Below are 72,089 nucleotides of genomic sequence, written 5' to 3' on the forward strand. Positions count from 1 at the left end.
GGTTTGAACTTTATTTATTAAATCAATTTGTGAGAAAATTTGAAAAAAAATATTGATTAACCCCCTCCCCCCCCTGCCAAAAGAACAATCCTAGGAGCGATCCTGCTGGTCAGTAGTGTTGTTCCCACTATTGTATCACACAACCTTTTACCCGAAAAGAAACATGAAAAAACAGACACAAAACCAATTGGTATTAGTCTGTCAATTGTCCTCAAATATCGAATAATTTTTCTATGATTGTTGTGAATTGTTCAATGCTTAAACAGAGCTCCTTCTAAATTCTAAAATCTGAATCAATGTTCAGAGCATTGATTGAGGGAAAAGAAGCAGAAATATCGACAGCTGACAACAAAATACACTGTATATTTTTCTGTTAGTGGTGTAACGCCATGACATGGATCCCCACCCCAAGAAAATAAAAATGTTACCACTGCGACGATCTGTTAATGAATAAATAAAATTCTGTTAACCGTTAAACTAAGGTTTGAAGGCTCTCAAAAGCTTGCTATTGTCTTCAGCTGAGAAATGGCTTATGTACCGGATTTTTTCTGGTACCTTAGAGGTGCGGACTAAACTTATTTCTGTCGAATCGATGATGAATCAAGTGATCATTTTTTATTTGATTGCTCCGGACTTGGATCTTTGTACAAAGCTGTTGGAATTTTTTTTCACGAGCATTACGACTTTCATAATTTGAACAGAAATTATTTCATAGCCTTTGCAGTGGAAATTAAGGAAAACCTATAAAAGTCCCATTATCAATAGCTACACAAATATGTTTTAAAAATGATAAAATGTTTTAAGATGCTATTATTTTAAAAATTATTTTCCGTAGAGGTATTCTTAAGCTTATGTATTGCTCCTATATTTTTGTTAAAAGGACTTTATAGTGTTATCTTTCTATATTTTCTTATGACATTCTACGATAAATAGTTAAAAATGCAAATGTTGCGCAACTCTTGTTAAATATTGATACTTTTATCGTTTGTGATGCTGTGATTTTCAAAATTTGAAATATAGAAACGCCTACTGGCCAAGAAACAAAACTGTCCATGTGGGATGTTCTTTTCTAGTTATAAATCACGTAATTATCTTTGTATCACGCAACCTTTCATTCGAGGAAGAAACCAAAAACAAATGCGTCTAAAATAGTTTGTAGTTAGCCAATTGTTAACAACTATTGAATAACTGTTAATAAGCTTAACAATAGCCAATTCTAATTCAATCAATCAACGGTGAGAACACAGACGAGGAAAAAAGGGTTAAAAACATTGTCAGCTGACAAAAAAAGGAAAAAAACTACTACATACTTTTGTGTAAGCGAAGTAACGCCGTGTACTCGATGGGACATCTTGTTCATATAAGAGAAAGGATTCGACATTCAAGGACAGAACCTGTATCCTCATTTGGCTAACCAATGGATTACATCCTTGTATCATTTTTATTTGAGGATAATTAAATAGTTGTTTGAAGTGTAATGGAAACTTGTTTGAAAAAGGCGTTGCTTTGTACTATTTACAACCTTGAATCCGCAGAGAATCCTCAGAATTATATTTTGAGGGGGTTTTGTTTTGGAATTTTTTTGGAAAAAAAATTAAAAATTTAAATTTTTTGGAAAAACAAACTGTAAGAATAAATTTCATTCATTTAATTTTTTGGAAAACAAAATAAATATAATATTTTTCAGGGAAATTATTTAATATAATAATTTTTTAGAAAAGGGGGGCTTCAGCCCCTCTTTGCACACGCCCCTGATCTGGATGTCATTCAAATTTCAATTATATTTATAGAAATTTGATGCAAAATTATTTAGTCTTTTGTCATGGGTCGAATTTTTATCTACATAAATATTTTGGATGGGTTGAATTAGAATTAGCTCTTGTTAAGCAGGGGGAATACTTTTCAATATCATTGAACAATAGTTCTATTGTTAGGAAGGATTGGCTAACTACTTACTGATTGTGGGACCTCTTTTTTTTAATTTCTTTTCAGATGAAAGTTTGTGTGATACAATAAAGGTAGCAAGTGACGTTGGATTAGAATTTTTCATTTAGAGCGCTTATATTTTTTTGGTTTTTAAATAAAACACAAATGGTTAAAGGTTTTGTCAAATTTATTTTTTATTACAAATTATAAACATAAACATTTATCTAGGAAAATCAATTTATGTAGCCTGACTACCGCGAGCACGTTTACAGATTTCCAATTGTTGAATTCAATTTTCAACTACTTTTTCCAATAAGTTGATCGATATTGCAGGAATTTTGCGTTTCATATTTTCTCGGGGCTTTTCTTCCAATTACTACATATGCCCCTAAAGAAAGTAATATAAATGGGTTCAATCAGCACGATCGAGGTGGCCAATCCACTAAAACATTCCTTATAATAACTTGATTTGCTTTAAAATAAATTGATTCTAATTTTTCCTGTGTAACAAGAGCAAACGTCATGTTGAAACCACATATTTTTGCAACTTTAAAATCCTACATAGTATTTAATTCGATACTTCTTTATGATATTGCTATTAATATTTTATAAAAAGTGAAGCTATAAATTTTTAATATGATAGCCAATATTTATTCATGGAAATATTAAAATGGCTAATATACATACGAGGGATCCAAAGGAAGTTGTATGCCTGTCCTATAGGAAACGGAGCATATAGAAATACTTATTAATTTATTTATTTATCAAAAAGAATGAATTATGAAACAGCCACCATGATGTATCAAGTCAGATGAGGGGATCGACAGCCGACAACAAAATAAATAGGGTATAACGGCAACAAGATATTATTTATTAATGAAGAATATAATTTTGACAAAATTAATACCATAAATAGATGTATGTCCGAGCTCTTTTAGTCCTTGGGGTAGCTACCTTTATGAGCTTCTAGGTTGGGGCGGAAGGCCTGGCACCCCCTGAAGATGGTAGTCCTCTGCCATGGGTGACATTGGCTTTGAGGGCCTCGCTGTTTGGATAACGGACACTGTAAGCCTTCCCCTCGACATACACCCAGAAGATGTAGTCAAGGGGGTAGGCATCAGGGCATAGGCATATGGGGCCCAAAAGTGTCAAAAAGGAGTTCCAAAAAACCAAAAGAGTCATGTAACAGAAGAGATGGATTTATTTCATTTCTGGTGTTGAAACCCGAGATCTCTTGTATGGGCTTTAATGGACTTGAGGGAATTAGCCACAGCTGTTTTCTTTAACTCCTGCGGCACCAATTTGGCCTGTTGACAGTGCTCTTCTTTCTCTACAACGTTTAAGATTTGTTGGCACCGTAGACTGTGGTCCTGGAAACGCTCAACTGCTTGGAGTGTGCAAATGGAAATTCGTCGATCACGCTCAAGTATCATTTTCTCGACTTTTATATAAGCCAGAGAGCTCAATTTTTTTATGTATAGTAACTAATTGTTTATGCTTTAATATATCGAATTAATGTGAATTAATTTCTATCAGACAACCTGCATTAATAATTGGATTAGTATGTGTTCAGAGTTCAATGATCCACCCGTTATAACAAAGTCGAAATGGTATCAAAAATGATACGAGTGTCATTTTAGTGTTTAAAAAAATGAAGGAAAAAAAAACTAGGGAAACGAAGAAGTGATATTTAAAAAAATTAGACATTAGTGTTTTAGTATAAACCAGAAGTCATCTGTTATTTTACTTATTAGAATTTTTTTCTCTTTTCCTTTTTGTACAGTTACTTTGTATTTAATAAAATTACATACTTCAAGTTCTTTCGAAGAGCATAGATGTGGGGTGCATCAATATAAAAACAATCTTGTACAAAAATAAAGGGAAGGAGAAAATCTCAATTTATGTTTTTTATGTACAAAAAACACAATATTTCTTTGACCAAGAATTGTACCTATAGTTTAGAACGTTTATTTAATTTTTTTATGGGGAAGAAAATCTTTCTAGATCCTTTGTGGAGAGTGTTTTCAGGTGAGGACAGCATTGTAAATATCGGCCATTTTAGGGAACTAAAGAACCAAGTTTGATAACAAACAACCCCATCATTTTATTAACACTAAAAAAATATTGGATGTCAAAATGGAACCGACCGATAAAAGGGCTTAAATTTTACCCTCTATCAAAAATATATATTCTATTGTCAAGCTTCAATGTAGAAATAACCCTAAAATGTATGCAACATATGTTATTACATCGTTATACGATCTTGTTTCCATATTGCAGATATGTGGACTATTACAATTGAAAATAAAATGGGCACTCCATACATGGCAAACCTCCACCTATGCCCATGTCTCTTAAATTCGATTTTTTTACTAATAGGGAAAGTAAAAAATTCTGAGCGTTTTCTCGCTTTATTTTGAGAATAAAATTGTCATAGTAAGAATTATCGGATTGAAATGGTTCCATACGGTTTTCTGGCTAATATTCAGTTCCTAAGGTATAGAATAAGGGCTCAAATGCCGGTCCAACTCGACGATTTCCATTATTTTATCCACATTTTCGACGTTCATATTACCAAAATGGAATTGTTGGAGCTATGGATTTGCTGTTGCATTCCATACTGTATTGGGTCTATAAACAACGCAATTTTTTTGACTGCCTGCTCCACTTTTTCTTTTCCTTTAAGACATATAGCAAAAAAACGTTCAAAACTTTTTAATTAACCTCTATTATCATTTTTATTATACTTAAACAAGGAAGCCAATTTCATCTTTTCATCATAATATTTACTAAAGTGATAGTTGATTATGTATTGCACTACTTTTGCCTCTGACCTTGGGATCTTACAATTGAATGGTCTCTTATTGTGACCATAAATAATCTTGATACCAAGTTAGCTTCAAATCGATCGCTAATTTTATTTTATTATCATACTTTTATCGTCCAAAATTAATAGTAATTGTACAAATCCAGCCATTTTTAGTTATGTTTAAAGGGGCTTCCGCAGGATTTTCTTTTTGTTATTTTGAAGGGGGGTTACTTGGAATTTTTTGCAAAAAAAAAAAAAAAATTAGGAAATTATACTTTTCTAAAAATAAATTTGCAAAAAATAAAATATTCAAAAATATGGATTAAACTCCGTCAAATAGCTATATATATATAAAAAAAGACAGAAGTTCTTAATTAAAATAATACTTGATGCCAATAATCAAAAGTAATTATTAATTCAATCAAAGTAATATGTACTAAACTTCAAGACCAAATTTCAAAAATTATATTTTGAAATATATATTTAAATATTAAAGTTTTTGCAAAAAAAAAATGCAAAATCCATCATTGAATTGTTCATTCAAAATTAAATTTTGTGGAAACAAATTTCAAAAATTCACTATTATTTTAAAAAAAAAGTAAATTTTTTGCAAAATAATTTCAAAGAGTACTTTTTTTTTAATTTTTTCATATATTTTCATTTTTGGGGCAAAAAAAATCACAAATTTTTTTGAAAAACATTTCAAAAATTAAATTAAAGATTTTTTGAAAAATAATTAAAAATACAAAATTTATCATAGAAATTTTTTAATGATTCATGATTACTTTCAATAAATGGTATTAATATTAAATTGTCTAGTAAAAAGCAAAATTTCCTTTTTTTTTTTTTGGGGGGCTACAGCCCCTCCAGCCTACCTGCAGATACCCTTAGGTTAGTACATATTACTTTGACTTAATTAAAATGCCATTAATTATGATAGGCATCACTTATTATTAAATTGATTTCTTTAGCTTTTTTTTCATAATGTCATTTGATTTAATTTAATCAATATTTTTTGCCAATTTAATCAATTTTTTGTGTGTCCCCAAAAATTGTGCCTTGTTTCATTATAGTAATATGAGCGGTGTCAGTGAAGACACTTTATTGATAGGCCAGAGTTTTTCTTGAAGCTGTGAAATCATGATTATTAGTTGATGTGATTATTTTTATTATGATTATAAAGAATTCAAAATAGTATCTCAGCTTCTATCTAATTAAGGAGTCGTATAATTAGCACATTCTTAATACTTATAGAATACGGAAGTAACTACAAACTGGTAGTTTCCGGTTTCTGATCTCCCCCCCCCCTCTTATTGTTCTTCTTTTTTTTTTGTAATATCGAAAAGGGAGAAAAATTTGTATTTTAATTGTACGATTATTATAGAGCGTTTGACTGACGTCATAAATTGCATCATAGTTGAATGAAAGGCCACATCTTGGGGGCTTAAATTTGATGTTGTTGCTATATAAAATCAGGCAAATTCACAGAATTATGTTTAATTATACATTTTTTTTTTTTGTAATTGTGCTATTCAAAAATCCTCATTTGTTAGTAAAAAAAATACAAAAATCCATAGCTTTTCTCAAATAATTTAAATTTCGTGAAAAAATTTCAAAACTTAAATTTCAAATGTTGAATTTTTTGAAAAAATAAATTCATTTCTTACTTTAAAAAAAAAAAAAAATCTTGTTTTTCTTTTATTCTTTTATTTTTTTTTTAAATATAAAATATTAAAATTTCAAAAATTTACAATTATTCTAAAGTAATTCAAAAAATTTTAAAAATTTAATTATTAATATAACATTGTTTGAAAAAAAAAAATAGAATATTCAATTTTTTGGAGAGGAATTTAAAGAATCCAAAGCTATTTACAGAAAATAAAAATTATTGTATTATTAAATGATCAAATATTACATTTTTTGAAGAAAAAAAATTCAAATTTTAAAATTTTCTACAAAAGCAAAGATTTTTTTTTTTTTTTTTTTTAAACTTTTTTAGAATAGTTGTAGATTTTTGAAATTTTATTATTTGATATTGTATTAAAAAAAAAAATCATATTTGATTTTTTTTTTTAAAGTAAGAAATGAATATGTTATTGTTCAATTATTCAAAACACCAAATAGTTTCATGTTTTGAATGGTAATTGATGCCAATGATACAGACTGATATTTGAAAATAATCAAAGTAATATCTACCTTAAAATGAATCCCTTAAAATGATTACATTTATCGAGTAGGAACGAGAAAAGTAGGATAATTAGAAAAAAATATCTAATTCCCTCTTTTAGAATAGTTAATTTTTATGAATAACATGCGAATAAGATTGTATAACGATGTAATAACATATTTTTAATACATTTTCGCGTAAGATAAACAATGCAATTTTGATATGCAATAGTTCACTATTCTCTTTAAAATGGATGAAAAAAAAATAAATTGTTTTTCATCCATGTTAAGACTTGGTTGTTCAGGCCCCCAAACATTAACAATGCTGACGTGACGGAAAAAAACGCTCTATAAATAGTTTTTTAGGATGGGGAATCTGGTTCCCTCTTTGTTTCTAAATTATGATGGATTTGACGTTATGCATCCCTTACTCGGTTTGTGTATTATTTAATCGTTCCCCTTCCTTCATTTAAAAGACTTGTTGCAAACGAATAATCCCCCCCCCCTCTTAAAATTCAAAAAACACATACAAAAAAAATAAAATAAAAAAATGCGAGGGAGTGGGGAATGACTTACTTGCCTCAGATACTCCTTAGGGAAGCCCAGGGACAATTGCAATACTTTGCTCTTGGCTTAGTTATTTGGATCCAAACGATAACACTTCATTTCCACACATGTCTCCCATTTAATGATATTAGTTAATCATTTTTGAATTTGAATGCAAGTCATGAAATTTGCAACTCGCCCCGGAACAAGGGAGAGTTGCAACACTTAAAAAATACGGAATTTGAGTGTGAAATTTAAAATTAAAAACTAATAAATAAACAACTTGTTCATCATGTTGAATTATTCCATTTAAATATATAGTTATAGATTAAGATATACTCCGATTTACACGTATAATAGATGCCAATTCCGTATTATAGATCGAAACAGCTCACTCTAAAGAATTATTCTATATAATAAAAATGCAATTAATGACCTCAAATATTAGAATATGATAAACAATGCAATAAAAAATTGAAGGATTTGTCCCCTACAATATCACAAATGTATCCCTTGGAGTGAGCTACGAATGTTGATATAATTATATCCACTGATTGTGAAATAAGTAATTGTGCAAAATTGTATGGGATTCAGGAAAAACAATGCAGGAAAACTGACATTGGTATTAAAGGAGTAAATGACTTTTAATCCTCAAAAAACAGTTCTTATCCAATATCCAGATAAACTTGAAGACAAATGATGGATTTTCCCCCATAAATATCTGCTGTAGATTTTTGAATGCTAAAGAAAGGGGAACTGTTGTACTTTAGTGTTGTATCAATCCTCATTTATAACTGAAGACATCAGTCTTGTCGAGTTTAGTCCTACATATTACTCCTAAAAGCTTATATAGTTTGATCCTTGATGGCATTCCTCAACTTTATTTATCTATTTTTTTAGTCAGAGAGTCTGAAGGATCAAACGACTTGTCCCAAGGGTTGATAGGATGGTTCCTAAGATTGGACTGGACCGTATAAATAAAGACTGAGACAACATTAGTTGCAACCATCCTTTGTTGCAACTATCCTTGGTCCCCCCTAGTTATTATATTGTAAATGTACTTCTAGTGAGTAGTTGGAATGTCTTTAGCGAAACTAAAGAAAAAAGATGATAAAAGCCTGACCTGCCTTTCTTTCCTTAAGGTCACATCACATCTTCTTCTTCTTCTTCTCTTGGGAGATATATGACTCCAAAACAGACGTATATGTGTGTGTATGTGAATATTCCCCGAGGGTGCGCTCCTGGACCAGTAAAAAACATTCTTCAAGAAAATTCCCCTATTTCTCCAGGAACAACAACGCTGAAGAGACTTCTTGAAGGAGGAGAAGCAATTCATTGTATGTACAGAGTAGAAAAATATAGTCTCTGTTGAGGAAGAAGATGTCGGAGATTTTAAGAGATGAACTGATTGTATGCAAATTAGAGCCAGAGTTATCAGAGATCCGTGATGGAGGAAAGTCTTCCTCGCCTCCTGGAGGAGAAGTAAACTCCTCCAACACTACGGAAGAACCCCTTTCCCTCCTCAGCTTTCATCCTCTATCATCTCCACTTCCGGATGTGATACCCCTCCTTGACTACAGCTCACCAATGGATCTCGTCTATGGACATGAAGACTATGATCGACTCTTAGGAGGAGCTTCACTCCATCATGAAGATGATTGCATTGAATCTCATTCCTCTTCATCATCTCCAATCACGCTCCATCATCCACTCAAACCCGGACGGCGAAAACGTATTTCATGCACAGATAATAACAACGTGAATCCTAAAAAAGGTCGAAGAAAGCCCATTAGTCACGATGAACTCCTCATGCAAAGGAATCAAGCCAATGTAAGAGAACGACAACGGACACAGAGTCTCAATCTTGCTTTTCAAAATCTAAGACAAATCATTCCAACGAGGCCATGTGACAAATTGAGCAAAATACAGACTTTGAAATTAGCCTCCTGCTACATTAATTTCCTTTGGCAAATCCTTAAGGAGAGTGTGGAGCTTGAGGATAACGAAGATCTCAAGAGTGTCACGACAAAGAGAGAGAATCTCTCTTATGCCTTTACTCTGTGGAGAATGCAGGGTGAGTACAGAGATACCATTAACTCATCCAACACGGATCATGAAGATAGCCTTAGTATCCCTAATTAATTAACATACTTACAATCATTATACAATTATTTTTTTTTACATATCATTATTATTATTCTATAGACGTTATAATGCATTTATCTTCTTTTTTTTTAAGATACTATAGTTTTATATCAAATAGTTTTTACTTTATATATAAATTTGTACCTAACAACACAATAAAGCCGACAACTATCTATGTTCCTACCTATAATAAGAAAGTCGAATAATATTTTTGAATAGGCAATGGGTAAGCTAGCAAGAGAGACCTGAGGAAATTCAAATTTCCCCCCAATATTCCCCTCTTATAGAATGTAACCAATGGGAGCCCTAATAAAATACGAGTTATGTATCTCTATCCTCATTGGTTCCATGTTTCATGGGATTTTCTTTTGTAATGATATACCTTTTTTTCTTTAAATGATGTTTGTAATTTATGATACATATAATAAAACCTCTTTTCATGGCCAGCACATCACTAATTCTAAGAAAACCAGCGACATCTACCTACAATAGTAGTATGTCATGCATGGTGGTATATATTTAAAATGGATGGGTAACAATGTGGATTTGCTCTTGATTCTAGGATAATCTCAATCCATGCATGCAGTACTTATACCTGCCGCACTTCCATCGTCATCATCATCAGTACAATAGACTAGTTGTACAACATCTCGCTGACTCTAACGGAATTTTTTCTTTTTCCCCTTCTTTATAATACTACTGTATTTCTCAAGAAAAGGAGGGCGATGAGGGGGAATGAGGGGCGTAAAGAAGGGGGAAATCCATGTTCTACGTTACTTAACCAAGTCGAAGGATAATAAAATGTATTATTGCCGGCGTAACATAATATATTTTTTCCTATGTATAATTTTCATGGTTTGGAAAATAATGTGTAGGCCGTCAATACAAAAGCAGGTTAGAAGGATTTGTCTCAAAATTTGAGTCTTTTGTACTCTCCAAAGAATGGTTATCTTCAATTTCTATCAACAAATTATTCTTCACAACCCTTTAGAAGCCATGTAAATTGCAATTGAAAAATACGAAATGATCGTCACAATAAAAAAAATGATGTTTGATTTAAATCGGGCCATATCGGGGCCGATATAAGTCCTTTAAATCAAATAAAGGTCTGAAACTACAGTAAAAACTATGGGGCATCAATTCTCATCCCAGAAATTTCAATAAATAGCCTATAACTGACTCAAATATGTCTATGAATTAATGAACTGTATTTATATATATTAAAGAAAAATTAAATTGGGATTTTCTGCTTTTCTTTAAGATTTTTCTATGTTGACGTACCACATGTATTATTTTTGACAATTTTAAATTGATATTCACATTGCTTCCTTGCTTCTTTTCCATTTTTAAGGATCTAAAGTTATAAAGAGATTATTTTATAATGTTTTTGCATGATTTTCGTATACGTAAATAGTCGTGTGAGTGTGTTGACTTGTACTTGTGTGTGAACTTGGTTCTTCCTTCACCGTCCATCATCAAGGTAGAAGTAGAAATTATTAAGGCAAGCCTCTTTTAATATCGCCTCCGTTTTCTTGAAGAATAAATATTTTCTTTTTATGTATACACACCAACTACAATCATTGAAGCAGTGTGCTCCGGCAATTCCTTTCAGACATTCACCTCCACGTTCAAATATTCCAATACCAAAATATTAACAATAATGACAACTCCTTATTATTAATAGACCAAAGAGCCACGTTTCTACCACAAAGATCATGGCTGAATCCTCTACCAAAACTCCTTCCTCCTCTCAGCCCCGTTCCTCATGGATCTTTCACATACTTTGGGCTATTGGATGCGTGTTTCTCGGCGTTGCAGTGAATCGTTTTGATTATAATTATATTCAAAATGAAAAGTCATCAAACACTCTGCCTCCCAAAGAAGAAGAGTCTCTCGTCTACACGCAAAAAACATTTCTTGTGGATGAATTGCATCCAAATCCTAGGATTAGAGGCATTGACGAATCTACGAATTTGACAAATTGGCCACCTGGTCATATGGGCCTTGGTGTGGAGGTCTCTCGCATGGACTTTAAAACCAAGGCGAAAAAGAACAAAATGTACCAACAACATGCCTTTGAGGAATTCATTAGGTAATTTAATCAAAAATATTTCTTTTATATATGAATAAATTCCCAATATTGCTTCAGTGAACTAATACCGTTAGATAGAGAGTTACCTGACTTTCGTGATCCTTACTGTGATGCAGCATATGGCAATAGGATATCCGAACTATCCGCCACTAGTATTATTATTTGCTTTCATAATGAAGCCCGGTCTACCCTTCTCCGAAGTATTCATTCAGTTCTTAATAGATCTCCTCTTCGACTCATAGCAGAAGTCATTCTCGTCGACGATGCTTCTACCTTACCTCACTTGGGTGAACCATTAGATGAGTACATCGCCCAACACTTTGAGGGCCTTGTCAAGGTCGTCCGTCTCAAAGAGCGTCATGGACTCATGCGTTCTCGAATGGAAGGAATCAAAGCCTCTTCGGCGCAGATTCTCACGTTCCTTGATTCACACATAGAAGTCACTGTGGGTTGGCTAGAACCCTTGCTTAAATTGATAGCAGATGATCCCATGGCTGTCCCTTGTCCTGTGATTGATGCCATTAACGATACAACATTATATTACACCTTTATTCACAAGGACCTTTTTGGTCTCTTTAATTGGAAAATGGAGTTTGAGTGGCATGAGTTAGTGGAAGAGGAAAGGAAAGCCAAGGTGAATGCCTGGGCTCCTCATGCAAATCCCGTGATGGCTGGTGGACTTTTCTCAATTGATAAAAGCTGGTTTGAGCATTTGGGATTTTATGATGAGGGAATGAATATATGGGGAGCGGAAAATCTGGAGTTAAGTTTTAAAATTTGGATGTGTGGTGGAAACATTCAAGTTGTGCCTTGTTCTCGAGTTGGTCACATTTACAGATCCTGGTCTCCTTATAAAGTAAACGTGGGTGATATCAAACGAAATAGCATTCGTGTTGCAAAGGTTTGGATGGATGAATTTCAGTATCTCTACTATGATCGATTAGGAAATTTTCAAAAGAGTGGGGATGAAAAATTAGGGGACTATGGGGATGTACAAGAGAGGGTTTTATTTCGAAAAAATCTGGAATGCCATGATTTCAGATGGTACTTGGATAACATTGCCCATCATTTACCTTATCATGAGCTTATTGGTGCTGGAGAGATTCGACAAGACATCATGTGTGTAGATAAGAATGATAAAATTGAAAAAATGAATGAACCTGTTAATTTAACTCCTTGTCATAACTTGGGCGGTAATCAGTATTGGTGGATGAGCTCACATCGATATCTTATGCGGTAGGACTTAAAAAAATACATCTTCTAACAAGTTTTAACTCCTTTTTTATATTTATTTTCAGTGATTATTTGTGCATCGGAGTTTTGGAGGACAAAGTGACGGTGGCCGTTGCTCATTGTGGAAAAATAGGACCATGGACTCATGATCCAAAACTAAAACAGTTCAAATATGATCTAACGCAAACATGCCTTGCAGGTGAATACTATGAAGATGGCCATGCTGTCATGACTATGGCTCCTTGTAACCCTGAGGATGATCGCCAACAATGGGTGTTTACGCGCTACGATCCTGTGCTTTTACCCTATGAAAGATTGTTTTAAATAAACAGGGTTACGTTAGCTAAATCGTTACAGAACACTGAATTGTTATAATTTATTTATATTTTATATATATATATATTGAATGTTTTTATATTTCATGATCATCATTTTTCTAAATCGTTGTTAATATAAAATATTACAACAATCCAAATTGTAAATTTCTATTCAGGCTTCGATCCAATTGATTTTATCTCGAGGAAGAAACATATAACTTATAATACAATAATATCAAGTCTCAGATTCCTCTAAAAGGATTAATCAAAATTTATTGATTTTATTCTTGATATGAAAGGTATCTATAACTCTTTAAATATACTTCTGATGATTTATTTTTAAAACGTACATATTATCCATAACAAAGTCGTCTAATTTATGTTCCTATGGATCATCTGTACGTTGTTAAGACTTTCATTATAAGCTTTAAATATTATGTCTACATACTTTGTTTTCACAAAGTATATTTTTGTATCTGTAAATTAATATGAAAGTGCTCTAGAGGTGCATATAAGTATCAAATATTGTCAATGATATTCATAAGGTATTGTCAAATCTCATCGTGTTGAATATCTTTGGTCCAATCATCCTCTAAAAAAATGGAATTTAAAATTTGATTTAAAATTTAGAATTTAATATAAATATATGTTAACGAACCTCCAGTTAATTCCTTTGCTAAACTTATAAGAATATCTCGAATCCTAGATTTAATCCTTTCATCTGATGCATCTCCATCAATCTATGTAAAAATGTTGTTATAACTTATAATAGTTCCAATAGAAATCAAGAGCCTTACGATATGAAGTCGTTTGTGATCATCTAAATGCTTTAGGAGTGGAAGAGTTGATTTTCGATAAATATTCAATCGCATTTTATATGCGTAGAGATTATCATCAGGTCTTCCGTTTCGCCTTCCCAGGTTCTGACTTAAAGTTAATTCTGAGCAGTCGATAAGGACGGCAGGAGGATGAAAATTGATCTAAATGTAAGAGAAGGATAATGAATAATTAATTACATTAATTATTTTTTGAACCATTCAGGAAGAACCTGACCTTTTTTTCAAAGCTCTTGCTTTGCTCTATATCTCTTGGAAAGCCAACGAGGACATATCCTTTAAAACCTGGATTTCGATTAATCTCGTTGAGTATTATGTCCATTACATGATCCTAAGAACAATTCAAACATGAATATATAATTAATTAATTGGAAAGAATTTTTTTTACATATTATTAATAATTATGTTTCTTACATTCGGAAACGATTCCCCTTTCCTAACTTTAGCCATCAACTCTTCAGCCTCTTCATCACTTTCATGCTCTGATAAGTACTTGAATATGACCTCTCCCGTACTGATAACATGCCAGTCCTTTAGGTCTGACATGATAGAGTTTTTAATAATATTTGTCTTAGTACTCCCTGGACCACCTATGATATATATAAGACTAAAAGTTTTTGGAACCTCTCGTACTCCATTAAGTCTTTGAAGATGAGGCGAGGAAGATACTTCTGTATTGCTTGTTGCAAAATGCTTATTTTTAAAATATCTGTAGGACCCGGCCGTAATAGGCCTTGGACAAAGAAGTATATTTTCTTCATCCTCAATGTCTAGAATCGAGAAAACACAGTTTTCAAAATCCTCGTACACGAACTCGGGTTTACGATCTCCAGATATTTCGTGAAGGAGGCTTTTATAATCAAAGTACTCAGTCACAGAAATTACTCGGGACTTGAAGTTTTCAAACTCTGCCAGAGCTAAATCCTCTTCAATTTGTCCGATAGACGCTCCATAGCGGATTTGATTCTCTAGGGAACTTTCATGCCAGTTAATAAAGATGACTCCATCTACTCTTCCAATTTTTTCGAGATAAAATCCAAGATCATTCATGTTTCGAGGGTAACCCGAGATAAGGTAACTAAAAAATAAATATGTTGCATATGTTATCCTCTTGCTCTGTTCACCTCACCATTTATTTGAGGGTCTTTCCTCCATGTTGTCAATGAGACGATTCAATACGTCTTCCTTTGGGAGAGCATTGTAGTCCACGACATCTAGGTATGAAAAAAGTTAATCCTGCCTTTTATTATAAGTGCTATGAACTTACCAATATTTCGAAGCATTTGATCTACTTCATCAGTCATTCCGATATGCACACATCCGTGCCTCTCTGCATAGGCCTCACAATGGCTAATTTTGCCAGAGCCGGGACCACCTATCGTTCATTTATGTAAAATCAATATTTTGAACTAAATTGAATTGATATAGGAATATATTTACCTAAAACAAATATCACAGGAACATTTATGAGAACGTCGTCATTCGATGTTAAAAGCTTATTCCGAACGGGAGTGATCCTTTCACCACTTGATCCATTGACATCCTCTTCGAAAAGATTTGGATTATATTCTATGTAGAAGGATTGCACATATATTAATTGGAGTAACACATTTGAACAATAAACTTACCTGTGTCCAAGCATATACCCATAGCCTCAGATATGAGTCATGGATCCGTGGAATTAAATGTATCAGTAATACAGTCCTGTAAAATTTCAATTATGTTAGAATATTATCAGTTATTTCATTAAGCCTTTATTATCATTGTGGATTAAAATAATATACATGTAATTCAATATAAAGTGCTCCATATAATATGGAGTTCGATTCGATCATTCCTTCCATTAAAATCAAAAAGGATTATCTAATTCAGAGGGAAAATTGACTGGTGACTACTCAGGTATTTAGGTAGGCATTTTTATGGGCCCTCATTCAAAACAAATAAGCAAAAAGTAATACTAATAACTATTGATTATTTTAATGATATGTATTTCCTCATTAAAATGAAAGTTGTTTCCCACTTGAAGATGATTTGGGGTTGTAAAAGAATACTTTAATTTTGCTAAAAAAATAACATATTTTTCCGACCCCCAGTCATCCTCAAATACGAGCTGTTGTGAATAACTTAAAGAAATTGTCAAAATATATCAAGGAAGGTCCCCGAATATACGGTACGTTTTATGTATTACATTTGCATTATTAAATTTTGAATTTTTAAACTTAAAAAACGAAGGAGTTTTCCTCTCCTTGTCATAATTAATCTTGCGAATTTAATTGAGAGGATAAATATATGGAGGTTGCAGAGTAATTGATTGTAATTTTAGCACACCTTAGTGAACAAAAAAAGTATTATCGTAAATTTAGAAAAAAATCGATTTATTTATAGCTTAGGTGAAGAGTGAAGCGAGGAGGTCTGTATACCCACAAAATTCCCTTTCACAAATTATATTCTTAAAAAGTACTATAAGCGGCAAAATCTCTTATTTTACCACCAAAAATGGAAGATGTGTTATTTTTTCTTTCTAAAATGAGAATTTTTTTGGGGGTTTTTTACCAATACCCAAAAATATGTTCTGAAATATGTAATCACATATTATTACACTCCCTAATGATGACATTATGAATGTGATTCTTTGTCCATTATGAGCAGAGCACGTCGTTACATTTATTATATCACGTAACCTTTCCTCCAAAAAAGAAACCAGGGAAATAGGCCAGAATAATAAGGTAGTTCGCCAATTAAGTAAATGGTACCAACTCCTTTTTATCTTTAAAGTAATCCGGGACTTTCATTGTCATATTATTTCTCCACAATTTTTCGTTTTTCACCGTTGGTGCCATTGTAAATAAGCCGAACAGCCAGTATATATCACAACTCAACTTCCAGAAAATGTCTCAGCTTCAGTGAGGCATGTCTTCAGAACAAAAAACTACCCCAAAATATGGTCTTGGATGAGGAAGGAGTGGCTCAATATAGATGCAGATTAAGGGGGAGCTCCGTATCATAACACCGCTAAGACTCAGACCTTCCTGAGAGATAACTTTCCTTACTTTTGGGATCTCAACATGTGGGGGCCCTCTTCTCCAAACTACTCTATCTATAGGAGTCTGGAAGAGAGGGTGTGTGCTACTCCGCACTGGAGTGTCCAGTCTCTAGAGGGTTTCATCGAGAAATATAAGTCTAAGGACAAGTTTGAATACAAAGTCCAGGTATAAAAGAATCTAGGCATAGTATTGAGGCATTTACTAGAGCCGAGGGCACACATACTAAATATAAGTTTGTCCAGAGGACTTTTTTCAGATGATTTTGTAAAAAAAATGTACTCATAAAATCACTTGGTTAAATTTTACTCTTTAAAAACTGAAAAAATAAAATTTGTATCATTAAATAATATGAACCCTGTATAGAGTTACTTTTATTTTAAAATAAGTTAAATTTTCGGATTTACAAAACGTAAGTCCTTTATTTTCTGCGAAACACAAATTACACTTAATATAAAGTGTAACTAAAAATTGAACTTGTAATATAAGTATTATTATCATGTTCCTAAGAAATTATATCTCCCTTCAAACTAGCACAGGCTCTAAGTCCTTCATTTCGAAGAAAGTAAGCTACTCCGTTTCCGTTTCCCTCATCTTTATTCGAATAGTAATCGAAATCCTATAAAACTGGTTTTGGTCACAGTATTGATTAATAATATATGTATATTTTACTTAAAAATCACACATATTATTTGTTTTCAATTCCTATTCGATGTATCAGACGTTGACACAAGGTAATACTTATGATTTGAACTTAAAATTGTCTCTGTGTATACAGTATTTAAGGCACGGCATTACGTTGCTAAACTGAATAGATAATAGCCATTCTGCACGAACCCGACTGATTTTTTTACTAGGGATGGACAAGCAGTATAGTATGACTGTCGAATATATGGTATTTATACAGTATCTAAAATTAATATGTACTTATGTAGAACGAAGATAAAAGTGGGGAAATCATTTTATTTTATCAAATAACAAAAATATATTTAGTTTGGCGTTTGTTGATAATATGATTCAAGGTACCCTATATATATATCTGTAAGATAAAACTATTTTCAGAAATATGAAATTACGGGTCATGATCTCCACAAGATAAAAAAGAATGTTTTATTTATGGGTAATCGTGTAGCAGCTTTTCTTTTCTTCATGAATCACGTTTTGATAGAAAAAAAAATGGGAGTTTTGTCTTTAATAATTGAACCATTTATTTTAAATAAACATTGAACTTGGGAGTTTATTCCCAAGTTCCTTATTTATATATGCTGTGATCAATTTGCAACTTGTATAAGAAAACTAAACAAATTTCAACCAAAACTTGAGACAAATAATTTTAAATGAAGGATTTACAACAATAATTGAATATTCAATTGATGATCCATATAATAATTGTGTAGTTTTTGACTATGTCATTACAAATTTCTAAAATAAAGGTATCCTAAGGCATATCATACAGTTCAAATGCCAAAGTTATATTACTCATAAATACTTAATAACAGTCTAATTTGAATGGATAAAAATGATATGATAGTATCAATCTATAGTTGGTAATTAGAATGACCAATGTTAGTATTAAATAATGCATTTCAAGACGAAGAAATTACACCCTGTACAAAACATATATAAATAGTTGCATACTCATACTAAATCAATAGTTATTGAGTGAATTTATAGTAGTCAAATTCAGAATCATCTCTTTAAAAAAGATAGAATATATGTATTGTAGATCAATTTAATCATCGGAACATTCTCCGTCTATACATTTCACAAAACCTACTATCATAAAAGCTAATTAATTGTTATCATATTTCAAACTTTGTTGCATTGGATGGATCACTCACGCAACCTTTCACATGAAAAGAAACTGTTGATAAAAAGCCAATTTGTACCAACTATTCTTCAATGACTGTTGGGAATTGTTCGCAGGTTAACACTATCTAATTCCATTTAACCAATCAATTTTCAGATTACTGATTAGGAGAAAAGGAGTAAAAACATTGACAGCTGACAACAAAATTTCCCTGTATATTTTTCTGTTAGGGATGTCACACCGTATTCGAATGATTACCTTGTAGAAATTACTATTAAATGAAATTGAAAATCAGTTTTATATTTAGAAGTTTCTTTTAAAGTTACATTTGGTTCGTTACTTCATTTTTTCAAGTTATTTTATTATTGTAAATCCCCCGCTCTCACGCGACTTTTCGAAAAATGTTATAGAGCTAATCAAATCCCCACTAAAGCTTTTTCATATGACTTTAGCATTGTTGATGTCTGCGAAACATTATACAAGTTATCATGATTACCATGTTCCCTTTTGGTTTCTTGTATTCTTACATACTGCCAGAACATGCTTTAAGTCTCACTGGTGATACTGATTGTATTATTGAATTAAGAGCCCATGCTAATATTAGCTACCTGTTATATGATTTTGGAGGAAACAAATGAATTATTGCAATAAAAAAGAAAACCTTATACACTTAAAATAGCATTAGAGCAGGGGCTGTCTTATATGAGCCCACAGGAATGTTCAATCAGGGTTTGAATATAATTGAATCTAGGTGGAAAGGGAGTACACGAATCAGGAATTAAACAATAATGACAACTTCTGAGAAAAAAAATAATCATTTTTCAGATTAGCAATTCACAAAAAACGGTCGAGTAAAAATACACACGATTTACATTACTAAAGGTACCCCTCCCCCCTCCCCCTCCCCAAAAAAAAGTAATCGGTGTTATTCTCCACTTTGCATGAGCACACTCAATATCGGGAAGTTCTCTTCTCAAGAACCAAGGTTAATTAAAATGCAAGGTTAGACCATCATGTAATTGGTTCCTGATACAATTTTCAATTAGAATACCGTACTGACTACTGGTCAAGACAGACGGATTCTGACGTCAATTAGTATAACAACGATACTCTAACAAAATCATTCAAGAAAAGCGATATGAAGCTTGGTTGCAGTTATACTTAATGATTAATATCCATTGTAAAAACAAACCACTGTTCCCCTATGCTAAATATAAAACCCATGCGAGAGTTAATTCAACTTTTACATACAAATCTTAACATATAGTGTAAAGTGAAATTCATATACATAAGAGAGCAATAACAAAAAGCCACAGAAACAGCACTACACCCTTATTGCCACATGCACATTCCACACGCCCGCCATATTTCATTAATACAAAAACATTCTCATTTTTTAGATCAAAATATGTTTTTTAGTGCTGGTTTTGGTCTGGAAATCCTAGACCGGTATGATATATTTTTGATGAACCGGACCGATTCGGTACAACAAACAAGTTTGGTCTGAACTCTGGACCGGTCTCATAGAAAAATTTGGTCCAGATCGCTCCAAACGAAAACATTTGTCTAGTTGTGTCTCTAAGGAAATCGGTATAGACCGATTTTACAGATAAATTGTTTATAACATAACATCAAATGTATTTTCAGGTACAATGACGTCATACAAAGTTTAATCAGACATAGCTCGAATGAATTTTAATCCTGTTGTCTCTCGTGGAATTCAGAATTGGAGCATCTCTTGAAATGGATGACCAAGTTAGAAGTATCTTCCTTTGATCCCCTCTATCTTCCTTTGGTCCTAACTTTAGGAAAATATTCAAGTCCACTTCTCCCTACCTTAATGGGTTAAGAATGATCTCATCCTTTAGCAATTGTATATATCGTGTCTATTTGAATTTTTTTTTGAAAAAATCAATGACGGTTTATTTAGAAAATAAAAATAAAAAATTGGTTGTCATACTAAAAAATTTAGTCCATGGATAAGACTAAAAAAGTCGGTCCATAAATTGAGACTACAAAGAAACGGTCCAGAAATTGAGACCGAAAAAAATCGGTCCATATACCCATGATTCGTCACCAGTTATGACCCTTTTGAGGAAATCAGGATCATCATTGACGTTTGTCAACAGATCATAAGCGATATTCATATAACGATTATTTTGTTCAAAACTAAGCAGTTTCTGAACAAAACTCTTTGACACTTGTCTCATGCAAAAAACATTCCAAAAAATTTCAAGGAACAAAACCAACCGATTCGTCAATGTCCTCAACTACTTATCTGATAGTGATTTGACGGTTTTCAAAAAGAATTTTCTTCACTCCTTCAACGTTTTGATCGGTTGTTGACATACTTTGGCATCCAGAGCGAGGTTTGTCATTGGCATCTCCCTGGCCATCTTGGAAGACTTTTAACACTTGCAAACATTTTTATTTATACTCAAAACAGTTTCACCGTATACTACTGTCAACATTTCAAGTTTTCTGGAGCACTCAATATAATTTTTTACACAAAATTTAATGCAAATTCTTTGATCCATGTTTTTCAATAACAAAAAAATTGCCAAAACCTCAGAATACTTCAAACTATTATGCCTCTCACAAACAAAATAAACATATTATATAGCCGAATCAGTGAATACATGTTCGTAGTGAGTTTTCTAACATTAAAAAATCAAAAAATTGAGCATATCTAATGTACGTTGCTCGCAAAATATGAAAAGTCCCCTTAGTTTTTGAACACAATGCCTATATATGTTATTTTATTATGCATTTTAACAAAATACATCAAAATGGAGAAGGAATGCTTCTTTCAGAGAGATGTTACACCTCTACAATGTAATCCATTTTTTTCAACAAAAATCCCATCCCTACTTAGTTTTATCAGATAATATCATTTTATTATTATATATATATATATATAAAGTGTTTTGAAAGACAAAAACTATCTACGGATATAAATTGCATATCTATTAAGGAATCTGAATGCCTCAATGGGTATTCACTGTTCATTAATTATAATTATAAATCATATATAATGGATATTAATTATACGACTGACGGACACACTAAAATAACTTCTTCTTCTTAAAAAGAGGTCCCTAGTTTGAATTATTAATCGTTTTGATCGAATAGTTGTTGACAATTGCTCTCTTCTTATCATTCTATCCTCATATTAATTAAATATTTAGTATCATTAAGGGCTTTCATGTAAAATATGTAGGGAAATTTGATTGCATGTTGTATACTTTTTAAACATTATATGTGCATTGAATACGGATAATTCAAGCTTCAAAGTACTTTAATTCATAGTAATAAACGCTTCATCAATTCATTCACTTATTTCGCTCAACTTTGGCCTTCATATGTATATTAATTTCGGGATTGGATTGAGTTACCAAATAATAGTTGGATGCGCTTTTATTCGATATAAGAGGCTTTGTACAGTTCCAATATGACCTTTCAAATCGAATCTAATTGATCTTTTTCCTTTAACTAATATATATATATATATATTTGTAAGGTCTTTAAGTCGCATTTAAGGGGCTCCCGAATGATTAATCAAAATATTTTATTAGTATAAATTTAAATAAGTTAGATTAAGAAAACAAATCTTAAGTAGACTCACTTTTCAGAAGACTCATCCTGGCTTCCCTTTGTTATGTGGGCCACAAATATCATAACAGAGACAAAGGTTAAATGAATATGAAATTTGAAGATTGGGCTCTTTTTGTAATTGCAACAACCTAAAGAATATTTTTAATTTACAATAGCTGACATCATTCTTAAACTGTGAAGAATAAGTATAGAAGGCTCACTAGTACGTGAAATACAAAGAGTAAATCTGAGGATTTGTAGTGGAATTTTAAGTGTAAGTCTATTTTGAACAGGGAGTGGAATGGAGGATCGAGAGCGTAGTAATTCCTGCCAATATCATTGCTAGATACGGAGCAGCGGTGTTATTTCCTTCATGTGATAGCTGCTCGCAGCTAATTTAAAGAAACGTTATGCCAACTAATCTAGTCAGGATTACTTTGTTAAGTTCGGTTTATTTCATTTCAAACCCCAGTATTTAATATTATTATTTAAATCTCTGAATAGAGCCATCTAGCGGTACATTTAATTATGTATCAAATATAACTTCTAAAAATAAAAGAAACCGAAAATTAACGTGGTCAGCCTAACAATTAAAATAGTGTTTGGGAGGAGAGTCGTTTAGCTATCATAATCATTAAATTAGCTAAATATCACCTAAATAGGTATATATATTGTACATCAAGTCAAGGGCTTTGATATAGTCTTGTTACACTGAGAATTTCCTTCTTAAAAGTGGACTATTTTAAGTATGATCCCTCTCCCTCCTTCCACTTTTGAAAACGTACCTATATTTTGCTTAGATTGTTTTACTGCCCTTGGGTGAATCTATAAAATTGACTGTTGAAATCCCACCCCTTAGAGTGTAGAATGGGGTCAAATAAGTGTATTTTATTTTTTGGTTCATAAATTTTTTCAGTTTAAAATATTATATAATGATCGATTAAATGCTTAAATATAGCCCATACTGTGGGCTATTATACTGGATAAGTTTCATCAAATATATTTCGATTCAGAAATTTGCTCTACCAACGGGCACATTTTCAAATGTAGTATTTAAGTAGACTCGAATGCATCTCTAAAAAGTTATTATGTATATATAAGATATATTACAAATTAATATGTACAAATTTAAGTGCAATTGAAAATGGACAGGTTTATTTTCTTTTAGTTCAATATTTTTTGACAGGAGCGCAGGAGTTCTGTCAAATTCCTACGTCATTTTTACTCAGTATTGTTTTACAATCCATCATGGAAAGATATACGCCACAACAACTTTTACAAATTGTTCAATCGTACTATGAAAATCAGCGTTCTGGGAAAGAGAATAATAGAATAGAACATAAGAATACAACAATGGTCTATTAAATGGTTTTTAAAGTCAATTAACATTTTCAAAAATAGGCAAAATATGTACAGCTTCTTTAAAATAGGGGAGGTGGCCGAAACTTTATCCTGAACCGGAGGACAAAAAAAGCGGAAATTTTGGATGAGTTTTTAACAAATATTATAATATTTCCCAGATTTGAAAAAAAAAAAAAAAATGGAAGATGGTGCTGTGAAAAATTAGCTTTTTTAGATTGATTTCACTTTGAATTACTCATTATTGATTCTAACTTTAAATATATGCTTTAAAAATATATTGTGGTAAATAAATCACCCAAATTATTATTGTTACTGAAACTCTAAAGAAAAAAAGAGGTAAAATTTTTTATGAAGACTAATTCAATACATTATATGAAGAGGTTCCAGGAACTCGAAGTTTTTAATCCCCCCTATATAATTTAATCTACACCAAAAATCACTTTTTCTAACGTGGGGTCTAATATAAGCAAAATGAAGTAAATATGCCTATGTCAACAATGTATGTGGTATGCCTCAAAAAAGTTGTCACACATGGGAAACTCTTCTTAGTAAAGAATTGACAATTTTTCCTTTTTTAAATGGACTTTTAGTACAAATACCTCGTATTTCTATTAACCTGGGGGTATATCCCATTTTTTAATTGAAATTTTCTTGATTATTTTTCAATTATATATTAATACTGCCTGGGTAATGCTAATATAAAACATATTTCATACAAAGTCCTAATTTTACCTTAAATATTCATACCATTTATCTGCAGCATACTAAATGAAAAAGTAATAAGAACATAGTTGTCTCTTTCAGGGAAGTCCGCAGGGGGTAGACTGGAAGGACTGTATCCCCACCCCCTCTTCCAAAAAAAATAAAGGTAATATTATTTTTGACTTGAAAATTTAATAAAATTTTGTAATTAATTTTTCCCAAAAAAATTAATTTTCTGTAAATATCTATAAACTTTTGCAATTTCTCTCCAAAAATATAATATTTTGAATTTTTTTCCCCAAAATAATTTATATTTACAACTAAATTTTTGAATTTTTTCCCAAAAAATTAATTTTTTGGGAATAGCCTTAGATTTCTGAAATCTTTTGGAGAAAAATTTAATTTTCAGCAAATATCTATTGATTTTTAAAATTTTTGGAGAAATATTTTGTATTCGAAATTTAATTTAAAATAATGTAACTTTTTATGGAAGCTGTGGATTTTGGCATTTTTTTGCCATCTTGCAGCGAAATAATACAACTCCATTAATGATATTATTATTTAATATAAAAAATAGGTCTATGTTACTCACATACAGGCTGCTGTGAAAACTCTTCTATGCTTGTGCCACTTTTTTAAACAGCTATTTTAAACGAGAAGCTACATACTTCAACACCACCTTGCGGATAGTATAAAATTATTTTTGCTCACGCCCTATCAAACTAACCAAAGTGGATCGTCACAATATGAATTGACAGATTTTATTCCATGGGTCATATCCGGCCCAATATAAGTCGCATGAATCAAATAAAGGCTTTAAACTATCGATATAATTTGTGCATAGCTCAGGTGATATCATAAAATTTAAACGCAAGCCTATGCTCTATGCTAAAATAAATCCTAATCATTAGCAATCATAATTCATTGTGGAAAGATAAAATTCAACTAAAACCTTTCTTACGGAAGTTGTTCCTTTTATGGGTTTTTACTAAAAAAAATATTGTCAAATTCTATATTGAAAAAAAAATGAAGTTTTCCCTTAAAAAAAAATTATATACAAACAAGTAAAAGATAGATTTTTACAAGATAATATAATGGATCATAGTCAAGAAAAAAAAACCAAATAACTAAGGACACGACTACAAAAATAATTAGCCTCGAAATAAAATTTGAGGACTTCAAATGTACTTTAACAAACAGTATAAGGACTTTTTTCCAGCCTCTGTCAAATATCAATATAAAATCAGTTACAAATAAGCACATAGGGATATTCAATATAACGATACTTAAAAATAATATATATTTTTTTGTAAATATGAGTCCTAGTACAGATAGCTTTATAATCCTATGTTTGTGTGTCACGTGTCAAATTTATTTACAAAATAGCCATTAAAATTCAACGATATTTCAACAAGTATTAAAAGATATGACGTGTAAACGTAGTTTGATAACAATATTTTCAATTTACTATTTCATCAACTGTGAATAGTTAAATAATACATAAAATGGGAAAATGGAGTAAAAAAATCCAAGGTCCCCTTTAGATATCCTATATGTGCAACAGAGAGGAGCTAATCACGAGCAAGAAGAGCAAGCCAACAGGATGATGGAACTCTTATTAAGGCAGTTTAAGGAGACTGACTAGGTCAGTGTGTCTAAGTCCAAGATCTAAGTATCCACCGTAGAAAAAAAAGTCCACAATAGTTCTTGGGTATTGTGATCCATGTAGTAGAGAACGGATATTATAGATTAGGGACAAAAAATGATGTCTTATAACAGCTCAATGAAGGAACGCAGCTTGAGCCTGGAAAAAAGTTATTCCTCAATGTTGATTGATGACGATTCCAGAGAGAAGGATGTTACATTGCCACTTACTGCAACAATTACAGGGTGTCCACGATAAATTGGAACTACTTTAAACTTCATCCAGATCCATAATGTGGATATTCGGCGTTAAATAATACTAATATAAAAGGTTGCATGAACAATACACTATAATTTCCACCACAATTGTTTGGACAACAAACAATAGTCATCATGGAACAAGCAAGGAGAGAATGCCATCCTAGAATTGGCTCGCGCGGGGCACAAGCCCTCTGCTATCTACAAGCTTCTTAACTACCCCTAGACCACGGTGTACCGGGTCTTCAATACCTGGGAGGTTGAGGGGAAGGTATATTGTAAGGCCCACAACATGAAAAGTGACTGAATCCACACTCTCCGCTTCCTTGAAGGCCTCCAGAAGTCCATCAAGGCTTCGCCGGGGACTTCCTTGTCCAGGTTGGCCAAGAACCGTGGAGTGAGCAAGCAGCTGGTCTCCAAGCCTGTGAATGAGGACCTCAGGTACAGGTCATACCGAATGGCCAAACAACAGATCCTCACGGCATCCATGAAGGCCACCAGGCTCACCAACGGTAAGGGTCTCCTCAATGACCTGAAGAGCCATGGAGGAAGAATGATCTTCTTCTCCGACGAGAAGAACTGGACTATCGACAGAAGCTACAACGTCCAGAATAACAGGTGGCTTGCCAAGGAGAGAGAATACGTCCCTGCAGTCTTGACCACAAAGTTCCCGGCTCCATTACGAGGGAGTGAAATGCTGTCGATTCCGCGGAAGTCATCAGGGCTTGCAAACCCTTTAGGGGCAGGATGGAGAAGATGGTGGCTGCTGAGGGAGGACATGTGGAATAAATTTATTGTTTAATATCCCGTATAACTTTTTCATATTAACAAATACACTCCAAATTCCATTTTTATCAAGCAGGTTGAATTTTAAGATAATTTCAATTTATCGTGTATATGTATATAAAGAGATTACTTTTAAGTTGATGCACTACAAGTCACACTGTTTTAAAAGGATAAAGAGGGTTGATTTGTCAACATGGATTAAATCTTTTATGTATACTTAATTACTTTAAAAACAGTTATTATAAATGATGAATAAACAAAGTTTCGATTTTACACTAGAATAATTTTCAAATATGATTTGCAAAGTAACTACTACCTGTTTGGAAACTACAAAAAGCGGGTGCCAGATTCTATTTTAGTCAATCATATTCGTTGAATGACTTTTTTTTCATTACTTATTCTACCTAAATACGAGGGGATAAGTCCATAATTCATTCCACAAGACAAATCAAATATTGTATACAGGGTGTCCACGATAAATTGGAACTATCTTAAAATTCAACCAGCTTGATAAAAATGGAATTTGGAGTGTATTTGATAATATGAAAAAGTTAGACATGACATTAAACAATAAATTTATTCAACATATCCTCCCTCAGTAGCCACCATCTTCTCCATCCTGCCCCTAAAGGATTTGCAAGCCCTGATGACTTCCTCGGAATCGACAGCATTCCACTCCCTTGTAATGGAGCCCTTCAGGGCCGCGATGCTCTTGTGGCTGACCTTGCACACCTCCCTCTCCAACTTACCCTACCAGTAGTAATCACACGGATTGAGGTCGTGGGAGTTGAATAGGTTAGTGGTCCTCATGGCAATGTGTGCGGGTACTGAGTCTTGTTGGAATATGAACTCCCTCCCAGCGGCCGTATCCTTCATCCAGGGGATGACGAACTCTTCCATGACTTCGCAGTACCTTATCGCGTTAACCCTTTCCTTGGTAGTGAAGAAGAAAGGAGGCATCACCTCACCGGTGCTGCAGATGACACCCAGGGTTATCACGGAGGCCAGGAACTTTATGGTGAAGACCGCCTGCAGGGACCTCTTCTCTCTCCTTGGCAAGCCACCTGTCATTCTGGACGTTGTAGCTTCTGTCGACAGTCTAGTTCTTCTCGTCGAAGAGGAAGATGATTCTTCCTCTATGGCTCTTCAGGTCATTGAGGAGACGCTTACCGTTGGTGAGCCTGGTGGCCTTCATGGATGCCGTGAGTATGTGTTGTCTGGCCATTCGGTATGACCTGTACCTGAGGTCCTCATTCACAGCCTTGGAGACCAGCTGCTTATTCACTCCACGGTTCTTGGCCAACCTGGACAAGGAAGTCCCCGGCGAAGCGAAGCGGGGAGTGCAGATTCGGTCACTCCTCATGTTGTGGGCTTTGCATCAGACCTTCCCCTCAACCTCCCCGGCATTTAAGACCCGGTACACCGTGGTCTTGGGGTAGTTAAGAAGCTTGTAGATAGCAGAGGGCTTGTGTCCCGTGCGAGCCAATTCGAGGATGGTGTCTCTCCTTGCTTGTTCCATGATGACTATTGTTTGTTGTCAAAACAATTGTGGTGGAAGTTATAGTGCATTGTTCACGCAACCTTTTATATTAGTATCATTTAACCCCAAATATCCACATTATGGATCCGGATGAAGTTTAAAGTAGTTCCAATTTATCGTTGACACCCTGTATAACACGTCATTACATTTATATTACACACGAGTACACAATAAGAAACCGAAAAAAAAACCTTGAAATCATACGGTAGGTAGCCAAATAATTACTCATTTCAACTGTCATTTATCTCTTAAGAAAATATAGTAAGCCATTGTCATATTATTTCTCCACAGTTTCATAAAATAAATATATATTTAAAAATATTAAAATCCAACATAGTATTTCATTGGATACTACTAATTAATATTGCCTTTTAATATTCCATTAAATGTGTAGCTAAGAGCTAAACATTGTATTTTTATTTTTGATAACCCAAAATTCAACGTATAAACGATGAGGTATCAACAAGAAAATTGTATTCTTGTTTTTTTGGAAACAGAGAATAACTCATATGAAGACTTAGTATTTTTGGGCCATTTTTTGGGCTAAAGTCAGCCAAAAAACAGCGCTAAATTATTAGAAAATGTGGACCCAAAATTCCAATTACCAAATTTGAGCAATTTGTATTTAAAGAGAAAAATAGCTGCAATAAAATAATTTAGAGTAATTCGTGCTATTTGATATTTATGATAATTTGTGCTATATTATTTCGACAAATGAGGATTTTAGAAAGTTTTTTTTTCCATTAATTTTTGCCTAAGATTAGTATTGGTAGTTTTAAACATACTAAAAAACGTCCACATTAGTGGTTGAAGGAAATTTAAAGTTGGTGAGATCTTCAGGAAGCATCTCATCATCACCACCACGGATATTACGTCCAACCCTTTGGATAAATGGAAGATCTGGATTTGACAGTTTGGTGCAAAAGTATTTATCTTTTGTTGCAATATTCAATGAAGATTATTCAAGTGTTTTTCCGCCAAATTTATGCTTAATCTAATTGGCAGTTGTCGGCTCCCTCACAAATATGATCATGTAGTCATAACCCTGATTGCATTATATACATATTTTAACCCCAAAAAGAGAGAGACTAAGGAAGGAGGGTTATGAGAAGTAGATTTTCCCTCGAAAAATATCATCAAATAATCTTTTAAAGGTGTTTTGTAATCTGACTAGAACCCAACCTTTCTATATTTATTTCATACTAGTCCTAAAAAACGGCAAAATGAGCAGAAAAGATCAAAGTCAGCCATTTTTGAATGATTGAGCAAACACTCACACATCCTAAGTCACCTGATAAGTACAGAATAACATATTACTTTGCTTATTTCTCATAAAATAGTCATGGCGTATCGGGTGAGACGAGGGAATTGACACTTAATTACAAAATACCTAAGGTATTTTTGTGTTAGCAAAGTAACGCCGTAATAGGGTGGTTAAGTTGTAACTTGTACATATAAGCAAATTGTACAAGTTGGTTTTCAAAAATGATATCCATATTTTTGAATGAAAAATTTACATTACTTGGGATGAGGATCTATGAGCATCTAATGTCTAGAACAATTCCTAGCAATGTAAACAATGATTAAGGAATATGCTATGTAGGCCAGTTTGATTTAAATGATGGAGTGTGATTTTTAGTTTACCTGGACCGTTTTTTTTTAGGTATTGAATGAATTTTCTTTCCCTTAGCAGTTGTAATTATTATTTAATTCCTGATTAGTGAACATCCTTTCCTAAATGGAAGTAAATATATTGACCATACGTGTCTGCTCATAAAAAATGGAGTGTAACTTTGATGGTTTATTCTGGAGTTATAATTGTAAGTCCTTTTTGGACTCAGAGTAGAATTGGGGATCGAAACCGGAGTAATTCTATCAAATGCTCATGTTTATATCCTTTTCTCATTCCTCCCTTGTCACAGCTGATTGTAGCAGTACAGTATTACTCAAGTTGTAAAACTTTTGTTCAACAAGTTAATTCTGCTTATATACATATATATATATTTTAAATGTTCTCATGGCCTTTTTAGGGTTAATTGCAAATTGCAATGCCTACAATGGGTTAATAAGAATAATTTGTGCATAAAATTAACGAATATTCGTCGAGGAAAACAAAACTAATCTACACTCAATTTTGAGAAAAATCATTCTATCTTGTTTTTATGTTGACGGGCCAATTTTTTATTTTTTAACATAGAATATTCATGATTACAGGTAACATGAGACAGAAAGAAGTCACTTTGCTTTTATTACAATAGGACGTAAATGCTTCTTCATTAACTATGCTGCAGGTAAATGGTATTTGCATGAATATTTAATGCAAAATCAGGATTTTTTATCTAATATGTTCAAAAAAAGTATTGATGCAGGTCAATTGCAAAGACACTTTTTGTTAATTATATAATAAATAAGGTATTACGACCCAGAAGTGTAAAAAATATGCCCTATACACAGGAATGTTTTTTTTTTTAACTTGGAAATATGTAAAGGTTTTTTTTACTATCAATGCTGTTACCATTATCATTTAATTCCATTTGGGATAATATCACAGTAAAGTATAAAGTAATAACTTGTGTGCACTGTTGTGACAGTCCTTATTTAGAAATGAAGCCTGCAGTCCCGTCCAGTTCAGTCCTAAAACTTCGCTCCTTGATGACGTCAATCCACTTCATTTGTTTTCTTTTTTAAAACAGATCTAGTACGACATTCTAAAGGAACGGCAGTCTTAAGAGCCAGTCCTGAGATTGGGCGTGGAAAAATGAATAAGGCTAACATAACACTACGGGGTGGTACAGTGAATCTGAACACTAATTCATTCAACAATTAATAAGTTTGAGTGAATGAAATTAGTTCATATTCCGATGTATTAAAGCATAAGCAATCAATTACAAAACAGAAAAAACACGTGCTCTCTACCTTACGTACAAGTTAAGAAAAGAACACTTGAACGTTATTGACGAATATCCATTCGTGCACTCTTTGATTCTGTGTGTCTGTAGGACCACTGTCTAAGTCGTTAGCAAGTCTGAAACGTTGGAAAGGAAAGAGGGCTCGGTTAAAAAGGCCAAAATGGATCCGTTGGAGTTAAACACAACAAACTAGAACAATCCCCTTCAGTCTATGAGTGCCCATGCAAGAGATCTCAGGGGATATCCCACCCAACTGACCAAAGAGGTATAAAAAAAAGCAGATTTATTAAGTAACACTCTCTTTCTGGTGACGTCATTGGGAACCTATGACGTGGTGAATGTTATACATAAAAGTAAACATCTAGTAATTTAAGTTGGGTTTCCCCATTTACACATTATTTTTAACGCTATATTTAAGTATTTTAATTACTATCTATGGGTATATTCCTGTATTTGAGATCCCAAGGACGGTATATGTGTTGAGTCTACTTCTTGAGTGATCACTGAAAATTGTTACTGACATTCTATAAAAACTTTTAGCTTATTTTTTTCTTTGACATAGAGGAACTTTAATTCCTGTTATTTTTTCTGTTAATATTTTTAAAGGATATATCGTCCTAAAAAACATACATTCTATAATATAAGTTAGATAAAGCTTGTATATATATATATATTTCAATTGTACATATCATATTCATACCACATTTAAATGTGAAGAAAAAAACCCCATTGTATAGTTTGATAGCCCATAATATGGGCTACATTTAAGTATCTAAAAGAAAAAATTATAATATTTGAAACTTGAAGAGATATGAGCCAGTAAATAAATATACCCATTTTAACCCTTTTATATCGGAATTATAATCTTACCTATTACAGTCTAGTTCCGTCTCATCCCTGTTTAAATGTGCCAAATTCTAAAGCGCCCTCTAGAAACAAGGGATCATTTTGACTAATTTTATAGTTAAAGACAAAAAACATTGAGTGGTGATACCTTTATAGAAGAAGTTGAGGCTGAAATAGTTTTGTGAACAAGAAAGAGGTGCTTTAAATATTAATATATTCGGTCCTCACTGTATTTTATATTTAATTAATAATATTCTTTATGTAACTCTTTGGTTTTGATGGAAGTTTTCACATGAGGGGTGGGGAGGGGGCTGGAAAGGAGGACCCCCCTCCCCAAATAAAGAAAATTTTATTTTGGTCAAGAAAAAGAAAAAAAATAATCGTTTTGTAAGAAAAAAATTTAATCCAAAAAACATAGGTAAATTCTTGTTTTGTTCATTTCACTCAATTAAAATCTGTGACACTTTAATTATTTTTAAAAAACGTAAATATTGTAGATTGTATTTAGGCCTAAGCAAAGTTGAAATAAGGTTTATTAAAGTTATTGAAGATTAATTTATGACAAACTTAGTGGTAGATATCTATAATTTATTCAAAAAAATTCTTGGGTAAGGCTTTACTATCTAATTCGGACGAGTTCTTCAAATTGAGAACAAAACCGGACTAGACGAAAATTTTGGGACACATATATCCATACTTTGCTTTATTGGTCTGTTCGTCAGCGCCTAATAACTCCTGGCAATACCAGGTTCTACCACTAATATTGTAATAAAATATCTCATATGAATTAGTTTAGGAAACTTTAAGTATCCTTAAAATACACAAATATTAGGTCATTACTAAAAATTAAGACCTCATTAATTTATAAATTAGGTTTTGTAAGATAAAACAAGATTGTTTTATAACAGGGATTGGGAACTTTTTTGTACTGATTGATCCATAAACACAACATATTTGACGATGTAATTCCGTCAGAGCTAACTAATATGCTTAACACACAACCCGTTGCTACAATAATTTTAACGTTCATAGTGTTCAAGATTGGTCTGCAAGCCAGCAGCAGTCATCAAGACATATGTCTCGTGAGCCTTGGCTTACCTATCTCTGATTTATGAGGACGTCACTATTAGATATCCAAGATGACGTTGTTTATCAAAGATTGTTCTACGGATTTTGCTTTTGATTCGAACGTGATCTTAAAATTTAGGACAGGACTTCAACATTTTTGGACAGATATAGTAATTTTTGACTTTTTGAAATGAAAATTACTCATAGATAAAACATATTCGTTGCCACATTATAAAGCTCAATCCTCACAATTATATAATTCCTAAATAATTAGATAATTACTAGAAGCAATCATAATCGATCAAAAAAAATGATAGCATCAATAAATCGTTGGTAATTAAAATGACTGATGATGTAATTGAACTATAGTATATATACAATACAATTCAAAACTCCGTGCTCTAATTCCTACAAATCCTTTCGTTGGATTTTGACTTACTCCGTTTTTATGCAAAAACTATATACGAAATTCGTCAATGTTAACAAATAATTCAGTCCTTGTTATTGGTTTGAATATTAATATTCTTGTTCAATCTATTTATAAAGTGTTGGCATCATGGATAAGGATATGGTGGATCCGGATGGGTTCGAATCTTTAGATGTAAATATTCGAGTACATTTCTTTTACCGAAGATTCAGATCCAGATCCAAAACCAAAATTAGACGAATTCTTGTAACACATTTTATAAGCATTTTACTCAAAGTTCGGACCTTCATCAAATAGAATCCGGATGACGATTATATTTTAGCTGATTACTTATGGAAAAACAATGAATAACACAACGTTATTACAATTAGAATGTAACCATTATTTATTGATTGTTATAATATCTTTGGACACGACTTTATTATATCTTGCAACCTATTCTCCTAAAATTAAAGAGTCCCAAAATTATTAGTTATGCAACTCATCCAACTATAAAAATATTATTCAATAATTGTTCATAGCTTAATAAGAACTAATTCGTATCTATCAAATCAATGTAAATAACACTGATTAAAGGGAAAGAAGAAGAAACATGGACTACTGACAACAAGCAAATAAATTGTGCATTTGTGTGTTAGTAAAGTAACGCCGTGTGGAATAACCGCGCGAAGCAACTGTATATGTAGATTTGGCTCCAAGCAATAACCTCAAGATAAATAGCTACGTTTGATATATAAAATATCAAATTTTTTTATAAATAGTATGAAGTATTAAGCAATATTCTAAAAGTAGTGATGAAGATTGTGTATTTTTTGTTTTTATTTGTTTATTTTTTTTGAATTTGTAGTTTGAAGTATTAATTTTCTTTTTCCAGTAAACTGGGATTTTCTCCACCCCAATTGCACAAAATTGCCTGAAGTCTTTTAAAACAGACTTTATGGCGGGGAAGTTTAGCATTCTTCTAAATAATGCTCTTTTTTTTGTTATAAAATATATATACAAAGATTGTGTATAATTGATTAATTTGTTTTCAATAATTTCGTTCTTATCCTAAGTCACTTAATATTTGGGGTAAAGTTTAACCCCATTTCACGAACTATGTTAAAAAGAATGTTCCTAATATTTTTACACCATTACAATTAGCGTAAATTTCCTTGACAATGAGTGCCAGTTCATTCTGCATGGCCACAATTATCGACAATATGTATAAATTGCAATATGTGAAGGTACTCTGAAGCAGGAACCAGTAAGACCCTTCCCAATGTTGTTCCTGGATCCAGGAACAACATTGGGACTGTAACCTGTTCAGTTAGAAACGTTGATAGACCTTCTCATCCTCAAGAATAAAGATCTGGGGTGTCTTCATTCTGCAAGAGGTAACGCCCACCTGGACCAATTCTGAGGCCAACTTTTGGCCCCTGAACACACTCGTTCAGAGATTGTCCTCAAAGCTCCAACCCAGCAACCGGTCGTTGTTGCAATTATAAGCAGCTCCATTGTGAAGATCTTCCAGTCAGTCCAAATGATTGAAACGTGTTTACAAGAATCGAGGAACTTCAGAAACACCTTTTATTAGCTTAATTTGCCTTATAGCTTATCTCTTCAAAATATAGAAAAATGATGGTTCACTTCGGGTTCGTGATGCCGTCCTTAGAGACTCATGAACACGTTTTAGAAATGAATTTGCTCAACAACGAACAAGGATAGAGGTTGTGTGAATCATATTCAAGAAACAAAATTAAAAATTACACACTTGTCTAAGATATATATTAAGTTGAAATTGCTGTCCTAAAACTTATGGTGAATAGCTAAAATCATGCTTCAGAGTTTGAAAAACAACTTATTTGGAACCTACTTTGATTTTGATTTATTAAATATTTGATGAGAATTGAAAATTATCGATGGGAGTTTGAGGTCCTACCACATTCATAAAATTTAATTAGATACTATGAACTGGATCTATTCTCAATGTGGATCTCATAGGAAGATGTTTAAGAACACGCTGTACTTGATAAATTTAGTGGAAATGTCAATCAATCACATGTTCCTTCCTTTAATTAATGGGACATGTACGGAGGTTTAAAAAATGTGAAATTTGATGATCACACACTATTTTTACTTGCTACTTGATATGTTTTTTTTGTTTCCCAAGGCTTTCATCATTATTCTTAAAGAGAGAACAATAAGGGTAAAATTATCACAATTGCTTGAAAGAGGAAAAGTAACTCTGAGTATATCTTTTGAGTTATAAGCGTAAATCCTTGCTAGACTCAGAGTGGAATTGATGATTAACCTGTGGTTGTTGATGTAGTCCCATCATCCATCAAGGAAACATTTTGCACATAGGACAAATTCATCCATGCCTTGCAGATGAAGAGCTAAAAGAGTATTGAGAAACATATCACTCTGACAGTAGAGAGCATGATGTACAAAGAATAAATAAATTCCTTAGCTTCCCAACAATAACGAACATGAATACAGCTCAACACCTTAATCCATGTTAATAAAGTAAATTTTGTCTTTGAATGTCTGAATATCTGACAACAAGTGCATTGTAAATAGTGATCCATGATGTATATGATAAATATATTTTGATCGAAGAAATAACAAGCGTGTGCAAGAGCTCCGTTTCTGATTGTCTTTGTAATTCTGTATATAATAATCGATCTGTATTTTCAGTATATGTAAAGATTTTAATAAAATAATAACGCTATTATGTTAAAATGACTCATTACTCAGTCATCCTAGAATGTTGAACCTTTTTTCTTAGACTCTTTTATCCGACTCCTAATTACTCTGTGAAATGCCAGGTACTTCTGGTAGTACATCATGAAGAAAAAGCTTCCGACCTAACAAAGATTCAATATATTTTTTGTGATTTTTTACGCACTTTTCCTAGGAATGGTCCCATCCCTCTAACCCATCCAAATAGTACTCGCCATTTTTCCCTACAAAATAATTGTTCACAAGACACCTTTTGTTATTGGCTAAATTACTCTGTAATGTATTAGAGTTTTCTTCCCCCTTGTTCTCTTTTCTTATTTTCTTGTATGTATATGTGTAAAGTGCAGTCTTTTACCTCGTTTTAAGTATAAATAGTCGTGTATTTTATTTATGTATCAGAGTAGATTACTGTTTAACTAATAATATAGATGTTCTTATAAATAAGGATTGTCTTATTCCTCCACACCTTTTCTTCTCCTCACTTCTCTCGGTCGTCCAGGATCTCTCCTCCTTATAAATAATTGGAACCTCCTCACCTTCGTCAATACACAACATTGGTGAAGAGGATGGGATCAGGATCACGTGATCTACCTGCTGTGGGATCGTCGGCGAAGCTAGTCCTGCTGGAGTTGGGTAGCCCTCTTCGTCGACAGGGAGAACGCTCGTTCGTCTACGGAAGGCGGAACAATACGGGCTGTGCCTCAGTTTGGGCCTCGTGGAGGAAGGAAGAGAACCGTGGTCACTTACAAGAAGTGAAGTATATGTCCGTGTCGGGGACCACATCATTCAAAGTGGATTTCACCCTATGAAGTTCTGGTTCTCCGTTGTTCCTACTCTCCCATTCACCTCATTGGGTTATGAATCTACAATGGTTTCTCCTCTGGATCATCCCGAGTTGGATGAGGGTACATCGAGTGAGATCGATATGAACCACGTTTCTCCTACGAACGAACAGGCTGCTCGTGTGCCTTTAACCTCTATAAGGGTGAACGACATGTCTCCCAGGGACGAGCAGAGTGCTCGTGTTCCTAAAACATCTATTAGGATGAACGACGTTTATCCTATGAACGAGCAGGGTGCTTTTGTGCCTTTAAACTCTTTAAGGGTGAACGATATGTCTCCCAGGGACGAGCAGGGTACGCGTGTCCCTAAAACCTCTATAAGAGTGAACGATATTTCTCCCAGGAACAGACAGTGTGCTGCATTCCTAAAACTTCTATGAGGAGTAGTGTTCTCCTTTCTCCCGTGCGCGTACTGAGAGCACGACACGTCTATGGAGATGAATTTTATTTATACAAGAGCAAATGGTTTGTCCGCAACTGGTTATGGATGGAGCGGATCTATAAGCTTTTATAAATGGAGCGGAACCTGTTTAAGTACCGGCATGGATTTGGTGCTTGGGGGTGGTGTAATGTATTAGTGTTTTCCTCCCCCTTGTTCTCTTTTCTTATTTTCTTGTATATATATATATATATATATATGTGTGTGTAAAGTACAGTCTTTTACCTCGTTTTAAGTATAAATAGTCTTGTATTTTATGTATTTATCAGGTTTTTGTATGAATAAGAATACAGATGTTCTTATAAATAACCTTAGTTTTATTCCTCCCCGCCTTTCCGCTCCTCATTTCTCTCGGTCATCCTAGATTCATTGGTTTAAATAGTTTTGTCTCCTCAACCTCGTTAAGACACAACATAATCCAAGTTGGATTGACGTTGACGCGTCAAATTTTAACATTACTGCTTGAATTTATTTATTTTAAACTTTCAAAAACAAATATTTAATGACAGCTTCATACTCGATTTTGTCAATTTTGACACCAACACTCACATCAGCTCACTCAAACGACTGTTGCATAACAACTACACATCCAAAATGCCTGAAAATTTGGTGAATAACTATGAATAGATGCTACATAGATGTGACTAGCTCTTATTTAGGCGTGTAACCTTCTTCAAGTTGAGATTGGAAACTTTTCAGACCACCCGTACATAAAATATGTATGTCGGAAACATTTTTCCTTTCTTCTCATTTCCTTATTCTGTACGATGAATGAATATTAATTGCAGGGGTCTTAGTAGGATTATATATACATATTAGTGGTGGGTTTCGGTTTGGAAATCCTAGAGCGGTAGGAGACCGTTATACTTTTTATTGGACCGAATTGGGGCGGTCAAACAAAAAATCTCGGTCTGGCCCGGTCTTATATAAAAGTTCGGTCTAGATTGGTCCAAAGAAAAAATTCGGTCCAGTTTGGTCCGAAAAAAAATCGATCTAGACCGACTTTACAGATAAACTATTTATAACATGACAACATATGTATTTTCAACTACAATGACGTCATACAAAGTTTAAATAGAGATAGCTCGCATGAATAAATATATGTTATATGTATACAATATTTTTTCTAGAACATATCCTATACTTTTGAGATTTTCAAGGTTCCAGATATTTATTCATTTTTAAATATAATGAAATGAATATATCAATGACGGTCCATCTAGAAAAAAATAAATTTGGTCTCACATAATATACATATGAAACCGAAAAAAATAGGTCCAAGGGTAAGACTGTAAAAATCGGTCCATAAATTGAGACCCAAATATTGGTCCATAAATTGAGACCCAAATATCGGTCTAGAAAACATTACTTAAGACGGAATACAAAAATATTAGGTGCTGGACCGAGTCTCAACACTTATAAATAGATATATATTTTTTTTAAGGGGGGGGGAGCTAGTTTTTTGGAATTCTTTTTGAAAAGCAAATTACAAAAATCTATAGCTATTCCCAAAAATTAAATTTTTTTTAAACAATTTCAAAAATTGATAGCTTACTACAAAAATTATTTTTTTTCAAGAAAAAAATAATCCAATATTTTATTTGTAGGAGAAAAGTTTCAAAAATTCTATGGGTATTTACATAAAATTAAATTTATGGGAAAAAATTTCATAAGTTAAACTTCAAATATTAGACTTTTTAAACAAAATTTTTCAAAATACATACCTATTTAGAGAAAATTAAACTTTAGGTAAAAAATATCAAAAATTTAACTTAAAATATCAAAAATTTAACTTAAAATATCAAAAATTAAACTTAAAATATCAAAAATTAAACTTAAAATATAAATTTTTTTGAAAAAAATATCAAAAAACCACAGCTTTCGACAAAAAAAAATCAAATATTAAACTTTTTATTCTACCCTATAATTTGCCCTAATGATGAAAAAAAAATTCTAGTTAAGAAGGAAAATTCCTCTATTTGGGGGGGATGGATAGAGACGATATAAAAATGGGATTTGTGTGAACTAAGTAAAGCGATTAGAAAACGAAAAACAGTTGAGCTCTCGCCTTCTCCTCGCGCTCTTAAACAAATCCCTTAATTATAAGGTGAGTTTAAATTGTGCTATAATTAAATGTACAACCGTATTATTATTATAAATCTCCTTACTTGTTAGCTATTGTGGATTCCTTCAACAAAGGAAATGAACATTCGTACCTACGCAACCAGTAGAAGATTATCTCACAACGCTTCACACACTGATTTACTATATTTTATGAAGGGCTTAATGCATGTTTTCTCAGAGAGATAAATCTTATACCTGTGGATTTCTTCCTCTATTTCTCTCCATGCACACAAGGGGGAAGTCTAGGAGAAAGCAGAGAGGCATGAAGAAGAAATAAGAAAATACCATGGAAGGAGAAGGACGTTCCCCTAACATTTTGATGCTTCAAATACAATCCTATATATTGTAATGTAACATAGTAAAAAAATACAAATGTCAAAAAAAAAAACATTGGCATTTTGAGAAACTTTCAAATATTATAAATTTTTAAATATACTAAATGTATAAATGTTTTATACTCAATTACTGGAAGGTTGTTCAGGGGTGTCCGCAGGGGCTGTAAAAAAAATTAGATTTTACTTTTTCTATACATACCTTTTGTTAGGATGACAATTTTTTAGACGAAAATGGGCAAAATTCATTTTTTTTGAACGAATGCATCAGAGTAAAAAATTGAATATTTGAAATTTTTTGTCAATCGCTATGGACTTTTCAAATTTTTTTCCAAATAAATTGAGGGCACTTGACGGTGTTGGCATCAGGGCTAAGGGGGGGGGGGTCATAAAAGAGTTCAAAAGAGTCTTGCAACGGAGGAGATGTGCCTCTTTCCTTGCTGATGTCAAAAGTGGTCTATCTATCCTAACAAGGCTTTTTCCACCACCTTTTTTTATAGGTCTCTGTTGTGAAAACCCCAAGATCTTTTTCAACAGCCCTCATGGCCTTGACTTCTCTTTAACTCCACTGTTTGTCCTGTTTGACAGAGCCATTTTTCCGTTTCGGACTTGCTAACGGTGTAGACGGTGGTCCTAGAAATGTCCAACTCCTTGGAGTGCGTGAATAGAAAATTCGACGATCTCGTTCGAGCGTAATTTTCTCCACTTGCGCTTAAGCTGAAGAGCTCATGTTGGTTTTGTTTTGTAACGAATTTTTGATGCTTTCATATAGTGGAATATGAACAAACGGTTCCTTAAAGAGTTGCTAGCAGTCATGTCCCTAGTGGCGGTGGGACTGGACATTCTTCAGGGTCAGGAAACCACCATGTTACATCAGCCGTTTTCAACTTTATTCGACACAACACATCAACTTCTAAAGGTTTTGAAGTTTCGATTTGAGAAAGGGTTTTTTCTTGTCTTGTGAAGGCCTTACTGCAAGAACTCCAACAATGATATTGATATTTTTTTAGTTGAACACGTTTAATACAGTTTTATTAATCAATCCTAGTAAAATTTAACATGGCCAAGCCACGATATGTGATTGTAGCTTATAAGAATAATGAAGTAAAGATGATTGCACTGAATATAGTAGAAGTAATGTGCCAAATCGTACCTCCAAATATTCAGATTATTCCATCACCTCTGAAGTCTTCCTGAATATTTATACGTGTGTATATTATCAAAGGGAGAACAAATTGAAACTGATTCTATTGACTCCAATTTAGCTCAACTTGAAGTCCTTAAATATATAAGCCATTCGTCGATCAAAACTTCAACATTAAACTTATTTCCTACCCTTAAATAAATTTGCATAAAATATAATACTATGATTCTAACCTTGACTTGGGTATATGATATCCAACATAGTATTAAAGTAATATATTTGTGTGCGTGATGTACGACCAACTTATAAAGACAATGGTAAAAACACGTGTATTTCAAAAACGGAAGTATATACAGACTTTAGACATAGAATGAAAGTTTTTTCAGAATTTTATGTTACGTATGTAAAGTTATGTTTAATTCTGATCAGACCAAATTCCTGGGCTCTGGATGGTAAGTTTGTTTTTTTCACAGATAAGTAGATTTTTTGTCATAAAACAACATCGATTTCCCGTCCCTCACGTTTTTTTTTAATGTGATCCAAATAACAAATGATTGTACTAACAGAAAAAGGGAGAAGGTATAAATTGAATATGAATTAAAAAAGGGAATTTGAAAGAGAATGAGTGAGTTAATCTGAGGACGTCTCTTCAATCTTCAGTATGGTTGAAGAAGGAACATGGCAATGTCAATAAATAAATCACAGGCTCAAACATTTGAAAAGACTGCTTTATATTTACGAAAATCAGTTTTTTCACATGGTCAATTAATGTTGGACTTTTCAGGAGAGTCAAAAGGGCTATATTAAATATATATTCGTCAAGATACAAAAACTGAGAATGTAAATTCATAGCTTGAGTCGAATCATTTAATAAAATATCGTAATAAAATAATTTATGATAAAAAATACTCGAAAACTGAGAAGAAACATATTTAGCACAAAGTCAACCTTGAACAAACGTGTTTTAAAACCGATGCAGTTGCTGCAACAATTGTTATTTTAGAACAACAAGTTTTGTAAATACAATGCTGCACGTTGTCTCATAGGATCTAGGAAAGCTTCCCTTTGATAAATTTGCCTTGCAACAGCTTCAATAATAATTTCAAATATAAAAGCAATTTATCATTACTTAGAAAGTTTCTTTGTTGGGTTTGAATCTACATTATTTGCATAGAAAGCCTCAATTAAAACTATATAATCTATGCTAAAATTTAGTTTGAGATGGACTAATGTGTCTCGGAAAATCAATCAAGTTTCCCCGACATGCTTTTCCTTGTAGCAAAGTGTCTCAGTGCACCATCTTCTTCAGTGGAGAGCTTATTCAGCAGTTCTTCTTAATCTTGTTGGAGGTACTGAACCCCACCGGTTTCATATGAATATTCACCGAGCTTTTCACCGAGATTCCTATCGTATAATTTGAAGGTATTAGGCTTTAAGTATAATGTATGAGTTCTGGTTTTTTAAAGTTTCTGGTATATATATGGTATATATAATATAAATGGTAGATATTAATTATTAAGACATTAATTTTTAATCATAATTTATGTATTAGTTCAAAGTAGCGACTGAAATTTAGTTCATTTATTTATTTTTATTTCCCATTCAAATTGGAGATAAATATATATTATTTTAGGATATCATAATCAATATTAAATTAGACAAGATATTGATAAATGTATACATTCATTTAATCAATTGTAATTTTTAGAAATTTACAGCAAAATTGTACCTTTTAAATATTATTTAAAATATTAGAGAATCGGCATCATCATATTTTTACTAGAATCATGTCGGAATTGGTATCGTTTTTTTTTTTAATAGTCCCATGACTTATATATTATCCTACCTAATTAAAATAGTTTATGTGTGCTTTTGTATGTGTGATGTACGTCCGCTTAGAAAGACAATGATAGAAACACGTTTATATTTCAAAAACGGAGACAGATTCAGACTTTAGACATAAAATAAAAGTTACACTCTTCAACAGCAAAAATGAATAAAAAACAACACATTATCAACTTAGTAAAGTTTGATCCCCTGAATCCTTCAAAAAATACCATAGATTTTTTTTTTCAGGTTCAAGGGTGTTTAATAAGAATTCTAGACTAAATAAGCTGCAATATATCAGACATATAACTTACATTAATTATTTCAAAAATAGATGCAAACACCAGGAAAATAATGTTCAGAACTTAAACATTATCATATTAAAGTTCAACAACCTTTCTACATTTGAGCTTATCTTTAGATGATCCTCTTCTGCCTTTCTGTCAGATGTTGTCATTGAGTTGATAAATCAAATTTTTGCCCATCACGTGGAAGAGGATTTGTGAATTCTTAACAAAAATACTTTAACATTTATGACCTTGAAACCACAGGGTAACAACTATTTCTTTGATTGTAGTTTCTGAGATCTTTCTTGATTCTTTTGAGGGATTTTTTTGATATGAGAAAAGTTAAGGAGTGTTATGTATTTAATATGTCCTTTCTGGTTTTTATCTTCCTGTATATTCGTTTATGTATTTAAGTACTGAGTTTTATGTATTATAAATAGTGTCGTCTATTGTAAATATATTTAGAGTATAGTTAGAATACACATGAGCGTATAAACAGTGTGTAGTTTCATTCCTCCACGTCCTTCTTCCTCTCATCTCTCCCGGTCATCCTGGATCTCTCCTATTATAAATAAGCTTGCGTCTCTCCCTCGTCAAGACGCAACAAGGAGTAATGATGATTTAACTTCTCGACAGTTCAGGGAAATGCTGAAGTATTTTTGCCTTTGGATGTAGCTCTAAATATTTTTTATAAATGTGTATAGGGACGAAGATGAGATGAACTTTTCTATGGATGTTGTATGGGTGAGTAAATGAAGTCTGGAGCTCACCACCACAAATGGAGAATGAATTGTCTCCAAGTCTGGGGATGTGAGTAGTTTGTTCAATACCCCCATGATGGTTTCATAAGACTCTACATTATTCAAGAACTCTTTTGATCTTAAATACGCAGCAATGTTGATTACTTAAGATACTGGTTTGATGACATTAACCTTATTGGTAAGACAGTGGGAGACTGAACTATTAGGGTATTATGCCTATGAAAAAATCGAAGGTAATGTCTTCTTGGATTTCGAGGCTAGTTTTAATCTCAAGGACCCTACCTTGAGTCGCTTCCAGCTTAACAAGTACCAATTTGAAGAATTTAATGATTATAAATCCCCACGGTAATGTATCCATTAACAACTTATCATACACCTTGTTAAAGTTTAGCGCCTCTTCTTCTCCAAACATTTTGAGCTCCAAGGCTTCCTTGACGCTCGTTTTCTAGCTCGAGTCGTAGGCCACTAGGGGATGTTTAGATGGGTCTTGGAAGAGGCGGAGGAGATGCCCCACTCATGGTGGATTATCCTTTTTCCGTTTTCTCAAAAGTTAAGTAATTCAATTAAGAACATATGTCAATCCTTGAATTAGTTCTATATTTTCATTTTAAAGTAACTTATCCGTTTACCCAAAACTAAAACATGTTTTTGAGCTTCTGCTCATGAGAGCCCTACCTTAGTTCCAGTTGCCCATTAAGTTGACGACAACTACCCGGTCTTTGATCTACTGAATGGGTAATATAATCCGATTTCGTAAAATGGTGGCTGCACAATCTTAAATTCTAAGTAATTGTCTTTATTTTAAATTCACTTTGAGAGGCACTCTCTGTCTTGGAACAGTTCTCTTCCATTCATATTCAAGTTCCAGATTAGGAGGCACATTAAAAATAGGAAAATTATGGTATAGGATCTTATGAGTCTTCGGGGTGCCGTTAAAACCTTGACGACATCCGGTGGCACAGAACTTCCATTCCATCACCTTAAACTTAACAGTGACGATCGGAATTCTGAAACTATAAATATTCAGTATAGTATCTTTCACTACTGAAAACAATGACTAATCAATATTAAAAACAAGCCTCGTCTTGGAGCCGGCGTGCTTTTTTATTCATTTGCATGTAGTCAATATAGCTTTAGATGTACATGGATAAAGGCACGAAAATATTTCAAGGATTAAACTCTTTTTTAAATCGATCTCATAAGAAGAGTACTTATATTTGCATCCCTAGATAGAAGAGAATAAAGAAAAAGAGGGAAAGAAAGAGGCAAAAGAAATGTTCCTAGGAATCAAATATGCACATTAAATCTCTCACCACGTCTTATTTCCTCAACCCTTTGAAAAAAAAAAAAAAAGTCAGTTTATCATTGAAGTTCTTGTATGGTTCTATTGTAGTAGCTTTGGAATATACTGGAAATAGCAATGACTCCTGTAAACCTATTTGGAAACTGCAATGCTCTTTCATCATTTATGAGAATTGCATTTGCAAGATGCCCAGCATTATCCAGTCTTCGATATTTCTTCAATTTGAATATTGATCTTTTTAATTTGAGTGACTATCTTCCCGAGTACTCGTTTGCCTACATTCTCTTTGGAGGAATTGCCAAAGGCCTGGAAAAGGTGATCTCAGAAACTAGGGATGTATGGTTTGCTCTGGTTAGTCCTAAAGCATACATAGCTACCAGCCCCAGGGTGTCCAATAAGCTTTCACTCTGCCTGGAAAATTTTCATTGCATCTGCCGCAAGATACACAGCCTTTTCCTAAAGGACCCCCCGTTAAGAGAGTATATCATGGAAATACGCTGTAGAAATTGTTCGATTTTTCCTACAATGGTCCTGTAAGTTCTACACAGCCCTCAAATATTTAGTAAGTAGATACCTGATGATGAGGACAAGACAATCGAAGACATATGTAGTTGTTATTTGTTTGTCTGTTTTAATTTCATCCTTTTCATATTCTGTAGTCGTAGACATTAGTATGTTTTTATGTAGTCATAAGTTGTTAATATTGGAGGTTGGGCTCTGATCGAGGGGGTTGATTTTAAACTATAAGGTTTATTTATAATTAATTTTATTGCAATCTCCCTCTTGATGTATTTTATTATTATTTTAATCTGTATAATTCTTGTATTAAATTTTAATCAAACCTCAATTTTGAAAAAAAAAAAAAAAAAAATTAGAAACAGATTGATTTTTTATTCTCTTTCTATACTTTGCTCAAATCATGTCAAGATTTGTCTCTTCACGCCAAAGATCTGTCTTCCGAAACATTTAACATAAACAAGCTACTTATAAATATAATTTTTTTTTTTCCTTCACTTTCCTTCTTGTCTTCCAGAAATGACGAAAAATTACGTGGAAATAAAACGGCTAAGAGTTATTTTTATTTTTAAATTAACATACTATGGATTGGGAGGATTCTTCTTGTCTCTTGGACGAGACAAACTATCCAGAATTTTCATCTAATAGTAAAAATTCGGAGAATTCCATGGACATAGTTCGATATCAAAAAATGTGTGAACCCCTATCATCATAGAGGAAAATCCAGTGTGGAATGGACATGTTAAAAAAAAAAGAAACAGAAAATCAACATGGTAACTCTAACAACTTGAAGAATGTTTTGGAAGAGTAAAAGAATAATGCTTATGACGTTCCCTTCGATCAGCTACTATCTGCTGTGACAAGAGAAGAAGAAGAAAAGCAAATAAAAAAGGACGTTGGTAAGAATGACTCCGATTTCAATTTCCAATTCTACTCTGAGTCCAACAAGGACTTGCAATTATAACTCCGCAACAAATCCTCCGGGTTAAGCTCCGTCTTTTATGAGCAGATACGAACGTTCAAATAGGTATTGAATATAATTGAATCTATTTAGGAAAAGACGTTCACTACTCAGGAATTAAATATTAATGATAACTGCGAAATAAAATAAAATTCCTTTTCTGTACTACCCAAAAACATATTTTACTGCAGGACTAGAATGCTTCTGCATGTGCGTGATACAAAAAAAAGTCGTCCTATTCAAAATTATTTTTCCATAAATGAAGTTCATTGAAATAGTTATTTCTACATAATATGAATTATTGATGAGCTTAAACAGTTCCCATATTTGTATTATTAGAGTCGTAACATGGGGAAAAATTCAAAATGCATCCTTCTGAGGTGATGTGTGACACTGCCTTTTTGTCAATCAACACACCAGAGTGGTACATTTTGAATGATATATCTGTCTCTAACTGGAAACTGGCTACTACTTGGAGGCCCAATTTCTCATCATGGTATACCTTCAAAAGGGCAACACTTGGTTTTGTGATGAGGATGAAGCATGTTGGGAGTGTCTCCGTGGCCAATTTGTTATCAAGTTATTCTATAGAACTCATTTCATTGAACAATTGAGCCCTACGTGACGTGGTCGCAGCTTGAGTTGGCCTTGATGATGCTTTAAGAGTTGAGAGGTAGTTGGAGCAGTTTGGCCATAGGGATGGTACTACACCTGGTTTGAGGTACCTGTAAAAGAAGGGCAGTTATTAGCAGACTGTTGTGGCTCGTTGTAATAGCCCTTTCTACACCCTGGAGCACAACACTTCGTGGGCATGAATGGAATTACAAAATACAATAAAGATATCGTCCACAAAGTAACTAATAGTTATTAGTATTACTTATTAATTATTATCTTACCGACACGATAGATTGTTTTGTTTTTTCAATAGGCCCATGTTGCACGCGTATTGGACCTTCTATACTACCAACTACAAATTAACGGGCCTGCTAAAAAATACACCAGATTTACATTCTTGCTCATAATCATCAAAACGTCTCTTTTCCTTTGTATGGAAATTTCTTGAGAAAGCTGGAACTCCCGGAATCAACGAAACAGTGAAATGTAAAATAGGCTCCAGAGAATATCACATCAAAAATAGAAATACGTCCACATTGTGGAGATATGCCAAGAAAGAACATACGAAAGAACTGGAGAAATCTAAGGAAAAATGGAGTCAACATGACCTAAAAGACCTTATAAACACTATAGATTCTCTTATTTTGGGCCGAACCCACACACCTAGTAGCTGGATCCACCTCTAGTCTCAACAGTAAAACCTACATATATACAGGGTGTTAAGATCAAATTAGTGCATTTTTCATAAATCTTTAAATTGTCAGTGAGACTACTTTTCCGGCGGATTTATAATTGACAAATTAGGTTGAATTGTACATGTGAATATTGAAGAAAAAAATCCCCTTTAATGTAACTGCCTTCAGCATCAATCACAGCCTGGATCCGGGACCAGAAGGAGAAGTTGCTCGTGTAGTTCCTTGGCATGCTGGTCACTTTCTTCTTGTTTAAGACAATCACAGAATCCTCAATTCAATTTGTCTTAGATTCGACGTAGCCCCAGACAAAATGATCAATTGGATTATGATCCAGACTGCAGGGACATTATATTTTCTTCCCAATGAAGTCACGGAAGTGCTCACTCAGCCACCCGTATGAGACATGATAAAGTGATGAGCCTTGTTCCCAGATCCAAGGGCTATATCCAGCGAGTTGTTGGATCCAATACAACATCTTAATCATTCTGCTGAGGACAAAATTGTAATTGGTCTATAAATAATCACTTAAAACGAATGTTAAGAAAAAAATTTGATATTTTGTTCAAATCTAAAGAAGAATTGACAAATTTTTTTGATTGATTTTTTTACCTACCATCATCATTGTACGAGAAAATGTTGCAACGGACTCTGATCTCCTCTAGCATCAATTTCAATACTTATAATTCTATTGAAAACACGACATTAGAATTTTATGAGAAAAAGCGATATTAAGTAAATAAATAATAAAACTGACCAATTAATTATTCAAGAGAAGGAGAAGATAATTTTTATATTATTATTGATGATAGATATTCACAACACACAATAGCCTTTTTCTTTGTAAATAGCATGAAAGTGATAGTAAAATACCTTGTTAATAAATAATCATAAAAGAAGAAAGCAAAAAATAAAATGTGAAAAAATTATATTATATTATTTTATGTGAATAATTATTTGTTCATTGGTTATATGGTTGTCGAGCATAGAAAATGCTCGACAAAGTTACTACTCTGGGACTTAAAGAAAAAGAAACACATTATTTTTGAAGTAATGTTATACTTAATTATAATTGACATTATAATATGTATGTATGTATTTTAAAAAAATGCAACTGAATGTAATACAAAGAAAGAATTAAGAAAGAACAGAGGAGAAAAATGGGAGAATGACTAAAAAAAATCAAAAAAAAAATCATTAAATAATTACTGAAATGTCTCTTTTTCGTTTTGCTTTTCAATTATCATCATCATGAGCTCATTTTCAACACCCTAAAAGCGTGATGAAACATGACTAAATAGTAGAATATTAGGATATATAAATATATAATTAATAATATGTAATATATACTATAGTATATATTGTGTAGAGCGTCTATATACAAAAGAAAAGCCATATTTGCTTCTTCCATGATCGTTCTTTGGCATACATTGTTTAAAAAGATATAATTAAAAATTCAGGCGGGTTTCTGTTGTTGCTTTTGCTGTTGTCAAGAGTGATGTTACGAGCTTACGACGGATAAGCTTTCCTTTTCATTATGAAAAGGTTCGTCTTTCATCGTTGTAGAAGTGAAATGAGTTCATTTAGTGTTTTGGAGAGGTCGGAAGCAATTTTAGGGGAAGAGGATTTGTTATTCCGTAGTTCTTTAGAGTCTTGTTCCAATTTAGAGAGAAGAGATCGAAATCGAAAGCGGCCTGTAGCAGGGATATTATCAACGTAGCCTCCACATGAGCGATGAAAGCTTTCCACCTTGTCAGATAACTGCATGAGAGTGGATATACTTTCGCCTTCGGAAATAGAGGCAAGTGGGGACTCGAGGTTGGTGGAGTAGTAGTCCAAGAGACATTGTTTGGATATGTCTAATGGAATAGACTCTTCCTCTTTCTGCACGAAAGAATCTTTCTTGTTGTTGTTACCGACCGGGGCTGCATAAATATTGTTGGCTGGGAGACGAACTGTGGGCTTTGGAGGGGGCTTAACTGTGGGTTCTTTAGGAGGTTTTGATGTGGGTGGAGGTGGCTTCACCGTGGGTTTAACAGGCACCATGGGCTTTTCACTTTGCTCTGTGTTGGGTACAGGTGGCCAAACGCGTTTCTCAAACTTGACAGTTTGGGACGTGACTTTATCAGACTGACTAGTGTTTCCTGTAGTTTCACTTTCCCACATCTTTCGGAGAGAAGAAATAGAGCCCGTACTCCTTCTTTTCTCAGGATCATCCTCTTCATCATCAGGTGGATCAAGAAGGGTCTTTGATGATAAAGAGGATGAAGAGGTAGCAGTCGTCGACGCAGGAGGAAGAGGGGGAGGAAGATGAGTCGTTGTTTCTGTCGCATCTTCATCATTCTTCCCCAGGTCCAATTGGGAAGGCGGCGCCGCTGATTTGACTTTCTTCAGATGAGATTTGAAATCTGTCGAGAGAATGGAAAGAGGGGAAGACTCCTCTCCAAACTTGGATTTACGGAGCTTGGATTTGAAATCAAGTACTTCCTCCTTAGGAGGAGAAGGTTCTCTATCCGTTTTCTTAAGTTGAGACTTAAAGTTTATAACGCTCTTATTATTTGTCTCTTGAAATGATGACGAAGATAACGACACTGAGGTAATGTTAGTTTTATCAGATACTTTTTTTCAAATTAGCTCTAAAATCTATTTCATTTGGAGCCTTTGAAACTGAAGATGAGGAATCCTTGACCCCTCCAGTTGATATTAAGGAAATAGGAGCCGTTGAAGGGGAAGTCAGAGTGGATTTTGCTTTCAGAGATTCGAATAACTCCGAGACCAACATAGCTGTAGGATTAGATGAATCCTGAGGAGCAGAGTCCATGGATCCACGCTGATCAAGATTCCCAGAATTGGATTTCCTTTTGATTTCATTCATGAGCTTATACTCCATACTCTTATAGGCTTTGCTCCCAATTTTATCTCCTCCCCCCGTTTCCTCCTCAACTATAGTAGCTTTTGCCATTTTAGAGTCCTTCCAATCGTCCTTGGGCGTTTCTCTTCTACTAACTCGAGGAGATGCTTTTCCAAATGTTTGAAAGTCTGAAGGGGGGTGGAAGATCATCTGACACAGGAGGAAAGTCCAAATCCGCATTGTTTGAAATATAATGGCGACAATTGTGGTCAGAGATTGTAGTATTAATGTTGTTATGAGATGAAACACGACCGTTTGAACCAAAGCCCCCATGAGATGAGTTTGACCGAAGCATTTGATTAGACGAAGAATTGGGTTTCGTGATGATGGAAGACGGATTTGAATTACGACTTGAGGATCGAGGAGGAAATTTATCAGACAATTCATGAATTATTTCTGACGACTCCCCACCACCACCACCACCATTATTAGTACTGTTGCTGTTACTTTGAGACTCAGGCCCCATGCCTGATTGCTTAAGAGATTCTAAATAGGCTCCAATACGTGCACCCTTAGGAAGAGTACCATAGCGATTAACAGCTCTTTTCAGATTTCTTTCATCAAGAGCTGCAATAGTGACTTGTCGTTGATTAGCTCGAGGAGAACTTCGACTATCTCTGGAGTCTGGAAATGTTTTGGCTTTAGAACGAGACGAACGTTCATTCTTATCACGTGCCTCTGAATTTTTTTGTCGACTTCCAACAAAAGAAGAAGAGCTGGTCCAATTGTTGGGTCCAAGATCATCATCAAGGTCGTCCTTACTATGAACCAAAAGGTTTAAATCTCTATTAACTCCTATAAAAAAGAAAAAAAAAGTTGGTTACGAGAGTCCACACTCATAATATACTTATTACCTTGAAATATTCTATCAATACCATTGAGTTGTTCTTCATGATCAGGCTGATCTGCATCTGTATACGTACTATCCCTAAAAGAACTCGTTCTCCTAGGTGGTGTTGGAGCAGTTCGACCCTTTTTATTGTTATTATTCCTCCTCAATTGAACAACTGTGCTCTTCGTAGTGAGAATCCCTTGTCCTCCGGGTGTTGACAAGAGCTGTTGTTCGTTGTCAAGTTGAGATTCTAAAAAAGCTAAGTTATTGAGATCTTCATCCGCCTTCTGTCCAAAAGTGGATAGAATTGGAATAGGATCATCTTCCTTCAAAGACATTTCTTCAAGAGGTTTGTTCGACGACGTTTTTACAATCGGCCTTTGTGCCGTGGAAGAAGCAGAGGAATTATTTGAATTTGTATTGGTTCTCTGCTTCTTATTTGGCATTTGAGGCGTTGGAGCTCCTCGATGTAATTGTTTCGCCACTTCTAAAAAATAGTAATGAATCATTAGCAATATGAACTAATTATAAAAGTGAGTCTAAAGATCGAATACCTTCAGTTATGGAGGACTCCTGAAACATGTTCTCCATATTGTAATGAATCTCTAAAAATGTGGGCCGATCCACTGGAGTCCAATTCCAACACTGCCTCATGAGATCATAGATTCTAACTGGACATCCTGGAGGACATTCCATACGGTAACCAGATTCAAGGAGTTGATAAACATCCGTTAACTCCACACCAGGATAAGGACTCATTCCATAAGTAGCGATCTCCCACAAAAGAATACCGAAGGCCCATACATCACTTTTGGTAGTGAAACGATTGTAGGCTAATCCCTCTGGTGCAGTCCACTATTGAAAGTTCATTTGAATTAAATTTATCCGTTTGGAATATTTATTAGTAATTACCTTAATTGGAAACTTGGCCCCGGGATGCGCAGTATAAGTATCGTCCCGAATTAAACGAGCAAGACCAAAATCTGCTACTTTGACAACATGGTTTTCACTGACTAGACAATTCCTTGCCGCCAAATCTCTGAATAAAAATTGAATTAGTTTATATATTTTATAAGGAATAATAAATTACTTACCTATGGATAAAATTTCGAGATTCAAGATAAGACATGGCCGCTGCAATTTGAGTTGCAACATACATGAGTACAACTTCTGTCACTTCAATCGGATTAGCATTTCGTAGATAATCCAACAAATTTCCCCGTGACATAAATTCTGTTATAATATAAAAAGGAGGTTCACGAGTACAGACGCCGAGGAGTTGCACCAAATTTGGATGCTTCATTTCTTTCATTATACAGGCTTCATCCAGAAAATCTGACAACTTCATCGTGTCCTCCTAAAAAAAGGGTATAATAAATATTGTTGGTACATTTGAGGAATTGAAATACCCTCAGAGTTTTAACAGCAATGGTGACGTTATATCGCTTCCAAATGGCTTCGTACACGTCGCCATATTGTCCTCCGCCGAGTTTATGCCGCATAACGATATCCGTTCTATCCATTTCCCATTCGTCTGTTTCTGGACTCAGAGCAAAAAGAGTGGGCTTATTTCTTTTAGGAGCTGGATATAAGAGCTGAGTAATGAGACCATCAGCGTGCATGGAATGATGATGAACTAATTCGGCAAGAGTTCTAAAACGAGACTCGGCCGTAACAAAGAAAGCAGAATCCTCACCCATTTGAATACGATAATGGTAGACCCGACCTTGTTGTAATATAATATAAATTATATTATAATGTACATGAAAAGGGTATCTTACCTTCGTATCGGAGAGAAATGGACCTTTGGCCAGGAGATGATTCAGACTCCCTAACTAAAAAAGAACCATTGATCCCAGAACTAAGTAAATACTCTGCAGCGTTTCGTGCAATGGGCCCATGATACCAGGAATGTTTTTCTAATGAATTAACCGGGGTGACATAGTTGGAAGGAACCCATCCCACATTTCCAAGTGAGGAGTGTGCCTCACACCACTCTCCAGATTTGTTGTAACTTAGAATGCGTATCTGCTCTCCTTTAACGAGAGAGAGCTGATTTTCTCCACCAGCTTGAAATTCATAGAGTGCGACAAATAGCTGAGGATCCAGTTCATCATCTGCAGAGGCAAGCAGATTTTCACGAGAAGTCCATCGGAGGGATCCTTCTAGAAGAGAGAAGGAAGGAGGTGGACCACCTTGATCACGAATTCCTCCTCCGGGCTCATCTATAGAAGAAGGGAGATCTGGTAGCGGTCTATGAGTATGAACAGGCTCTGTAAGACATATACATAAATAATTAATTATTTAAAAATATCTCATGTGGTGAAAATAAAGTTATGATCATTAAAATACGCAATATACTACAGGATATGACCCCGAGATAACCTTTTGGTTAAATAGTGAGGGAGTGGGTGAATGAAAGAAAAGGGTTATTCATTAAAAGCTATAAATGTCTTCCCTACATCCCTCCATTCACATAGAAATCAATAGTTGAATATAATGAAGTATATAGAAACCCAAAACATGCAACACTCATGGATGTCAAACTACCTTCTTTCTTTCTACGTTTCTTTTTCCTTTCACGACCCTTGAGCCTATGATTCTGATTATATTCATCATCGCCACAACCTCCACTACCAAGACACAGCTCCGGGAAAACTATGGACTCAATGTCAAGAGAGGGCAGTGGAAGGAGTCCCGTACGAAATGACTTGACTTTGGTACGATTGGTCATGGCACACTTATTACTTTTGGTACAAGAGAGAGCACCTAGACTCTTGGAGCTAGCGGATCTCGCTGCAACTGACGTGGCTCTAGGCACCGTTGTGTTTCGTATGGAGGGACTCAAATCTGTTCTTCTTCCTTGACAACAGCCAGAGTCTGAATGTAGGAGTGAGCTGGAAGTGCCAGAGGAGGAAAGGAGTGAACCACTGCGACGCTTACTACTAGAATTCGTCGTGGTGCTTATAGATGAGGATGGGTACTTTTGATAGTATTTGAGAGATGATGAAGAGGAAGTCTTTTGTAGAGAGTGTTTAGTATGCTGCGAGTCCTCTGATCCACGGAAAAATGTAAATTCTCTACTGAATTTGGAAGTCAATTTACGGGTATCTGGTACGCACCAAAACCACATCATGACTTGATACAGTAGCGAGAACGGCAATCGAGAGAGGGGATGGTGAAAATGGTAGTAGTCAGTTAGTTCAATCGTGTGTCTGTGATGATAATATATACATGCACATAATTGTATGTATATTGTAACGGCCCAACTAATTGCTGTATATGGTATTAAATACATAAATGAACACAATTACCTTGATCGTCCAATGCCACAAGCCTTAGATTATTATTGTTTCTATTTTTTTATTATTATTAAAGTATTTTTATGAATAAGAATAAAAACAAAGAAATTGATATTTTAGATTTTAACCTTATAAATAATATATACCTATTTCCACGCAAATAGAAAATAGAGACACTCCCTTGGAGTGTCTCTCTTATTCCTCATCGAGAAACAAGCCCTTCTAATACTCCCTAGGTATGTATAACTAATTGCTCCAGACTATCACTCACCCCCACCCCTTTGTCCTTATTCAAAAAGGTAATTAAATGTATGTCAAAATAAAAATGGAAGTAATGAAATATAATTATCCAAACATTAGAAATTTGAATGAAGCTTATATCTATATTAAAGAAACATGCAAAACAACATCACCTACTCGCACAACTAGCGGTTTAGGTTGTAGTTGATTTCTATTCTACCCACAATTAATTCATTGCAAGGAAGATTAGCAACTATTTCTGTATCTATGCATAATATACACGTCTATAAACGACCAACCAAATACACTCTCTCATCTAAAATAAATGCATATATATATATATTTAATCACAGACACACTTTTGAATAAGCCCAAGACCTTATTTATAGCAATGATGTTGATAAGAAACCGAGTACATCCTCTTCCTTGTATTCAGATAAACAACTCAACACTCCACTGATATCCACAACATCTTACTACAACAACTAAAGAAATATAACTGAAGGAAGAAAAACCCCGTTCGTTTGTAAAAATCAAGATGCCTATGTACATATGATAATAGCAGCGAACTGATGAAAGGAGGTGTAGCACGCCCTATTATTCTGACTACATATAATATGTAGCTTGAAGAGTCAAGCAACGTTTTATAGAGTCAATGACGTAAGACTTTACTAATTCTTGTTTTTGTTTTTTTTTCATCTGGGTAAAAGCAACCCACGCGTTTCTTGCTATCTCTTTTTCTTCTTTTCTAAAGGAGATACACAGTCTTTATAAATATAAATGTAACGACAATTCCCCAGGTGTTGAAATGAGTACCACCACGGTCCTTAATATCCTAATAACAAGGCATTGATTGTGGCTACTATGTAAAAAGTATATTGAACAGAAATTCAAGAAAAAGAGAAAATCCCAAATTATTTTTTACAGCTTCATATTTCATAGAGATATTTGAGTCAATTATGGGCGTATTATTCAAATTACGGGGATGTGTGGTGATATCCAAGTGTTTAAAACTTTTATTTGATTTAAAATTACATGACCACTTTTTAATATAATCTATCAATTTATCATTACAGGGGCGTCCACAGGATTATATATATATATATATATTTTTGGAGGGGGGCTTGAATATCTAGAATGGGCACTCTACAGAGTGCCCATTCTAAACGGTCATTGTTTCTCTTTTATAACGTTGAAGGAATACAGTCAACAGCTGAGTTAACTTTATATCCAGTACTTCTCTCTAGTAGTCTTTGCCTCATCAAAAGAAGGACTCTAAATTATTTATATAAACTCCTTCATCCCATTTTTGAGTTGCATCTTGTAGTAGAGTTGCTTATTTTAAAATCCCAAAGGGAATAATAATGCCTAAGCATTTTCGGCGTCTAAAAATAAAAAATACCGAAAACCAACATTCTAAACCTGGCACTAATTGAAAGAACGTTTGAGAGAAGATTAGCTTTGCTATCATGATGCTTCATTAAATTAGCAGCAAGCAGCTGTGAAATAAAGACAAGGTCCATTCCCTAACAAACAATGACATAAGGAGGACGATCCACAATGCTGCTCAAAGTCCAACAAGGATTTTAAACTTATAACGCATCAGCGTTATTCATGACCAATGATTTACATCCGGTGGGTTTTTATAGCCGGCCCGTAAATTTTTAATTGGTAGAATAAAAAAATGAATTTTCTTTTTCTTAGCAGTTGTTATTATTATTTGATCCCTGAGTAGTAAACATCCTTTCCTTAATACATTCAATTATACTCAAAACCTTTTTGAGCATTCATGGGTGCTCATAAAAGACGGAGTGTAACCCTAGGGATTTGTAAGTCCTTTATTGACTCAGAGTAGAATCGGGGATCTATATCGTAGTAATTTGTTCAAATGTTTATATCCTTTTCTCCTTCCTTTCTTGTCAGAGTTGCTTATAGCTGACCTAATGAAACGTCATGAGCATTGTTCTTTCTCTCCTACAATACATTAGTCAAATTGTCAGGGTGGCCATTTTGATTTCGGTTTCTTTTTATTTAATAAGCCCATTCTACACTGGATTTTCATAATTGTTCATGACACACTCGTGGTTACATTGAAAAACAGTGGTTCACAAACCTTTTTTTTTTACTCCAGCTTCATCAGGTATACAATTCCCCCGCTAAACACCCCTTGAATGGTATACAACACATTTAAAACTTAATATGACGGCTTTGTGCCCAATGTTCAATAATTAGAAAAGGAAAAACTACTTTTATGTGTGTTTTTTCTTTATTTTTTCTCATAATTTAATGTCTAGTCGTGGTATTAACTTTTTCCTCCCTCAGAAGTAAACATTCTCGCCTATCTTTAGTCTCAACTGTTTTAAAAATCCATAATAAAATCAAAATATATGAATTTAATTATAATATTTTCCGCGTACTAATGCTTTATTAAATGTAGAAGGTTCTACTCTTCATTGCAGTAATTCATTTTATCCCTCCAAAATCATATGGCAGGGACCTGTTGGTAGGTCCTAATTCAGTAGTGCCATATGTCTCACTCTTGCCTTCTCCTCACCCTCATTTTTTCATTACACAATGACATCCTAAATTATCAGATATGAGTCCTATTTTGAATACAGTGCGGCATCAAGTATCTGTAGTATTGGAAGTGTACTCAGACCAGTGGCACTGGGGCCATATGGGGCATTGCTCCTCCCCCCCTTTTAATCAATTTACATCCTCTGGACGCCAATGATGACGTCACCATTATATAATTTGATCCACACTGGCAAACAAATTATGGCACCATTGGTTCAAACCATATAAAGTTTGAGAGCCACTCTTTATTAAAATATATATGGGCTGAAAAGCTCCAAGCTTAATAGAAAACACGTTTTTTTAGGTACAATTTTTTTTTAAATTATTATAAATTTTTTTATCCACTTTATGAAACGGAGTATCCATAACACTTTTCAAGCCATTGCTTCGCTTGAACGGTATTTTTCCCCATCAAGGAGCAGTGTAAAAACAAAACTAGAAATTGTTTTTAATCCATTGTCTTGGAAATAACAAAAGTAACAACACAATATCTCAGAAACTAAAGAACAAATTGTAATAATATTTTGATTACTGTCTTTTGAAGGTTGGTACTAACTGAAAATATAGGGAATAAAAATAGCAAAATTTTTTATATTGTGTGGAAATCTAAACCCTTACTCATTTAACAATTAATGAGGGTTGAGTGATTGAAATTAATTCATATTCCGATATATTGAAGCATAAACAATTAGTTACAAACTAAAACAAACATGAGATCTCTAGATAAAATGACAATTGGACGTGATTGACGATTTTCCATTCGAGCACTCCAAGCAGTTGGGCGTCTCCATGAACACCGTCTACGCTGTCAACAAACCGAAACGTTGGAGAGGAAAAGGGCTCTGTCAAAAAGGTCAAACTGGACCCGTAAGATTTAAAGAAAACAACCCAGGATAATCCCCTCAAGTCCATGAGGGGCCATGGAAGAGATCTCGGGGCTTTACACCACACTGCCCAGAGAGCTATCAAAAAAGTTGGTGAAAAGAGCCTTGTAAGGATGGAGAGGCCACTGTTGGTACGAACAATGGGAGAAACCCATCTACTCCGTTGCAAGCCTCTTTTGAATGAGTATTTTTGCCCTACTACAGCCCTGATACCCACCACCTCGACTTTTAAATACATGTCAAGGGAAAGGCCTCCAGTGCCCACCCCCCATAAAACCGAGTCCCTCCAAGGCACTGTCTGCCTGCACTGAAACGCTATGACACAAAACGAAATCCTCAGTGGGTGCCAGTCCTTTCACCGGCTTGAAGCCATCATTACCGCTATGGGCAACTACATTAATGATTAGGAGAGTTTAGGCATTAATTATATCTAGTTGAAGTTTAAAATTCAAAGTGTTGTGATTTTAATGGATCACTCGGTATGTAATCACTTCAAGAATAAAGATAACGGCTTTTGAAAGTAACATAAAAACAAAAAAACACTATTAATGTTGCCAACAACAAAAAAAAAAACTCGCACGCTAAAAAATACTACCGATTTACAACCTAACGTACCTTTATTCGCCTACTAACAAAACATATATATTTGTAGTCGTACGTTTTAAAAATGTGAATGAAGGAATTTGATACTTAATTCCTTTCCACAAATATTCACAGACATTCATGATCAAATATTTGTGTATGTTAATACTTTTTTCTTTCGTAATATCTCTTGCTATTAGAATGACACACTTATTATTAAGGAGAAAAAGACGAAAACATTTAGAGACGCATCATTCAAATAGTATTATTAATAATGGAGGAATGCTAATTGGGTTATGTTAGTAGAGGGTAGGAATTACCCCGTGGACGCCATGACACATGAATATTTTTCTATTCTGTATAGATTAACAATAATAATAGATATTTTGTCAAAGGTGAATGATGACCCATCATACCTATGTGGCTAGTTATTTAGTTATCAATGACATGGATTACAAAGTGTTATTTTAATCTACAAATACTTATTAGTTTACTAGTGTTGAGAGACAGTCCGAAATCCATTTTTTAATCCCGTTCGAACTTAAGTGACTTTTTCTAGACGGATTTGGAACAATAATCTAATGATCAAGACTACTACTTCACACGAAAAAACGAAATTCTATAAGGGGTATGGCCAAAGTTATAAAAAACGTGTGGTTTTTATAACTTTGCATGTTGTATATATGCAACTAAAAGAATTGAATAGTTAAACAACGAATACAAAAGAAGAATGAGCGATTCTACCAACCATTTTTCCTTTTCTAATGGGTCAACTTAATTTTTTCTTAACCCAACACCCATCTATATGAATAAAAATCCACAGTTTTTAAGAATTGGTCCATAATTGATTAATTACCAACAAATTTGAGACTTTTTTTTTTAAAGGACAGGGTGCAAATACAATAAAACTAGGGATGTGACCGACTCTAGACCAGATTTTCTTTATAACATATCCATAGCAAACTTCTGTGAAGGCCCGAATTAGTTTCATTCACGAAAAATTCAAAACAGTCTAAGACAGGGCTGCAGAGGCGGTTCCTTTTTTGGCGCAGTCGGAGTCAGGAGTCGGACAAATTGTACCGAATCCGGCTACGAAAATTATTATAGTTTATGTAAATAAAACCAATTCATAATCTAAGGCATATATTGAGCGTTCATAAAGTTTTTTTCCTAAATGCTAGTAGATTATATGTAGGTATTAAGTACTATTAATTTATATAACTTGAAAGTTATAAGTTTACTTCACAAATTTCCTACATGCTCTTAGTGTCTTTACAATGAGAATTCCTGAACATCTCTAAAGTATTAACTATTATGCTGCGTAGAGCATAGCCACTAGCGAATATACTTCATTAAGTAGTCTTGTAAATGGTCAATGTCATCAGAGTAAAGAGTAAGGTTGCAATGATAAGCTGTGTGCATTGTTGTTCCTGGGTTACGAGTACATACATCCTGTTCAGAAACTTATGAATGTATCAACAAAAGATAGTTTTTGATCCATTTCATTTATTGTTAATCTTATTAAATATCTTAAATTCCAAATAATTTCCTTATATCTGGCACAACTATTTACCACCTATAACTAATAACTACCAATGGCTGTCCATTAGATCTATATTTATTGTCTCTAGACTTAAATGGGCTATCAAATGTACGTTTAAAAAAATATTTGTTGGAGTCGGGTATTTTATTCACCAACTGCGCAGCCCTGTTCTCCAATCCCCTTTACCCAACACTAATTTTATTATTCAATAATATCAAATGGACTGGACATTATTTTATATCTACCTATTTGTACACAGGCCGTGGGAGTACAACTTATTATTATATAACAACCAAATGCTTACTGAGTTGCCTTCTAGCAACCAGACGCCTCTCGTTCCCTATTCGTTCAACAATAACAGCTTTATTGCAGCCTTGGTTATGGATATACAAATTAACTGTAATATTGTGGGTAACACAGGGGATCTGATCCCACACTCACATAATATTCATAATATTAAGTATTCACAATTATAATTAATTCAAAAAAGAAGGTAAGATTAAGTACATACTTATTTTTAGTAGTGTTGCATTATGGTTTGAAAATGCAAGACGGATCTGAGACCGTTATATCTTGTAGAACACCAAATTAATTCAGTCTATTATAGGAGTTCCGTCCGGACCGGTCCAGATCACAGCCTTTTCTGTAAATTGTTTTTCAAATTTATAATAAAATGAATATAAAACTATAATATTTTCTTAAAATCATAAAAATAGGCAGCTGATATTAACAAGGGCCTGAATTCAGGTGTATTATCTGCCTTGCTCCTGTCTTCTCCTCGCACTCTCACAAAAAAACTAATCTCTATGTATTACTGCTATAAAGCACTTCCACTGACGTCATAAATTGAATCATAATTGAAAGAGCTCAGGGGCTCAAAGTTGATATTTTTGCTACATAAAATAAACCAATCTCCAATTAGTCTAAATGAAGCTCCATTAAATGACTTTATGCAGTAAAAAATACAACACTTGCATTGAATACAACTTGATTTGGCCCGTTAAAGAAAGTAAAAAAAAAAAGATCTACATTTGTCTTACAAAAAATTAAAATTTCATTCACAATTCGGTCTAGACCGATAAATTGTTGATGACGTCAATTGTGCTTCTAAATTGTGAAAATCAACCTACATTGACGTCATTTGAATTTATATCTGTTTCCTAAATCATATTTGTACAACTTATCAATGTGGGCAGGAGAAAATAGGTGAATATATTGAGACCCAAAAATCTGAACACAATTTGAAAATACGTACACATTAGTCTACAGTCTAAAAGCGTTGTGTGGACCGAAATGTCTGTCTAGAAAAAAACCCCTCTGAACTGAACCAAAATATAAAAATCCGTCTATATATTAAGATCGAAAAAATAAGTTTAGAATTTGTAAATGATAAAATTTCGCTCTAATATCTGAGAATGCTGTCTGTACCGTAATATTGGTCTAGAAATAATGACTCAAAACCGAAACAAAAAATAAAATCGGTGAAAATCTAACCAATAACTAGAAACTATTAAATTACACCCCACGGTCTAGAGCGAAATATTGATTAAATCAGTGGTGAAAAAATCAAAACAGACGAAAGAAATCTACACAAGGTGAAAATGATTAAATTACGCTCTGATACGAAAAATTGGTCCAAATCCTTCTATAAAAAATCACTTAAGGCTGAACTTAACAAAAATCGGTCTCGAACCGAGTGACAACACTACTTATTACACGACCTTGATTCCCCCTACCCTTGTTATTTGCGCTTAGGGTTTCCTTTCAACGGAGGGAGGGTGAATTCATCACTTAGATATTATGTATATTATATATTTAGACGTCCCTTTGAGGTAGACACGTACATCGTTGTGTATTTTTTTGTAAGTAAATTAATTATTATTCAAAATCCGAGTGTATATAGTTACCGAGTGCGTAATTGAAAACTGGACATTTATAATAGGGAAATTGAGCAAGTTTAATTTCGGAAACTAGCAAACTATATTAATTAAACTTTGTACAGATGTTCCCACATGCACTCAGCCAATTTCTTATTTTCCACATTGACTTTGATAATGGCCTCGATTAGTGTTGTATCGGTTCCAGTCTCAGGACCGTTCAAATCGGTCCTTGAATTTTTTCATAAAAATATCGATTTATCTAAATAAGATATACATATGAAATGGGTATTAAGATTATTGCACATCTTTTGCAAAAAAAAAAATATATCATAATAATACAATATACTACGAACATATTATTACATTGTTACTTAGTAATATAACTTATTTTATTAATAAACGACTAATTAAATAAAGGACAAACACCCTCATTGACGTAACGAAGGATTGATCTTTCCTTCTTGAATGACTGACAAGTGGGACTGAATGGTGGCCCTTGGTCCTAAATAAGGACCGAAACAACACTAGCCTTGATGCGCCGCGTTAGAAGTTCAAAATGGTGGTAATAATGTCATTGGGGCTAATGGAATTCCAATGCTTATGAACTGCAGCTTAGAGACCTTCAAAATTTGGCGACCTTGACCGAAAAGATAACGGTCTCTACATACAGCCAGACGGAAATTTTGACAGGGTTAGCATCTGGCGAGTATTGTGGCCAGAATGGAAAGTGCAACTCAAAAAAGGACTGTGTCATAAAGCGATTTGATTTTCAACTTTTTTCGAATTTCGATTACGCGTGGTGCATAAAAGTTGGCATATAGTTTGAAAATTGCCAATAGAATCATTTCATTTCGTAGAATGGACCTCCATCTCTGATGTGTACCTCTAGGTCGAAGACTGGAAATACTAAAGAAATCAAAAAGAAGTGCAAAGAAAATATCCTTCGATAGTTTGAGTTAGGGTTGAAACCGTCCTCAAAAGGCCTTCACATTTATTTAATTTTATATTACCTCAGTACCTTAACGTGTAATCTAACACTATAAATATTTAGCAAAAAGTAAAACTCAAAATCCTAAACCACATAAATATAAAAATTATTATTAGGGAAACCCCTCCTTTAAAACTTCAACTTAACCTAAATTTCAAATATTAAATTTTTGATAAAAAATTTCAAATAATTTGATATTTAATTTTTTTCATAAATCTACAACTATTAAAAAAAAGTTGTATTTTTCTTTCAAAAAACCCAAGGCTATTCTATATAAAAAACCGTCTGCTGTTCGCAAAAAGTTAAATTATCACAAAAAATAATTATTTTTTTGAATAGATTTCAAATATTACTTCTTTTTGGAAAAATATCCAGCTTTTTTCAAACCAATAAATTATTCGTGTGCAAAATTTCAAAAATTAAATTCATAATATTAAATTTTTGAAGAAAAATTTCAAAAATTAAATTTTTTGAAAAAAATTTCCATAATCTACAGCTATTCACAAAAAATTAAATTTGAAAAATTTGCAAAATCCACAATTGTTGAAAAAAATTGAAAAATTGACTGTCTAATATTAAATTTTTTCCTCCTAAAATGTCAAAAATACATAGTTATTTAGAGAAGATAAATTTTTCTAAAAAAATTTGAAAAGTTGAATTAAATTTCAAATAGTAAATTTTCTTGTAAAAAGCAAAACTTCAGTAATAAAAAATAATAATAAAAAAAAGCGGGATCGAAAATTAATTAACATTTTCCCAATACCGATTCTAGAAATACACCCTATTCTCCGATTCCGATTAATCGTTCCATCACTAATTTGCACTATGATTTATCTATAGCTATGAACCTTTATTTTATTTGACGGAATAAGTGTTCATATTTCAATTATGCACCCCGTACATATCATCATAAATATGTAGTTATATAGGCGTTTGTTTACTACGTGATTTCCAAGGCAAAAAAATATGAGTTAGAATTGACAAGTAACATTATAATGAATATACATTTGTTCTTTCTAATCATTTAAAATCATCTAGAATCAAATGACAATATGTTAGATGATATTTAACTATAAAAGAGTGTTTACGTATTATATTATATACATATATATATATATATTATAAACATGTATCGGTCCACCAAAACAACAAGATCAGAACGATGAACCAGCTGCTCCTTTATTGGTGTATGAACATTGAGCATATTCCACAGTTGGAAGTTCCAACAAACGAAGCAGATAAAAAGGAAATAAAGAAATAGATCTCAAAGTGCAGATGGAAACAATAAATTAACGTTAAAATGGGGATGAAGCTTTATTTTTTTTTTTAAAGTTACTGCTGGTGTTGTGTCGCTTTATATTTATTCGGTCGAGTCTATCTTAGGACCGGACCTATCAGTTTACGGAATTTTCCCTAAGCATTTTAATGGTGTATTCAGTCAAATAAGACAACCGTCCAATTTACTCATTTCCATTATACAAGTTTCGAGAGGGTATGAGTCCTTTTTGTAGAACCCATAATTAACTGTACCGGGTGCCCGGAAAGTCCTGACTGATTTCTAACTTCCAACTTCATTAAGATCTACAAGGACTCAAAGTAGAGATACAGAGAAATGTTTTTAATAAAAAAAACTTCGCTTGGTTATAATCTATAATATGTTTTTAACAATTTAGCCTTTAGCTTCCATAACAGCCACAACACGGGGACGGAAGGAGGAGCAGGTGTTCTTGATGTAGGTGGGGTCCATCTTGGCCCAGGCCTTGGTGATACTGGCATTGATAGCTTTGGTACTGATGTGGCATTTTTTGCAAGCCTGCCTCTCAATATGCGCCCAGATGCTGAAATCCAAGGGGTTCAGGTCGGGGGAGGAGGGGGGCCAGAAGTCCTTAGGCCAGAATTCCACATTCTCCTTCAACCACTTCTGGGTGTTCTTGGCTGTGTGTACGGGTGCCCCATCCTGCTGGAAACACACCCTCTTGCCAGGATACTTCTTCCTGATACATGGGACCACCTTGATGTAGTCCTCCGAGGTGGACTGTAGCCCTCTCGGAAGAAGACTGGAGGCATGGCTTAACCCATCTGAGCCAACAACTTCAAGCATCATGATGCTGGCTGGGGGCTTGATCATGGACACATATTTCTCAGATCCTACATAATCATTAATGCTAATGTAGCGATCCATTTTGCGGTTGAAGACTGGATCCACTGTAAAAGTTTTCTCATCGGGAAAAATGAGAATTCTGTCCCCATTGCTTTTCACTTTGTTCAAAATCTTCTTGCATCGGATGTATCTGGCCTCCATATTGGCCATGGACAACATGGGACGGGTGGTGCGGACCAAGGATTTGCCCTCAATGTCCTTGACAATGTTGGCAGCAGTAGTCGTACCCATGTTGTTCTTCTTGGCAACTGTTATCTTGATCTGGGCCCTGATCTTCTTCTTAGTGGCCTTGGTGGCCTTTAAGACAGGTTTCCTACTTCAAGGCTTGTCTTCAAGGCCTTCCCCCTTGTCCAACCTCCTCTTGATCCTACCAATAGTGCTGGCAGACATGTTGGTGGCCTCAGAGATCTCCTTGTGGCTGATTTCTGCACGAAGCAGAGCAGCTACTTCATGTCAACAACTATGAATTTCGACATGTTATTGAAGCAAAACTTGTTAATCTGAAAACGGTCTTTTACTTTTATTTACGCAACATTTACGAAAAAAGTATCTGAAACCTCGAAAAAAACCATCGAAGGTACCCGTCAAGACTTTCGGGACACCCGGTATATTGCTAAGAAAAACATTGTCCTAGTTGCCACCATGAGTACACAGTTCAAAAAGCGAGCTCTCAGTCTTAAGGACCAATTAGTACTGTGTGCTCATAGTGGCGCCTAGGACAATATTTGTTTTAGCAATCGACAGCTAATTTTGTGTTCTACAACATTGCTCATAGGAAAATTGTAAAAAAAATGACTCTTAATCCCTCAAAATTGGATTCATTGAGATGAGTTAGTAATAACGTTTTGCCCTGTATACGAGATATGTTTTAAGAAAACTAGCTTTTTTTATCTACTCTGAAACTCGACTGTCTAAGGGAGAATTAAAAGTTTGAAAAAACATATGGTATCTATTCTTCTATATATTTCCTGTTGTCAACTGTTAATTATTATTTTTTAATATTTTGGTAGTTTGACCGAGATTGAAATTATATGAATTCTAAATGAAGGCCCTTTATTTATATAAAAATATAAATCCTATGTACTATTCTTTTTGATTTTATAATACGTCGAGTCAGCTGTTTTAAGTCATATAAGGGTCAATGAATGAAAACAGCTGATTAGTCGGTCCTTCAGTCCTAGCTATCTTATTCTTTTCTTCACTTCTAGCTAGAGTTTCGGAATATAAAATGAATAATAGCTACAAAATATATTACTGGTGTACTATTATGCATTCTAGCCACACCCCTTCTAACCTTTAAACTTGTAGTTCCTCTGAAAGAGGTTATGATAAAATCTCCAACAGCTGAAAGGATGTATTTAGTAACTATGTTATTTCATCTGTCGTGGTAATCATAAAAGACCGATAAGGAACGGTCCAAGGGCAATTTTTTAGAAATAAAAACCGGAATGAACGGGACTGTCTTTTAGACCGTTCCAACACTAAATATAATACGGAAATATTACATTTTCACATATTTGTAATTTTTTTAAATTATATAACAGAATAGTTAAAAAAGGAAAATACCCTAAATGACGTCACGAGAGATCAATTTTACCTTATCTAAGGACCGACAAGTGGGACTGGACGAGACTGCAGTCCGAAATAAGGATCCAACACAATACTAGTTTAATGCGCTTAAAAAAACTAAGAACATGTACTCACATACGAAAATGTGTCTACCAAATAGAAATACAAGTCTGTCAAGATTTGAAAATCTACACCCGGTAAGTGCAATTTGCGACGGTGCCTCCATAGGAATCATATTTATAATTTGTTAATAGAAATTAGAGATAATTATTCGTCAAAGAATACAAATTTGATAAAAATGATTCATGCTTGCTTTTTTGTTGACGGACCACATATCTATGAGGCCTTGTGGCCTTACTTCATATATGCAGTCGTCAATTATTATCATAATTTTTCCTTCGAAAGGAAAGGGCTATAATTATGTTGTATACTCTTGTAAAGGTCATTTATATCATTTACAAAAAACTTTTTAACAAAAATATAATAAGATTTCTTTAGAATGAAAATAATTTATGTAATAGTCATCGTCCAAAGTGATGGTGTGGCTGAAGCAAGATCGACTACGTCCATACTACATCTTATAATATTATGTATAAAAAGAATGCACTTTTGAAGAGACTTTACAGCATTATTTTCTTACAATGTAAATTAGCTTTAATCGTCTGTTCTTTTTTGAATTATTATTTATATAATAAATAAATTGAATTTAATTCATGGGCAAATGGATCTGCAACCGCATGAGTAATCCGAATAACAAATGTTTGTTTAATCTGAGCAATTTTAGGAGCGGTGGTGGGTGCTATTAATAGACAAGAAAATGTGAAGTGAAGAAGAATAAAAAGAAACACACAAACATAGATACAAGAATCCCCCTAATAAAATAAATGAGTTTTCATTTCGTCACCTATTAATATATGAAACCTGGTGCATCAAATAGCTTATTATTCAAATTTCTGGGATGAGAATCAATACCTAAGAAGTAAGGCTAAGGTTTAGAACCTTTAATTGATTATAAAGACGTATATTGGGCCCGATATGTCCCCTTTCAATCATAAAATATGCCAATTTTTCTCATTCCTTTTTGTGAAGATCAATTATGGATAGTTTAGGTGCAATTTGCAGCAATTACAAAGGGTTAAATTGAATTCACTTAATTAAATAAAACAGTCTTCATTTCATCAGCTATGACTAAATGGAATATATGGTGCGTCAGCAATAAAACAATTTGGAATATAAAAATAAAATAAAAACGAGAGAATCCTAATCATATATGTATATTTTTTTACTTCATACCAGATGCGTAATTGTAACACTTTGTATATAGAATTTAGACAAGTTTATTTTCTAGAGAAACTAAGAGAACTGCATTAACTAAACATTGTACAGATGTTTTCATATGTTTTGAACCCATTTCTAATCTTCAATGGGACTACATCGACTTTAATAATGGCATGGGCGCACCACTAGATGATCTGACAGGGAGTAATAATGTCACTGAGCCTCCGATAATGTCATAATCAAGTTTCAATACTCATCAACAGAAGCCTTAAGAGCTTCGAAATTCGGCATCCTTGTCCGACAGGCCCTGGCCTCGACATACAGCCAGAAGTAAAAGTCAAGCAGGTTGACATCTGACAAGTATGGAACCCACTTTAAAAAGGACGTGTAACTTTTGCTCTGTGCACCATCTTGTTGAAGTACCACATTCAACTTGCCCCTCAACATATCGACGTAGTCATTAGCGTTGAGCCTATTTTGAACCATATGAGTGTCATCGCTAGTTCATTAGATGCAAAAATCTCAAGCTCATAACCAATGCTGTATGCTTGGACATCATCGGGTGCGGACTTCTTCTCGATGTAAATGGCCTTTTAACGTTGTAAATAGTCTTTCTGCTCTCCCTAAGGTAAGTTTCAGATCTCTGTTAGTATGTGTTCCGTGCGAAGGAGAAGGAAATTTGTCTATGAGGCAATTTTTCGATTGATGTTGTTAATTTTTTTAGAGGGGTTCGTCAATACACGCAGCTTCTCAGCTGATGAAAGGAATTTATTACACTGATTAAAAGTGTTCAGATTTCAACTATGCACCCCGTATATACATCCAGCCCAATATTTCATAGACATAGACCCCTTTCAACTACATCAAATCTATGAATTTTCCTCTCTTTTTTTGTGATGATGAATTTTGGATACTTTAAATGGAGTTTGAGGGACTTTCCTAAGGGTTAATCAGAATAATTTCTTGATATAAATTGCCCAATCCGTATAAGAATACAAATGTAATCCACACATTTTGATAAAATTTATTTTAGCTTGATTTTTTTGTAATGTGTTTTTACTTTTTAAAACTTCTTTTTTCTTGTCAAAATAATAACGGAACAAAGTGTGACGAAACATGAAGAAATGCACAGTGACACAAAGGATCTCGAAAAAAAATAACATAAAATTAAATGATGCTTTTCTTTTTAAAAAAAATCATGTCTGGAGTAAATGATGAAGCTAAAGGCAGTACCCCATGAAAACACGTTTATTACATACGTATAGTAACATCAATGCCGAATAATTGCAAACATCCATGGACTCATTCCAATATATGTAGGACTATCTCTAATTAGACTGTCCTTATACCCTCTCCGCCTACACTAAAAAAAATACCTTTTCTGATGGGGCATTCGTAACACTGACAATGATGAACTTTGATAGCTTCTTATGCCATTTATGGCGTGATACATACTATTTAAAAAAATAAATATATAATTAATGTTTTCAAATTTGGTCATTTTAAATCCATTTCTAAGAGGTGCTCAAGGATTTACAGTTTGATCAAAGACAAATAAAAGTAAAAAAACAAAATTTGAAGTGATTGTTATTCAACAAAAAGATGGAACAATATCTGTACTGATGGGACAATTAATTGGAATAGGAGAATCGGGTGCTTTTTCTGAAATCAACATCCAGAAAATAGGCGTGATGAATGACTATTTATTACTTTTATAAGTTATGAAAATAATATATATAATATATTTCCGTCAAAATACAAAAAACGACCATATGAACTGATGACTTAAAGTCTCTTAATTTGATAAAAGAACGTAATGCAATCATTTATGCTCAAAAACTGAGAAGAAACAAATGGAACACAAAATAAACGTGTTCTTAAAAAAAAACCGTTATTTTAATGCAAAACGTTTTCTAAATGTAATGCGTGTTGTCTTATATATAGAGTTGACATGTTTGTAAGGAAAAAAAGAGCGCAAGGAGAAGGCGGGAGCTAGACATATGGTACACCTGAATGAAGACCCTTATTAATATCAGCTGCCTCTTATATAACTTCAGAGGAAGAAAATTAATTACTCCTTTAAAGAGATATTTAAAATAGCGTTAGTACAGGGAAAATATTGGAATTATATTAAAATCCCTTGATAATATTACACATTTTTAAAACAATTTACACCCAAGATAGGAGATAATTCTTCCTTTAGTGAGAGATGTTAACATAGCCACTATTTATTAAATAATGAACCAAAATGAAGAAAGAGTACACGCAGCAAACGTTTTTCCTTTTCTAATTTTTTTTTATGGTACATGGGTTGACCAACAAGTGCGCAGGTGTACTTATTACGCTACAAACAGTGATTGATTTAGGTCAATATATAAATGATGAGATTATAAAATAGTCTGAAGACCCTTAGTAGTGCGCTATAAATAATGTCGGGATGGAGTATTGCTTCTATGAATCAGCACCCAAAAACTTTTTGGAATCATCCTATCTGTAATTATCTGCGACAAAACAGGAAAACCTCAAACAATTGAGCACATATTAAATGATTAAAAACAAGATGAATAGGGTATAACAACAAAATCCGACTCTTCAGATTTACGGATTTTTGCGGCATATATTATGAGTGAAATATGCATATACACGTTTCATTTAGTAGCCAAAACAACACCATGTAATCAAAAACAGACGATTTCAAGCCTATTACATTTTCAGAGG

The 72,089-nt window shown here is 33.6% G+C and overlaps 4 protein-coding genes across 4 annotated transcripts; 2 read left to right on the plus strand and 2 right to left on the minus strand.

The window, feature by feature from the left end:
• Positions 1–8,665: 8,665 nt before the first annotated feature.
• Positions 8,666–10,038, plus strand: LOC121123906 (uncharacterized). The gene has a single exon (XM_040718966.2). The coding sequence runs from the start codon at positions 8,828–8,830 to the stop codon at positions 9,587–9,589; it is 762 nt and encodes a 253-aa protein (XP_040574900.1). The 5' UTR covers positions 8,666–8,827; the 3' UTR covers positions 9,590–10,038.
• Positions 10,039–11,156: 1,118 nt separating this feature from the next.
• LOC121123907 (polypeptide N-acetylgalactosaminyltransferase 5) lies at positions 11,157–13,386 on the plus strand. The gene is made up of 3 exons (XM_040718968.2): positions 11,157–11,684; positions 11,742–12,920; positions 12,983–13,386. The coding sequence occupies exons 1-3, from the start codon at positions 11,308–11,310 to the stop codon at positions 13,239–13,241; spliced, it is 1,815 nt and encodes a 604-aa protein (XP_040574902.1). The 5' UTR covers positions 11,157–11,307; the 3' UTR covers positions 13,242–13,386.
• On the minus strand, positions 13,315–40,321 carry LOC121123908 (adenylate kinase isoenzyme 5). The gene is made up of 10 exons (XM_040718969.2): positions 40,231–40,321; positions 15,699–15,774; positions 15,511–15,639; positions 15,338–15,445; positions 15,200–15,284; positions 14,485–15,148; positions 14,288–14,401; positions 14,032–14,214; positions 13,893–13,974; positions 13,315–13,826 (listed from the first exon to the last, which is right to left on the minus strand). Exons 2-10 carry the CDS (start codon positions 15,718–15,720, stop codon positions 13,786–13,788), a joined length of 1,428 nt encoding a protein of 475 aa, XP_040574903.1. The 5' UTR covers positions 15,721–15,774; positions 40,231–40,321; the 3' UTR covers positions 13,315–13,785.
• Positions 40,322–49,535: 9,214 nt separating this feature from the next.
• On the minus strand, positions 49,536–56,510 carry Abl (tyrosine-protein kinase Abl). The gene is made up of 11 exons (XM_040720092.2): positions 56,288–56,510; positions 54,918–56,225; positions 54,149–54,640; positions 53,777–54,093; positions 53,462–53,724; positions 53,280–53,406; positions 52,922–53,222; positions 52,390–52,854; positions 51,628–52,330; positions 51,293–51,530; positions 49,536–51,246 (listed from the first exon to the last, which is right to left on the minus strand). The coding sequence occupies exons 2-11, from the start codon at positions 55,663–55,665 to the stop codon at positions 50,179–50,181; spliced, it is 4,722 nt and encodes a 1,573-aa protein (XP_040576026.1). The 5' UTR covers positions 55,666–56,225; positions 56,288–56,510; the 3' UTR covers positions 49,536–50,178.
• Between the last annotated feature and the right edge of the window lie 15,579 nt (positions 56,511–72,089).

The sequence above is a fragment of the Lepeophtheirus salmonis genome, chromosome 9, assembly GCF_016086655.4.
Source record: "Lepeophtheirus salmonis chromosome 9, UVic_Lsal_1.4, whole genome shotgun sequence".
Classification (NCBI taxonomy): Eukaryota; Metazoa; Arthropoda; class Copepoda; order Siphonostomatoida; family Caligidae; genus Lepeophtheirus; species Lepeophtheirus salmonis.

Excerpts from the sequence above, each read along its gene's own strand:
- LOC121123907 (XM_040718968.2), top strand. The coding sequence starts at position 11,308 with ATGGCTGAATCCTCTACCAAAACTCCTTCCTCCTCTCAGCCCCGTTCC. Across the intron at positions 11,685-11,741 it reads GCCTTTGAGGAATTCATTAG|TGAACTAATACCGTTAGATA; the intron begins GTAATTTAATCA and ends ATATTGCTTCAG. Across the intron at positions 12,921-12,982 it reads TCACATCGATATCTTATGCG|TGATTATTTGTGCATCGGAG; the intron begins GTAGGACTTAAA and ends ATTTATTTTCAG.
- LOC121123908 (XM_040718969.2), bottom strand. The coding sequence starts at position 15,720 with ATGGGTATATGCTTGGACACAG. Across the intron at positions 15,149-15,199 it reads GAAAGACCCTCAAATAAATG|TTACCTTATCTCGGGTTACC; the intron begins GTGAGGTGAACA and ends TTTATTTTTTAG. Across the intron at positions 13,975-14,031 it reads ATCACAAACGACTTCATATC|ATTGATGGAGATGCATCAGA; the intron begins GTAAGGCTCTTG and ends ATTTTTACATAG.
- LOC121123906 (XM_040718966.2), top strand. The coding sequence starts at position 8,828 with ATGTCGGAGATTTTAAGAGATGAACTGATTGTATGCAAATTAGAGCCA.
- Abl (XM_040720092.2), bottom strand. The coding sequence starts at position 55,665 with ATGTATTTAATACCATATACAGCAATTAGTTGGGCCGTTACAATATAC. Across the intron at positions 54,641-54,917 it reads GAAACGTAGAAAGAAAGAAG|AGCCTGTTCATACTCATAGA; the intron begins GTAGTTTGACAT and ends TATGTCTTACAG. Across the intron at positions 53,725-53,776 it reads TTGCTGTTAAAACTCTGAGG|GAGGACACGATGAAGTTGTC; the intron begins GTATTTCAATTC and ends CCCTTTTTTTAG.